Raw genomic sequence first — 72,089 nt, 5'->3', positions numbered from 1 at the left:
AAGGTGAAAACAGCCCTATTTCAAGACATGCATGAGAAGGAAACTGCTGCCGAAACTGACTCCCCTATGAATCCACTTGAGAAGCCATGATCTTATTTAGATAGTATTGTATGTAGTCACCATCTTTTGCTTATGCCAATGGTGTTACCTAGATTAAGCCAGATGTTACTCGAATGCTACAACATAGTCTGCCTTAGTCATAAGACAACATAAATCTTTTGGGTGTTTAAAAGGAACAGATGCAACAGAAATTGTTCCCTATAAACACCAGTAATGTAAATAGAAGTAGAATAAGGTATCTAGGAACACTATGTTAGGCTTAAATGATAATATCAGTATTTTGGAGCAAAGAAGGCACTTAGCATACTTTAATGAGTATGCATTGTAAAAAGTAATGCCTATGTATTTTGCTTATGATGTAGATCTAATCTATGTACCAATATCCTTAAATCAGGATATTTACTATATATATATATATATATATATATATATATATATATATATATATATATATATATATATATATATATATATATATATATATATATATATATATATATATATATATATATATATATATATATATAATATAACTAAGTTTTAGTAATTCTCTTCTTAAGTTTTTTTACACTCCTTTTAAATTCTGCCAATTATTAACTCACAGCTTTATAAAACTACCTAGCAAATAAGACTAATTTTTTGCTGTTTTCTGATCGACCAAGTTATATAAGACAATACACATTTACTTGATTTAGTAATTTATAATTTAAGTCTTTCCAGATTAATATGTATAGTATAACTCTTAAGTATTCAATCTTAAAATCCCTTTCATTCTTTTAAAAATACAACGAACAATGCCAATGGCTGCTTTCACATAAAGATTCTTACTTCAATTAAGTACCACTAGCATAAGTTCAATGTCTCCATAGCAAAAGCTCCAAGAGCATATAATTACATACGATACTCTACCTTAATACTGTTGCTAACACATAACAACAATCCATTGTTTCAAAGCTACTACAATTACAATGTAGAAGCAATACATGCTAAGAAACTAAGATAATAAGACTAATAATTATAGTTGCCCTTGAAGTGACAAGATTCAGTTGACTACATATATTGAAGAACATGTCCTGAACAAACTAAATCAACATCGAATATTATAGGATAACCTTCTCTATACTTGAAAAGCCCAGCATCATCCACTTGAATATTATAATAGTCAATGAATTTCCTAACTCCATTCTTCAAAGCACATTGAATGATTGTGTTCTTCTTTGCCACAATCTTCAACTGAACAGGAAATTGTGAATCAAAATACTGCAGAATGACATCTGTTGTTGGAGGAAACCCCACAAAATGTTGTCTTGCAAATGGCAGGGGAACATTCTGCCAATCAAATAAACAAGGCATTATGAATAACAGAACTGCAGCAAATAAAATCATGCAAAAATATAACTAAAACAGTACATAGTTGATTGTAATACTTACAATAACCGCTTGATCAAAATACTTCTTAGTAAAAGGAGCCTTGAAACATGTCTCCCCACAGGCATCTGCAACTTGATCAAGCATAGCATTTTTTACAGCCATTTTACCTGAGCCGCCTTCAAGAACTGCCTTACGACCATGTTTCTTGCCAAAATCTCTATCGTGATTCAACTGTCCTGCTCCAATACCCTGTGGGGATCCAGTGTAGTAAAAAATCCTCACATTGAACACATTATTACCTCTGTAACCAAACATTAGAATATCACCAATGTTCAATGAAAAATCATTCACAAAATCTGACCACCCAAAATCAAGATATATCTTCCAACCACTGTCGAATTCTTCATGCAGCAAGGTAACAAACCAGGAATCATCACTGCCATCTACCAACAATTCAACATTTAAAAATCCATCTGCTAACATGTCTTCCAAACGGTCAGGGACACGCTGTAATATATACATACAAAGCAGTCAATATCCTTATTAGACGTCACAGATGACTCTCATAATTACATAATGAAAATATACACACTAACTTAAAATGGCTCCTTAATTTTGCTGGTCACACCAAACTCATAAAACTTTAAAATATGCTCAAGTATAGACTAATCGATCCAGCCCACTTGACCTGTTTGACTAATCTACAAGTCCAAAGAAAAAAAAAACTGATTTCTTTATCAAGTTCACTTTATCCTATTATTGAACCTAAAAAAAATAAAAAATATATCCAAGAACATTAGAAATCTATGCTCTGTAATACATCCAAATAAACCTCTTACAAAGCAATCAGGTCCTATTCTCATTACTATATGACAAACCCTAAGAAACAATAAGAACATGGTGTATACCAATTCTATATTTAATGAGATCCATAACAGTCATCTAGAGTCTCTTTTATATACCAACTTGTATTTTAAAACCAACCTAATTCGAATTGTCAAAAATTATTGCATTGTAAATAATCTGGAAAGTAATATAAATTACAAGCACTACAACTCAAATAAATAATATAATCGTACACTTCAAATAAGTTTTCAAAAGGCTTACCAGTTTATCCTTATTCTCCTCTTCAAATCGAATGCTAAATGTTAATGCAGACATAGCCATGGCAATTGAATAGATATCAGATCAGATCACCTTTTTAGGGAAAACGTATTGCATTTACACAAACCAAGTTATATATCTACCGTAGAATACAAAAAGACTGAGTATATAATAGCACTAAATCAGTAACCGTACAGCCCAATAGTAAACGCACACATTAATACCTATTCTGTAAGCATTGGCCCATATTACAATACATGTGTTACTAAATTACGATTTTTTATTCCAATTTTCAACATAGGAGATCATTACTATCCTTCTTCAATATTGATTTAAAAAAAAAATATTAGACAATTCCCAACAAAATATTTGCACTTATCAATAATGTAATCCTTATATACTTGAAAGAGTTGAAACATATCTATAAATTAAATGATCTCTGTATAATCATGTCACACCGATAATTACTATACCCAATGTAATCCTGTACACACATGAATCATATCACTATACTTTAAAAGAGGTTTATATGTTCAGCACAAAGAAAATATACTACATTACTGCTGTAAATAAAATATCAAAATGGTAACTACTCTGCCTTCCTTCAAGTTCCATAAACGTATCACCAGACTACATCATATTGCTCCTCCCACAACCCTTATCGATATCACCACTTCGCATATTTAAAACATCCGAACACTCGCACCATCATTCATAGCATGACGTTGGGGGGGCGCGCGCATTGCGCGCGCACCAACAACTAGTTCTACAAAAAAATTTGAAGTGATCACGGGTCAGTCTTTGGTCAAAAAAAAAAAAAAAAAAAACAAAACAAAACAAAACTTGACTTGTTTCGGGCCATATCAGCAGATCAAGACAAATTTGAGCCAAAATTTGTGTTCAAACCCGTTATTTCGGTCCAAAACAGTGAAAATTTAGGATTAATTTTTTATTTTTTTTTTTGAAAACATTTAGGATCATTTTAGATGGGCTAAAATTAGTCTCTTTAATACTTGTTCTCCTTAACTAAGGATTAAGAGATGATGAAATTGGGTTGTAGGCTTTATTATGCTTATTTTTTTAATTAACTAAACGGCCATGAGAATGAGATTGAAATTGTAGTTGTTGTAAAAAAATGGTTAATTTGTGTCATTGTGATCATGATTTAACACCTGAGGTTATGTTTGTAATCATGAAAATATGTTAATAGTTTATGATTCAATTTATCTCTTCTAGCTCAAGAGAGTAGTTTGAGTGTCTTGATTATTTCCCCCTAATTTATCCCCTAAAATGTTATATATTGCATGTTTATTTGTTGTTCGTAAATGACTTGATTGGTGGATACCCTTTTCCAAAATATTTTTATTAGAATTTTTGGTAAAAAAAAAATGACCTAGTATAACTCAGATTTTATGAAAAACTACTTAATAAAAAATTGTTGTAATAAAATACAGTACATAATAAAAGTAAATATGTTGTAAAATACTTACTCTAGTATAACTCACCATTGACCTAAATTTTTAGCGTTGATTCATCACCTAAAACACCCCCAAACCACTATGGGTCTATGTTTGTTGGTGCTCCCCTTAGTGGGACCATATCAATCCTTGTTTTTCCTTATTACTCACTAGAGAAATTAAGTTAGGTTTTTAAGTTTAATTTGACGAAGGCCTATCACAGGCCAGATTGAATTTGAGTTTCAATGCAAGTGGTTGGATTGAAGTTTGGGTCTCTTCGATTTAGGTCAATAAATTGTGGGCTCTTGGTCGAGTCATGTTTTGGTTTGGATCTTGAATCCTTAGAACGCTTAAGTCTCGGGTTGTTTTAGGTCAGTCATATCAGGCATGGGTCACCATTTATCTCAAATTCAAACAAGTGAGGTCATGATCGGATTTGGATAAATTTTTCTGGTTGGATTATTATCCAGTCATTGTCAAAGTTCGGGTCTAGTCATTATCAAGTTATATCAAGTTCGGGTTTATGAAGAAACTTGTCTTTCTTGTTTCACTTTTTTGTTTGACTCATTCACAATCTAACACAATCACATAAGCAAAACATTAGATTCGTATAGTTTTCTTTCAAAAAAAAAAAATCATATAATTCTCTCATGTGTTTGACACATGTCATATTCTAAATAGAAAGAAATTAGAAGGGAACACACATGTAAATATACAAGATTAAAGTTGTCTACTTGTCTAAGTTGAATTCGAGTGATCAAGTTGAGGGATTAGATGAGGGATGTAAGGATGTTGCATAGTCGAAGCACCTTCACATGCCATCTCACATTGGTGGCGTTGCACAAATATAATATTCCTTGCTTTTAATTGTAAACTAGTTTTTAGCCCCGAATCATGCTCCGAGTTACTGCATTATTTCCATGATAAACATCCTTATTAATATCTAATTTTTATTGAATGACATGTATTCCCTCCGTCCCAGAATAATTGACACGTTTGACTTTTTTCTTCACTATTCACACATCAACTTTGAGTATAGTTTTTTATTAGCATGACACACAACATATTTTATCATAAAATATGCTATTAGATAGATATTGATATAAAGTTTCATAATATAGTTTTTTTAAAAAATAATTTTTTATTAATATTTTCTTATTAAAAATAAGGTCAAACTAGTTATCGACATGTGTCCAAAGTTTGAATGTGTTAATTATTCTGGGATAGAGGGAGTAATATGGTAATAGCATAGTGGCTAACACGTTAGAATTTAAACTTAAAGTTGTGTGTTCAAATCTTGTAAGATCCATATTTATAAATATATAGAGTGAAAAACTGAGATAGTGCCACGTGGCTTAAACATATGGAGTTAAAACTCGATTAAATTAGCAGAGCTCCACGTGGCATGTAAACTTGTTTAGAAACGCCTTAGAGTAAAGGTAAAATACAGTCCCTGAACTTTGATACTTATAGCATTTTAATCCCTCAACTTTCAAATGAGGCAAAATGGTCCCTCAACCACTAATGACTCACTTTTCAGATACAAATTAGCCGGCTAAGTATAATTTATGGACCTTAGGGCACATGTGGCAATAAATTTAATGATTTTAAAAGCAAATTTTAAATGATTTTAAAAGCAAAGTTTAGGAACCTTTAGCGGATGAGTTGGCATTAACTAAATTAGAAATATAAGTTTAGGGATTCATAGGGTGAGGTGGCTAATGTAATTATAATAGGCCAATGTTTAGCGACACATGACGCTCCCATACAAGAGTGATTATAATAGGCCAATGTTTAGCGACACATGACGCTCCCATACAAGAGTGATTATAAGTTTTAACCCATAAGTGTTTTTTTTTTTTTTTTTTGAGGAAATCCATAGGTGTAATTAAGTTCAATGAAATTAATATAACTTTAACAAAACCAATTTAATTTTAGTAAAAATATATTTACTTTATAAAAATCTATAAGTGAAAGATATTTTAAGTGTGAAATTCATAGTCATCATTTACTTTTTGTCACTAAAATCTGTTAAGAAATCTCACTAAAATCTTGCTATATATAATACGAAATTTGTTTGTGAAAGAAAAATTCTTTCTTAAATTAGTTCTTACTCATTTAGTTAAACACCCATTTAGTTAATAATCTATTGCAATTATTATTTTATCCTATAAATTAATAACACACACAAAAAAAAAAAAAAAAAAAAAAAAAAAAAAAAATTGAAAATTGACACACAAAAAAAAAAAAAAAAAAAATTGAAACCCTTTTAGAACTTGAAAATTGACATACAAGAAGAAAAAAATTGTTAGTTTGTGAGAAGAGTGGAAATTCAAGTTAATCTTTATGATTGACAAAATATGTTAATCAAAAGGGTAAAATTGCCATTTTCATGAATTATTTGGGATATTTTTGTAAATTTATAGTGACTTGCTTTAATACACCGTTAGTTCAATTCATCATCTTCCTTCCTCTTTCCTAGGCTACTACAGTACTTTCTCAGTTTCTCCATCCATTTTTCTCTTTCCCTACTCCTCTAACTCAACAATGGTGCTGCTAACTCCTAAATTTTTGACACTTCTTCACCACCACAACCACCATCACAACTATTGTAACCTGCTATCTCCTCTCTTTTCGCCACCAACATCACTTGAAAATAAGCTCAATTGAGGGAGCTTTAATGGAGGACATGGTCACCCCTACCCTTTGGGATTGACCATGCCCCTAATTTCACCCTTCATTCATAGGGTTTTCGTTTAAGATCGGGGAAGGTGGGTGGAGATCGGGGAAGTTTCAATGGTGTTGGTGTCAGGAAGCTTCAATGGTGGTCAGGATGGTAAGCTTCTATGGTGGTCGAGGTCGGGGAAGCTTTAATGGAGGTAGAAGCATGAAGCTTTTCAATGGATTTAGTTTTAATAGTGGTGTAGGTGGAGTAACGGCAAAATGACCGTTATTCGGCCGTTATCTTCACTCATGAGGTGGCATTGAGTATTGTTCTTCAATATTACAATAATGCCACTAGATTAACGAATTTTGTCAATCATTAAGATTAACTACTCGTGAGAAAATGGGGTGGTATTATTTTTTATTCTAGTTTCATAAGTTAATTTAGTTTTATATTACAAAGTTTGGGTTTTATCTTTGTAACACCCCCAAAATTCGAGTCTTTTAAAACAGTAAGAGTAACCTTTTAAATTTTCAAACCCAGCCATCGAATCCTGGGAGTGTTATTGCTACAATTATTTTTTATAGATAATAAATGCAAAGCAAAACAAAATACAATTTAATAAACTAAGTGGTCTAAGTGGTGGCAAAATAAAATAGTCATTACATCAAAACTGCAAATTATTTTAAAAACAATAGTTAAAAGGAAATAATTAAATAAATTCGGAAATAAACTAAATTTTTTTACCTACGTGATTATTTTAACGTCTCCTCACACGTAACCGAGTACCCTTTTACCAACCTTCAAAAATAAATCAGAAACAAGAAAAGAGAGAAAACTCCAACTCCATCCCGTAAAATAAATAATTTTGGTTTGAAAACATTTCATACATAATACAGTTTCATAGACATTATAATACTAAGCCAAAATCAAATTGTCACATAACACATTATTACTTTTTTTTTTAAGAAAGAATGCCAGTAAGTCGGGACTAGTCCTTATCACCACCTACTTTACAGAGGGTCGCACGTAACCCCAAATGGCCATAAAATAAAATAGAATGTCCCTAGTGTGCACACCCCTCACTAATAGTCTAATACCCAGTGATTAGGAGGAAGACCAACAATAATATACAATAATTTAAACCAACTAGTAGCAACCGTAACTACTAGTAGACAACCTGTTTTTCACCCTTTCAGATTTCATTTCCCTTCTTAGATTTAATTTCACTGTACATTTTATTAGATTAAATCATCCGATCACACCACAAGTATTGCACAAATCAATTTAATTCCAAGTAATAATATTTCAATTTCAATATGACTAGAACATAGTCATTCTATATGACATACCAATTACAACTCGTTTGGGCATCGCTAATACCCGTCGCAAAAATTAAAAAAAATATTAGCCGTGGCTAATAGCCGTCGCAAAAATTTTAAAAAATAAACGCCCTTCCCTGTTCCCCTTTACCTAGGGATCCCCGCCTCCCTGCCTCTACCCCCACCCACTGGCCACTGCAACCTTTTGCACCACCGCCTCGCACCAACTCGCCCTTCCCACCACCACTGACAACCCCCTCACCTTACAAATAAAATATTCAGATCTAAAAATAAACCAAACAAACAAAAATCTAACCAAAAAACCCAGCATAATAAACAAAGATAAATGAAAACATCAAACAAGAAATACAAAATATACATTATATATTTATATATAATCAAAACCCCCCAAAAAATTGAACAAAATAGATTGAAACAACATAAATTATTGAAAATAGTAAAAAAGTCGACCAAAAAAGCCACAAAAAATGAAACGAAAAAATCCCACAATTATTCATGAAAAATTGAACAAAAGTAAAAGAAATTAAACACATAAACAATAATAACCTTTAAATGAAGGAAATTCACCCCTAAAAATCAAAGTTAACTTAAAATTAATGAAAATAAACACAAATAACCAAAATAAAACAATAAAAATCATCAAATAAAAAAATAAAACGGAAATCTTTAGACCCAAAAAGCCAGAAAATAAACAAAAATTACAATAATAAACACGAAAAATACAAAAAAAAAATAACATACCTTCGAAAATTGGAAAAATTGTTGGCAATTGAACAATCCCACCTTTGAGGCGTCCGCGAAAAATAATCTCACCTTTGGGATACTTTTAAATAATCCGACCTTTATACTCAATCCGCTGAAAATGGTCCAAAGTGACTTGTAACCGGTTGAGTAGGTAATTTTTTTATTAACTTTAATTTACACATGTCACCACATGATTGGTCAAAAAATAAGTTTTAATTTTGTTTTAAGAAATAATAATTAGCAATTGACATCAATTAATTATTTTATAAAAATAAAAATAAAAAATAAAAAAAAAACTAAAAATTAACCCGGATCTAGCTCCACCGCTACCACAGCCACCTCCCCACACCTATATCCTCAGCCCAGACGATACTCGGTGTCGCCGTACCCTCACCGACCAGACCCCAGCCATACCGGCCACCGCGACGTTTGCCAACCTTCCCCTACCCTCTTTCGCGCCATTAAACCACCATAACCATGACCGAAATCAAGGTGTGGGAAGGGTAGAAAGGCCGAAATCGAGGTGTTTGAAGGGGATAGGGGACAAAAATTGGGGCGTGGGGAAGGGGAAGTATCCGGAATAGGGACTGGGGGAGGGGAGGGGCTAGGATCGGGACAGAAAAGAGCGTGTGGGATCATTTGTGGCTCGCTGGAGCTTCGCCTGGGGTTTTCTAAAAACCGCGCGCCTAGGTAGGTGTTCGTGAGGGAGGGGGTTGGTGGTTCAGGGGAAGGGGAGGGGGTTCGGCGTTTCCGACGCTGTGGTTGGGTGGCCTGAGCCGCAAGGCAATGGATGGGCTCAGGTGGCAGCTGGTGGGTGGTTGGTGGGTTTTAAATTTTTTTTTAATTATTTTTTCTTTAAAAAAATCTAACTTTTTTTAAAATTTTATTTTATTTTATTTTATTTTTTTGACCAATCACAGGTCGCCACGTGTCATGTAACTTGTTATAACAGGTTACGTGACTGGTTGGGATCATTTTGAGCGGATTGGGTATAAACACTACTACAAAAAACCCCTAATAAGTCGGACTTTTAGAGTCACCTGCACATAAGATGCGATTTATAAACTTATCGAGTCGCCTCATACTTATTCGGCGACTTGTTAAGTTGGGGTTAAAATCAACAAAGCACCTAACGAGTCGCCTAATATATATGAGACGACTTGATAGGCTAACAAGTTGCCCCATATATGCATGCGACTCTATAACCCGACTTATTTGGTGGTTTAAATTAGATTTTCAAAATCACATGTACATAAGGTGCAACTCGAAAACCTGTCGAGTCACCTTATACATATTAGGCGACTCAATAGGTGAGTTTTGTTAGCTATGACTCTCACCTAATGAGTCGCCTAATATGTATAAGGCGACTTAATAGGTTAATGACTTGCACCTTATGTGCAGTTGACTTTGAAAATCTAATTTAAGCCACCGAATAAGTCAGGTTATAGAGTCACATGCATATATGATGCGACTTGTAAACCTATCAAGTCACCTCATGTATATTAGGTGACTCGTTAGGTGCTTTTTTTATTTTAACTCCAACTTAACAAGTCGCCTAAGTAGTATGAGGCGACTCAATATGTTTACAAGTCGCACCTTATATACAGGGGACTCTAAAAGTCCGACTTGTTAGGTGCTTTATTATATGACCACTACCTAATTTAATAAGTCGCCTAATACGTAAGACGCGACTCGATAGGTTGATTCTTACAATATATTTAAAATAGTTACAATATCATATATAAAGATCTTAGGTTGATTCTTAGGTTCCTTTGAGTCATCATCAAAACTTAGGGTCAACATGTATGTTATTTTATATTTGCATGTTGTTGTTTTTTTTTTTCAACATTGATCCTTTCGCTGTACTCTAGATTTATAAAATCTAATATATATATATATATATATATATATATATATATATATATATATATATATATATATATATATATATATATATATATATATATGGGAGTTTTTTCCCGAGTTTTTAGAGAGCCACGAAGGATTTAATTTTTTCAGCGCGCCATGTAAGATAATAAATTTTAGTGGTAGCCGATTAAATACGAGATTATTAATTTCTTTTAGAATTAAATAATTTAAATGACACGTAAGCAAAATTGGCGAATGAGATTTTCCAGTTTAAATTAATTAAATATAAAATATTATCTTTTGATATCAGGAATTTTATCTAAATATATAACAAATTTTAGCACATAAATATATATATATATATATAAAAATTATTTTAAAAAATTCAAACAAACCGTGCATCGCACGGATTTCATCTAGTTCATGTTATTTTTATGTGAACCTCTTATTATTTCAATTTATATATATGTTGTTTTTTAAATAAGTACATGTTATTTTTATAAATGCATGTTTTTTCTTATACATGATGTTGAAGTAAATAAGTTAATAACATATTATTTTAGCAAAATAACACAAGATTTTAAACAAAATAACGTAAGACTTAGGCAAAATAACTCAGTATATAGGGTTGGAGTACCATGATCCAGGAGTATCAATAACTTAATACTAAAACAAACACCGGATGTGACAAATGTCACATCTTGGTGCTGTTTTTTCCCTCCAATTTTCCCCTTCCTTTTTAGCAATTTTTTTTAAAGAATATTTGTATAATACAATTATAATAATATTCTTTCAAATCTTTTATATTATCTTTGTAATAAATATTTTCCTTTTTTTTTCCTTTTAAAAAAATATTTTCCTTTTTATTTGATGTTTTTAATTGTTCCATACACATTTACCTAAAATCTCAATCCAACTCTTTTTGATTGATTCATATAATTGATATTAACGAACTTACTTTAACCGGATTATTATTTGCTAAAAAAAGTAATATACTTCGTAATAAAATTGATTCATTTAATTGATATTGATGAAATTACTTTAAAAGTAACATGACTTAAATCTTTAAACCTGTTTTGTGTGTGGTGTAACCTTTATAACACTGACCACCCTGTAATTTTTTTAAATCTAATTCATGATATTTTATATTAATCTTTTGCTTTGCCTTTTTATACAGATTATAACACTATAATTTCTATATATTTGATGTGTATGTTTATCTAATTTTATTTGTTAAATTTAATTACTTTTTTTAAAAAAAAAATTGGACTTACCGTGCATGGCACGGGGCCTAAGCTAGTATAATACTAATTGGAGGTTAAAAGGTAGGATATGATTTCCCTAAAAAAAAAGATAAAAAAAAATTAAAGGATGGTATTTTTTTTAAAAAATAAAAATGGTAGTTATATTTTTTAAATAATGGTAGTTTTTTCTTAAAGATTATAAAAGATGAAAGGGGTATTTTGGAAAAAGTGAAATTTATCACCCAAAACCCCCCTTTCACTTTATATATTACTCCCTCTATTTTTAAATACTTGCTCCACTTTCCTTTTTTGGCCGTTTTTAAATATTTGCTCCATTTCCTTATTTGGAAATTTTTTACAATATTTAATTAATTTTTCTTACCAAGTGGACCTAACAATATTAATTCTATATTCTCTCTCCTTCAATTCTCTCCTCTACTTTTGGTTTTTTACAATTTTTTATTCTTCCACCAATCCCATTACCTTCATATTTTATTACTTTCTCCAATTTCTCCTAAAACTCCGCGTATGGAGAAATAGAGCAAGTATTTAAAATCGGAGGGAGTACTATAGATTTGGTTTTAAAAAAAAAAACGTCACTTGGCTTTATAAATCCCTAAGCTTTTGTTTTAATTAATTGACTTGTGATCTAACAAGTTTCTAAAGTTTTTCTTGAAAAAAAAAATAAAAAAAAAATTACACATCATATTTAATGGTTCCTAAACCTGCTTAGTTGGTTTGAAAGTCCCTAACTTTACTGATTAAGCTTTTTCTCCACCAGAAATGGTGAGGCTTGGGTGGTTGAGGGACCTTTTTGCCTCATTTGAAAGTTGAGGGATTGAAATGCTACAAATACCAAAGTTAAGGGACTGTATTTTAATATAACTCATACTCCCTCCGTTTTTAAATACTTGCTCCATTTTCTTATTTGTAAAGTTTTTACAATATTTAATTAATTTCTCTCACCTAGTAGACCCACTATTAATTATATTTTATTAATTTCATGTACGCTCTCCTCTAATTCTCTCCACTACCTTTGCTTTTTAAATTTTTTTATTCTTCCACCTACCCAACTATCTCCATATTCTATTACTTTCTCCAATTTTTCCGTTTCACCAATTTCTCCTAAAACTCTGACACGGAGAAGTGAAACAAATATTTAAAAAATAAAGGAGGGAGTAATATATAAATACTAGATAGTATAGATACAGATGTTTACGGTACCTTCTTCTACCTTAATGTTTCTTTGCGTGTCGTTTGGTCTAACAAGTCAGATATTTTTCTTTATTTTATCAATCGCTCACCTACCTTACCTTTATTAATTCAGTTAATCGTACAACATGATAAGGAGATTGGGTCTATGAGAACAAAGGATAATGTTGTAGAAAATGTCCGAATGACCCTTTCCCAACATACGAAATATTCTATAGAATAACACAGCGATACACAGTTACTTGGTACAAAAAAATTCGGGTGCACCCCCATTCATCTCAGAGATGAACGTTTGGTGTTTATCTCGGGGGTTTATTCGTCATTTCGCAATTATGACTAAGGGTATAATTGGAACATTAAAGTTAACATAAGGTGACTCAGAAACGGCTGTTTTTATTGAACGTTATCCTCGACCAAAGTAGACTAATGGAAACCTAGGAGAGAGAATGTGACATACAAAATGTTGATGTTCATTCATGGTGATAGTTGAGATAAAAGAGGCGAGTGTAGAGGTGGATCGAGAACGAAGGGTCGCAGAATCCGGCAACCCGTGATGATCACTTTTCCGGCCTTGTTACCAGAAGGGGGTTGTTGCTGTATGGTCTCCGAGCAAGTTAGGTGGGTCTCCGTGTTGGTTACCCGGAAACGTGGTCGATATCTTTGTATTTGATGACTGGCTGTAAGTATTAATTGCGTTTGTTATATTTAATTCACATTTTAACATTCTAGCCTTTTAATAATTAGTCCCGACTGAGTGTTGTTGAGCTTGCTTATCTGTTTGTCGAAGCTCAACGAATGTCCTGCATGAATTGAATGTTCCTAAATTATGAATTGAATTGTGCTAATTAACCAATTGATTGTCCCGCTAATTAATGAATTGATTGTTTACTGAGTTATGTTGAGGTTGTTAAATAGAAGCGACTGAGTTATGCTGAGCTTCCTAATATGCTTATCGAATCAATCGATTGTCCTGCAATGTGAACAATTGAATGTTGGTTAATTAGGAATTGAATTCGGCAAATTTAAATTTAACAATTTTTTTTGCTACCAATTGATTGTCCTGCTAATCAATGAATTGATTGTATGAATATGTGTTGCTATACTGCTAATTATGCAATTGATTGTTATTTTGATTAGTATGTATTTTCTTTGCATAAATGGTTACTTTGTATTAATGTTATTGAGTTATGCCTGACTTTGCCTATCTGAGCATCTTCACCTTGCAGTATGTGTCCAGGTTTTAGGACCCTTGTTCTTTTTTATGAAGAAACATTGAATCTGACTATATAGGAAAATAGTCAATATAGTTGCCTTGTGACCAGTCATATTCTTTAATCCAATTTATGAATTCTTTATTCTAATTTATGAATCTTTGTGAGGGAATTTTAGGTAACATCTTATGATTTTCATGCTTGAGTTGATTTTGTTTGCAATTTATCGTACAATGTCAGATGAAGTGTTGGGGATTCTATTTTGAAATTCCTGGTTCTTTGGTTCATTGGTTTACATTCCTGGGTCTTTATTGTGCTATTTTCGTATTTAACCATTTGGAACTCTCTGTTTTGGAGAGCGTTTCTTTAAATTTTGACATGTTGACCATTCTACATTTTAGAACGTCTGGTCTCATCTTCCTTTTGTACCTAGCCCATTGTCGAGGTCTTCTTGTAGGTGGTTATGACTATTCCAATCCCTTTATCTTATGTTGTCGATTGAAGCTATCGTAGATTAACAAGCTGAGTAAATTATGTGCAGTACTAAGAATGAACACAACAGCAACTTTATCTGGGGCTGGGAGTGAGGGGAAAAGGGTTTTTAATGGTAGGAATATAAGATGCTTCTTGGAGTCTTAGGAGGCATGATTATCATGAAGTACTGGAGTTGGGGCGATGGAATACGGTTGAGGCGAGCAGCTGGGATTATTCTGTCATGTTTACTTCGTCTTGTGGTTATATGAAAGGTCTCAATGATGCGCGAAGACTATGTAGAAATTGCTGGTCTTGTGTGCTGTGGAAAACACTCTAGGCACCATACTGGTGGGGCTGTTGGATTATGCTCCCTTGTATGTATCCTAAATAACTACATTTATGGCTCTAATTTCAAAGGTACGGTTTTGATTACTTCTTCATCAAATGTGTGATGGTTTCATTATAAGAGTGCATTATTTATTTTCATCTCAATAACATCATAGTTCTTTATTTGAGCATTAGATGTACTGCGGAGATGCACATACAATTCCAAAAGTAAGCAACTTCTGGCTGCACATACAATTCCAAAAGTAAGCAACTTCTGGCTACTTTCCAAAGTTGGAAATCCTGTAGATGTTTGGTTGCTGAGACTTGGTAATGGTTCACCAGTATTTCATTACTTTAACAGCGCTGTAAGTAATAAGCACAAGTGATATGGGTTTCCTTAGAATAAAAACACAACAAGCATATAACTGATTAGTTGAATTATTTTTTCATGCAGTTGTGTGTTAGAAGGCAGGTGGATCTTCTGTACAATTTTATTGGTTCAAACTTCTTCCTTTTTACTGTTATACAAGGAATGTTGTCATCTCGCCAAAATGAGGACCTTATTATCATGTTGAATGCTGTCACATTGTTGTATTTTACTTTGTTTTACCAATATAGAACAAAGAAGTCGCCTATTTGTAAATTTAGATTTACTAAGAATGTGTAGAATAATACCACTTTATTTGGGCCATTCTACATAAGCTTGAGCTTGACTACTGTGCGTTCTGCTAAGCGTTATGCTAAGCAAGTTATGTTAAGCAAGTCATCCTTTTTTTTATTTTTAAGATTTGATGCTAACACCTTAAGAACTGTAATCGACATTTATTAGTGCATGCATGATTCTTCACTTAAAACAATTCAATCGCTAATAACTTTTGACTAAATTTACTTTCATCTACTTTACCTATAGTTAATGTTTTTTTTTTTTTTTTTTTTTTTTTGTGAATACCTATAGTTAATGTTGGTTATGGAAAACTACTACTACTTTTTGAATTAAGATATAAACTATGAAACCACTTCATTTGGCCCATTCACATAATCTTGACTACTGTGGATCCGGCTAATCAAGTCCTTTATTTATTTTTTGACAGAAGCAAACACCTTAGTACCTTTATTTGAAACATAGAAGTGCACACATGACTCTTCACTTCAATACCAATATATTTTGACTAAGTTTAGATTCATCTACTTATAGTTAATTTTAACTAGGAAAACTAAGCTCTACCTTTTGAATTAAAGTAGATGTGATCCGAATCATCAAGTTAAATTATTTGTTTCCATTCCGATTGAAAACGATTTCCAATGCACATTCGACAAAACTCATTTGATATTATAAAGTTGATCATTCACCATATGATGCAATAATGAAGTAGATAATTAAACCACACAATCTTAATAACCTTACATAAATTAAAAAGAAGCTCATACAAGCTTCACTTACACATTACATAAACATGGTTACCATGGACTATCCATGATAATACCTTAATTAATACATAATAATAGAAAGTCTAAAGGATGCTACTAATTGAACGAGTTCCTTGTTAATACAGACCAAAGTGCATACAAATTACATAAGAAACAAAGGTGATACAATCCAACCAACACAAACACCAAGGCAACCCGGCCCCACACATACTCAGGCTCCATCCTCATCAGCTGCTCCCTCCTCGTCAGATGCAATCGCCGCATCACCTTCGCCATCCACACCAGTAGCTCCCTCCTCATCCTTTGCACGGGGTTCATCAGCTGCTCCGTCCTCATCTTCTTTAGGTGCCGGCTGTGTGAAAGTAATAATTGCATTAATTAATGTAAGTATAGAAATCCATACAATTGATAACAAGTAATAATTGGAATTTGAATTTTACTAGCCAATTACCTTCATTGTGCCTAAGAGCCTCATTGGGAAGTCTTGTGTCATCGTGACCAGCAACTCATCTGGTTTGACTTCTTTCTCGTCCCATATCACAGCAAGCCCACCCATTAACCCAACACTCTCATCCAAAGTCCAATTGAACTCATAGTCAATTGAATTAAAAATTTCTTCAAATGACTTACGATAGACTCTTGCCTCAACAATTATGAATATGATAGGCTTGTGAACAGCGATAATTTTCTGGACATTGGACTTAAATGAGGGACGAGTAACGCCACGGGCATTCCACATAACAATGGAAGAACCTAGACGAAAGGCATTTTCACCTACTTCATACTTAGACTCAAGGCTAACGTCAGTGTACCTTATGAAAGGATCGACACGAAACCTTCCAACACATGCTATTACATCAAGCTCACTAATCTTCTCATGCAAATAAAAAATCTGAAAACCATCAGAGTAGCATGCAAATTCTGATTTAACCTTCCTAATAGTAAGTGGGTAAATAGGTCCCTCAATATTGATAATTGGAGTGGGGTCAACAATTTTCTCAAGAAATTTTGGAATTACTTCCCCAAGGTTTTGTTTGTTATACTTGGCATTACCACTGTTGAGTTTCTTAAACACATCAACTAAGTCTATTGTACCAACAATATCAACTAAATTAGGGAGATGGGCAGGAACGAACTCACCATTTGGTCCAAGCATGACCATTCCCTGAAGTTTCTCCTCCCATGGGCTGTCAGGGCTACGAATAATGTCTCGAATTGTCACGTTGCTAATAATCTCACGGGCATTACGTTCGTTTTTGACGGTAAAGTACATGGCCTTATTGAAATTGATCTCTGGTTTTCCCTCAATGTTTGTATCTTTAAAAACCATATGGTCTGGTAGCAGAACTGCGTAGCAGCCCTGAGGGTACACGGGGTTTTGAGGGTCGACATCAAGGGTAGCCATGAGGGTTAAGCTTTGATTATTTTTTTTGTTCAAGTGAAAATGGTGAGCACAGGTCTTTAGGTTGTATAAGTCATGCTTATATATTGGTATTATGGGTAAGGGCACCTGTGAAGATAACAAGTATGTTTACTCACACGTGTCTAGAGTAACTTGGTCTAGTTCATTCAAAACTACTATCCTCAAGGAATACTTAGCAAAACAAATGGGTTCAATCCTCAACGAAATTAGATTGCGTGTTTGAGTATAATCTGAATGATCTGATACATTGCGTTTAGTCAAATCAATTTTTTTTAAAAAAATTTGAACAATACAAGGGCATGCTTACTGAAGTCTATTATAGAATGGTTGAATCCATGTGTAGGAAGTACTGAAAAGGTAGATTAGGGAAGATATGGTTGAATTACTTGAGAACATAAAAAGTTCTACTATTAAAAATATATATGGTTGTACTTTTTATATACTTTTCCTCTGACACAACCTCCAACTTTCCTTTAAGAGCACCCACAATGGTGGGGTGGCTCACAATTTTCTCTTCCCTACTTTTTCCCTCCACATCATATTCCACTATCTTGAGTCACCCTCTTGAGTCACTCCTTTTATTTTTCCTACAATGGTGAGTAACCCCACCATTCTCTCTCCTACTTTTATCAATACCCTACCATGTTTTGTCTCTCCTACCAATAGAGTTTATGTTTAATTATTCTTCTAATAAACATGTTAGTCAAAGTAATGACATCTATAAGTTCTTGAATTTGTCATCAATTTAGTTTGCGTAACAATTATTTGTAATAATTATCAAAGTATTCATAATAATGACATGATTAATTTAAAGTGTGAATAACATATGCAATATTGGTCTCTTTTTATAGGCAAAAATATAAGAAAGTCGTTGGTAAAATTTTTTTTTAAAAAAAAATTACAGATTTTTTTTTATTACCGTTGAAAGTTTTTTAAGAGATAAAACTTACTTGAAAATATAACCTCCAACAGCCATAAAATCAATGGCTACAATTAAATCAAGATAAAAGCAACTTATTTATATTAAGAACAAGACTAATTCTCGATTAAATTTGTGGTTTTTATATGTTTATTTTTTTTAAATGAAGAAATGCGGTTTTCATGTAAAGCAAATAGTTATCAAAGTTCATATGTTCTGGAAAATAATAAAAATTAATTTAATTAAATAAAAATTATTTCATTAGTATCTTATTAATGAGAATTTTTAGAGATTAGCAAATTGATCAAATTTAATTACAAAATACTCCTAAGAACAAGAGATCTTATCCCAATCGATCCATTAGGTTTGATAAATTAAGATATAGAAGACAACGATAATACACATAATGCCAAGAGTGAAGTTTTCAGGAAATCATTCGTTGACAAATTGTATGAACACAGCTTTAAGTCAGTGGTTAAATAAATATCAAAAACTCAAATTATCAATATAATAAGTTGACGTTAATGAATCATTATGTATGGAATTCATAAAAGGTAACAACATCGCCGAGTGTATATATGATTACAAATTATGAACAATTATCAAATGACTGATTATATGATCGCAATATTTCATAAACACATATGTGTGTTCAAAGGAATTCCATATCGAGGAATTCCATATTGAGGGTTGAGGGTTTAGGGTTTAGGGTTTAGGGATTACAATTAAGGGTTAAGTGTTTAGGGATTAGGGTTTAGGGTTTAGGGTTTAGGGTTGCGGGTTGAGGGTTAAGGGTTTAGGGTTGAGGGTTGAGGGTTGCGGGTTGAGGGTTGAGGGTTCAGGGTTGAGGGTTTAGGGTTCAGGGTTAAGGGTTTAGGGTTTAGGGTTGCGGGTTGAGGGTTTAGGGTTTAGGGTTGAGGGTTGAGGGTTGAGGGTTTAGGGTTTAGGGTTTAGGGTTTAGGGTTGAGGGTTGAGGGTTGCGGGTTGAGGGTTGAGGGTTTAGGGTTAAGGGTTGAGGGTTGAGGGTTTAGGGTTTAGGGTTTAGGGTTTAGGGTTGAGGGTTTAGGGTTTAGGGTTTAGGGTTTAGGGTTTGAGGGTATAATGGTAATTTGGTCCCATGAACTTAGTGTCAAAAGTTCCATAAACCTTAGTGACACCAAGCGCAATTACATCAAGGGCATTGACATATCTTTGATCCTTCATGTCCCAAATGTTTCCAATATGCACGTGTATCCTCAACAAATACTCATACCTCATCTTGATTGTACCACTCCTAAATTTAAATATTTGTTATTTTGGGCATTATTTTTTTTGGATCTTTTCTTGTCTTGGGAACAAATAGCATGAATTCAGTGTGATTAAGCAAGCACAAACATAAGATATATGAACTTAATTATATTAAGACAAATGAAGCTTCTTCATTGTATTAAATTATACTTCCTTCCTTTTTAAATATATACTTGTTCTACTTTCCATTTCCGACCCTATTTAAATATTTGCTCCATTTCCCTTTTTAGAAATCTTGTTAGTTTTCTTCTTTATCTGTATTTAAATTATATCGTTGTGTTATAATGTTTGAAATTTTAATTTTACGACGCTTTCAAATTTGTGTACGATGTTATAACATTAAATAATATTTGTCATGTATCAACAACTCCCTCCGTCCCCTTTTGACAGTACCTAATGGACAAATTTTAGTCCCAAAATGTGCACCCCATTTGCTTTTACAAACAACCCTTAATATTAATATTTTTACCAAAATTTCCTCCTATTTGTGCAAATTTAGATTTCCCAAATTTGTTTTTTTTTTTTAAGGTAAATGATAATAACGTACAGGACAACGTGAAGGGTTAAATTTTTTTATTGAAAAAGGGGGTTCATTGTGTAGGATATGTAAAACATAAGTTCTAGGATTGTGAATCATTCAGTTGGGAAGGATTGTTTCCTTGGACAAATAGTAGGTCTTGTCACATCAATACAAAATCAAATAACAACATTAGTAAGTTGACAATCAATGTAGCTTGTAGTAAGTTCTGAAAAGGTAGATTAGGGACGATATGGTTAAATTATTTGAGAACATATAAAGTTCTACTCTTAAATATATATGGCAGTACTTTGTATATACTTTTCCGCTGACACAACTTACAACTTTCCTTTAGGATGTTTCTCAAAATTTCCCTAGGATGAACGTCCAACCACAAAGTGAAATAGTATAATTTAATAATAGTAGGATTACGTTAGTTGATATTGATAAGTATCTTTAATAATAGTTGATGTTGGTTTTTTTTGTTATTTTATTTTATTGAGGAAATTTGTTTTTAATGTAAAGCAAATCGTTTAATTGTTGCTACAAATTATCAAACTTCTTATTTTCTAAAAAAAAAAATTTTAGTTATTAAATTTAAAAAAAAAAATTAGGTTTGAGTTTCTTACTGATGAGTATTTTACGAGATAAGCAAATCGATTAAATTAAATAAAATTGTTTATAAAGGTTAATTTAACTTAACCCAATCCACTACGTCTGGTAAATTAAGATCAACAATAAGATAAAAGGAAACAGATAAAAGTGTCAATGGATTAGCGTTATTTAAGGATCAGATTTCCTAAATCATCACCTTTATCAAATAACGAAGATATCACGCAATATGTGAATTTTAATGAAAATAGATTTGAAGATTACATTTAATTTAACTTATTATATCAAATTCATGTGTGAAAACACTTTTTTGTAGGTATTACTCGTCTTGTATAAAAATGGATTTTAGTAATTAGTATCTGTTCACCCAAGAATTAAATAAAGGAGAGTTTGATGAGGTATAGCATTGTTGATCTAGCCAATTTGCTTATTAATCAAACTTATTAATCAAACTTATTAAAACTCATTTAATCTATTGATGATATATACATATAGCATATTAATATACTTAATAAAAAATTGATATAATTATCCTTTTTTAAAATGAATTACCAATTCGGAGACGGACCCTATTACACTCCGCTAATTATTTGTATTCATCTTGCGGTCCTTAGATACTTGTACTTCGTATATTGTATTTAAAAAAAGTACTATTTTTCCCTCACAAAAAATAAAAGACAAACATAAATATATAAAAAAAAGTGTAGGGTTTGATCCTCTAAATACGTATCTGTTATCAATAGAAATGACATAGGGACAATGTTTTGGTTGTCTATGTAATTTACCAAAACAAATATATTGGTAACAAACAAATAAAGAGTCAAGGGAGAAAGTGGGGTCTTGTATCTTTACTTAGGAGGGCAATGGTCTAAATAATTTCCCGCCAAAGTGAATGTTTCATGGCACTCCATGATTGGATATCATTGACTATAAAAGGCTACTGGTGGGAAGACATTTCTTTCCCACCAAACCATCAAACATTTTTTTCAAAACCCTAAGCCTTATGTGAAGCATGTCTTCATCTTCATCAACCCACAAAATGCCATCCCCTCTTGGTTTGAGCCTTTCCAAAGCAACACAAAATACTCCTCCTTCATCTTTAGCCCAGCAATTTGTAGCCCTTAAGACTCGTCCTATCCCGAGGAGATTTCCTAAGAAAAGGACCCTCAGGGAGAAAACACTCTATCGCAATGCCATTAAGCGGTTGCGAAATGATGCTGTGGGCATTACTAAGAGGCCAAACGTGGCTTCAAACAAAGTGAAAAACCAACTAATGGAAGGTTTAGCTTTCTCTGACACACTACGGGCTTGTGGAAACCGTTAGTCTAGGAACTTTGCTAGTGACGGAGCTAGTGGCAGTGGCTGTCCGGTGGTGAGAGATGATGTTCTCGATCCTCTTGCAGCTAACGAACCACTTCCCACCAACCACAAAATCATGGTCAAGAGTAGACAACGCAATGACATGGGCGTTTTCTACGAGATAAGGGATGAAGAGACCTTTGAAGCCATTTACGAGGATTATGCTTCTAGGGTGGATGTTTCACCCTATGCAATAACTCTAGAGAAGAATGGTGTGGCTATTCCTCAAGAAGCCACGGCACTAGCTGTGAGGATAAGGACCGGAGACATAATCATTGTGTATGGCAGGGTATGTAGTATACTAAATTTATGCATTTCAAAACTTGTCTAAAAATTGCTTCCCCTTATATTATACTTATTATCTCATTTTGGTTCTCTAATTACAGAGTCCTAATGCTAACATGAATTCAAGGGTGAAGGCATTCTACATTAGAAACACTTGTACACCTTATCATGAAGTCAAAGTTTGCGCAAAGTTGACTTCGAAGCTCACAAGGCTGTTTCAGAAATGGGCTGCTGAAGTCAACTTGGATCCCAAAATCATTCGCATGCAACACCAAGACAAGAAGCTTAACAGGAGGTTCACCATTGGGGAATCCGGCATTAAGAACCAAGACTATGTCTATGCCTTTCCTGATTAAAAACATGTTGGTCAGAGGGTTTGATTACAGTAGAAGCTAATTAATGTTTTGTGTTTAAGAAAGTTTAAGTTGTTGCAATTTGTAGTAGACTTAGCCCTTTTGGATGTAATATAGTACTAGCAAATTAGCTTAATGGTTTTCAGCTAGATGAATCTTGTATTTCCTTAATCGTAATGTTTTTTAGCTAGAAAGTACAAACCTGTGTCATGTATGTGATGGCAACTTCATTAATAGTAAGGTTTGTTTTGTTAAACTAATTGACTTATTTGTTTTTGGTTATTATCAATGTAGCTTGTTCAAATAATCGAACTAAAAAGAGTAATTTCCGGAAATGTGTTTAACCCTAAAACGAACAATGAATGCGTGAACATTTTGTTATCGAATAAATAATTGTCAAATTAAATGGAATAATTTCGTGCATTTATCCTTTTTTTTTCTTATTTCGTGCATTTATCTTGCACGATGTTTAAGTGGACGACATTTACAATCAATCATAAATAGATAATGAGCATTTAAACCCATTAATATCCTTAAATTATCTAGTTTTACCTTTAAAAATTTTATTTTAAAAGCATTCAGAAAGTACAAACTGAGTTGGACTTGTTCTGCTTAAGTGACCCGCAAATTAAGCAAGGCCCAACTTAAAGTAGGAATATAATCTTAATGCTTAATACGCTTGCAAAAGAGAGGGCCCCTTATTAAAGATCCAAAGTATAAAATTCTCCCTCACAAATTGAACCTTATGAAATCGAATACAAGGTCGCGCAATTTGATAATCATTAAAGTCACAAATAAGAAGCAAATTGTGTACTGCCAGATAGACATAGACCAATTTTACACTAAACATTAAGCATGTACAAATTACACATGATAGGCAATCAGTCAGATTAGGACCCCAATTTGGGTAACCTTGTTACCAGGATTGGTGACTACAAAATACGACACCAAAATGCTTACTAATTATACAAAAGGTCATACTATAATCATAATTCCCTAATCATAATTCCTTAATCTCAATCTAAATAGGATGAATTACATCAAGCAATAAAGATCTGAATGAATCAGAATGCAAATGAATCACCAAAAGTTTCTCATCACAATAGTTTCTCGTCACCTAAAGTTTCTCATCACATATCAAACTGCATCGACCATCCTTCACCTGACATGTTCGCCTCAAAATCTTCACACCAGCCATCTGGCTCTGTTGTTGGCTCTAGGAACTCGGTGTATGGGTTGTCCTTTTTCTTCCTTTTCACCTGAAACAAAACCTTGATTACAGCATATCGTAAAATAGCAACATCATATCAACACATGAGAAAAAACTTAACGAATACCGGCAACTTAGTAGCTGCGCCTGTAACATCAGCACCCTCTGCTGGAGCTTTCTTTTTTGATGCCTACAGGAGACATAAATTACATTCAGAACAAGGGAGATGACTGATGATATTAGGAGAATACGAAAAGATCAATTCTTATTTTTTTTAAAAAAATGATTAAATTATCAAAGGGGTATTGGTACTTAATCTTCAATTATGGCTCATGAGACAGAAACCTTTTCACCTTTGCTTTTCCTGTATTGTATCCTAGCTCAGCCCGTGTCTTGTTCCTAGAGCCCTTAGGCCGACCACGAGGCCTCTTTTGAGTAATTGGATCTCGGACAACAAATCTTGAGCTGGTTGAAGCTTCATTTTGTGCATTGTTGGGATTTGTTCCGGTGTCCGATACATTGCATGGCTTAGACATTGGAGTACCTCCAGCTTCAGGGGGCTGATTTGATGATCCTTTATGAGAGCAAGGATCCATATTACTAGGTACCACTTCCGGAATATTTTTCTCCAAGTGAAGTGCACGACGTACTCTGACTTCGGTGCGCAATTTGAGAACTGCTTCTCTAACAGCCACAATTGTATCCTCATCTACATTGGAAGCTTCATCACACAAGGCCTCGAGGTCAGGAAACAGCTTGTTGTAGCGAATGCCTTCTGCGGTTTGACTTGGGTCATGATATGCCACTTTTACACGTGTGTGCCTCCGCATCACATCTTTGCGCCACCGATCAAGTACATATTTCGATGGTATTTGCTTCACCAAATTTTCATCAAAAACTCTAATGATATGCTTGCAAAGAATCCCATCCTTTTCAAATTTCCTGCAATCACATGTTATGTCTTTGGTAACGGGATTAAATACCAGAGAGTACAACCTTCGATAATCAGTGATTATTTCTTCATTTGATCCTTCCGGAACAATCCATACTCGATCTGAAAGCAGATAGTGAATTTCAACGTCACTAATCACAGTCTCAGATTTAGGAACTACGTACAACATTCTAGCACATTCTCTTTGCACTTCTTGGAACTTCGCATCAGTGTAAATTTGTTGGAAGTATCTCTCTGCTCTGAACCCACTCACAAGCCGTCTTATGTATTTTGCATCCCTTGCATCTGCATCGGTCTCATCACCAACCCTCTTCTTCATTGCAGCCGAGTACTTTTCGGGGAACTCGCACAACCTTGTTTTACGGGTGACAAACCCATCAAAAAACCTGTTGATGCTCTCAACCCTCTGTGTAGTTTTCATACCGGCCCAAAAGAACTCTTTCATCCAAGCTGGCACCCACATGTGCCGCTCTACAAACAATTCTTGAAGCCATTCATTGTCCTCCAAACCATACTTCTTCATTGCTTCACACCATCGGGTCTGGAATTCTCCGGTAGTGAAACTATCGTAAACAATATTCTTCAACGGGCTCTTGAAATCATTGTACCTGTTTGCTTCAAAGTGTTACTGACCTCCATACACATGTAGCCTTAAATACATATAGCAATTTTTTCAAGGACCAGGAGTTTACAAAAATGCTCACTTATACTAAAGCACTGAATATATCTAATCAGTTCAAGATCAACAACATACAAGTTAGCCATAAAATTATTTAATACACATAAAAAATGTCATATCAGATAAAGTTAAATTTCAGAAGACTTCAGAATCAGGATATGGATATGCCGTGAATCTAAATAATACCCTACTCCTACAAAAAAACCTCATCCTCATTTTACACCAGAGCATTGCTCCCAAAACCTCATATAGAGCTACACTCCTTCTGTTTAAGCTTATAAAGATAGACATGTTGTGCCATCTAAATGGCCATCTCATATACACCTAAATGGCAACAAATGTTATCAATTCCACCATAGCAGGTACTGACTCTCTTGATACATAGCAGGTATCAATTATAACACCATTTCACTGACAAATATGGCAACATCATACTGCACACAACACAACAAAAATAATAGCAGAAAACTTAAATGGCAACAAACATGCCAATATGATATTGCAAACAACACAACAAAACAACCACAAAACAGGTGAAGATTCTTCAGAACAAAACAAAAAGAAATCTGAAAAGTTTCATTATAAATACAAAAACAATTTTAATAAAATCAATCTACAAAACTTACATGGCACACCTCGCAAGTTTGTCAGGAAATTTCCGGAGAATATGCCATATGCACCATCGATGGCGTGTATTAGGCATGACTTCAACTAATGGCTTCCTCATAGCAGGGGCTTGGTCAGTTAGGATGGCAAGAGGGGCTTTATTGCCCATGCACAACAGCCATTGTTTAAATAACCACCGAAAAGTATCACAATCTTCATGAGAAACTAGGGCACAACCTAATAAGATCGACTGGCCATGGTGATTGACTCCTACAAAATTAGCAAATGGTAGCTCATACTCATTTGTGAGATACGTGGCATCAAAGCAAACGACATCACCGAAGTCTTCATAAGCTACACGGCTCCGAGCATCAACCCACATGACGTCCTTTAAACGACCTTTATCGTCCAACCTATGTGCATGGTAAAAATTCTGATTATCGGCTTGCATGGAATCAAAGTAAGCCATCATGGCTTGAGCATCTCCACCGGCCATCTTAAGCCGTCGTTGTTTGTACACCTCATGTTGCATATCCTTCACATTAGGCAAATTAGGATTTTCCGTGCCTAAACATCGACGTATTACACTCACAGGTACACCCACCTCATAATAATTCACCAAACGCTTGCGAACTGTGGAGGTCATCTTCTTCATACGGTACTCTTTCACTAAATTTGCCATACTTGGACACATATCATGATTATGCTCCAACTCCACTCTTTGCAACACCCAAAGCCCTTCACGATTCACACTTCCATATACCCTAGCTTTACAATTACATTTTTTAGATTTCCTTTTCCCACGTGATAGCTCTGCCTCCCCTATTACACCATTCACATTTCCTCCACAACCGCCAACATCCATTTGCTTCGCCCTTTTCTTAGCCTCTCGCTTCGCCCTCATATCCGGTGCACCATAACATTCACACTTCCAAGTGATTCCCCTTCTCTCTTTACTAGTAGTATATGATCCTTGAACCCGGCTAACCCCAAAGCCACACTCCTCAGCATATAGTTTGTAATAACACTCAATATCCTTCCATCCTTTAAAAACCATTCCGACCTTTGGAGGTTCAATAGAGGTGACTTCAATCACATCATTCGTTGACACTGTTGTATTTAAGGTCTCTACACTCTCAACTGGGGAACCTTGATGGTTTTGACTACAAGAGTTGTCATTGATACATGGTAAAGGAGAATTGTATTCTACGGTCTGTGAGAGGGATATATTATCCAAGTTCTCTTCATCCAAAGTAATATTGCCTTCATTTTCATTATCATCTACACCTATCTCCATCAACGTACCAATCTCATCACACCCCACCCCTCCTAAGGGACTAAATCTGTCTGCATCCATTTCAAAATTCTCATCCATTACCCACAGCTACCAATGACCACCAACAGCAGAATTTAACACATAACTAACTGCAAACTATATAAAACACATATTATGTATCATCAACTACAGCAGTTTATAGAATAATGCAATATCAGTAAAGACAGTAATCAAACACATAGGAAACACACATAGGCCCAAAAATTCAGAAATAAACCTAATCAAAATCGCATTACCAAAAATTCAGAATTTAATTCACATTACCAAAATTTCAGAATTCTTTCACATTACCAAAAATTTCAGAATCAATTCAGAATTCAGTTCACCCAAACTGCATTACAAATAATTCAGAAAACAATTCAGAAATGAAGTCACCCAAACCGAATAATCAAAGATTCAGAAATCATTTCAGAATTCAGTTTACCCATATAGCAATTAGAATTCATAATTCATACAATAACAATTAGAAGAATATACCACTACACAGGTCGCAAATCAAAGGTTACGACCAATTCACACTACAAATTGTCGAAATTAAATTAGCAACAGCGATATTAACTACGAACACCTCAACTACTGAGGACATTGAGCTTACCTTTATAAGTGACAACACCTTGCATCCAGGCCGAACATCAACGAATGAATTCGTCTGAAGGGCAGTGGGAGACCAAAGTTTACGAATCCTCCATAGATCCAAGCTCCGGACAGCTTACCCTTCGCTACTTTCTGGGTGGGTTTAGTTTGGTGAAGAAAACAAGGAGAGAAGGGCAACAGCGAACAGGGCAAGCTCGATTAGAAAAGTTTCTGGTGTTTTGCTTGTTTTCCAGCAACTACCCCTCCGTTAAATGGTCATGTAACGTCGTCAATTCACAAAAATAAGGACCCCACCTCTTGGTATTTAAAAATATTAAAATATGCTTATGTGGCTTGTGTGATAAATGAGAATTGATATCTCTGAGATGAACTCGAAATCGCCGAAAAAATTCGGATAAGCAAGTTTCCTCCATTAGTTTTACTATTTATAGGGTGAAGGATTCTGTATTTCTGTGAATACTTTTTCTTTATATTGTATTATTGCTCAACAACCTTGCTTGTTACTTCTACTTCTACCAATTCAGTTAATTGAAATATAAGATTACGAAACTGGGTCTTTAGTAGTAAGGAAAAAGTTGCAGAAAATGATCCTTTCCCAACATACGGATACAATTACTTGGCATGTACTAAATAATTCCTATAAACAAGTTCTACTTAATCATTAGTTTACTGATTTATAGAAAAAGGTGGTCCATAAACAAATTAATTAATATTTGATACTACAAAGAAGTACCTAATGGAATGATACGATAATATACAGTGATGTAGCTGTTGAAGAAAATAATAATAGGAAATGAAAATTCAAAGAGCAAACATTGAGAGTATGCGGAGACTTTCTTCATCATCATGAGGTAAAGACCGTGGCGAATCTCTGGCAGCGGCGACTCTCTCGCGCACCAATCGAAGGGTTCGATCCCATCGGCTATTACTAGTATTATTAGTATTATTGATACCAGAGAAAATCTGAGCAATTTGAAAAAGCAAGAACCTGGTTGAACAAACTAAATCTTGTGGGGAAACTTTGACGCTTAGGCAGAGCTTGAATAAAAAAGGCCATATCAAGTTAGCCGCGATTCGAGGGGTAGTCAAGCTTGCACCCGCACCCGCACCCGCACTCACTCCCCTTGATAGATGAAATGCCGCTACTACCGCCAAGTGCATTCCCATTCTTTCTCTGTTTTTGTTGCTTGCTAGACTTGCTAGTTGCTACTGCTCAATTTCTCACCCCTAGTCTTTAGATATTTAATATTTAATGGATAATAATGCTCTTCAATGTGTTTTCCTTTGCTGTTTTTTTTCAGAAGATATTTTTTTTTTTAGTTTCTTCTTTCATTTAAAATAGAGTGAATACAGAACTAGGTAAAACCTCCCCAAAGTCCCAACTGGCCCAGAGCAAACAAATTTTGAAGTGACAGTATTTCTGTTTGGTGATGTGAATAAATGTTTCCCATTAGCTGATTGTCATTAAAACGTCCACATTTCTTATTTGCCGTTGTTATCCACTCGATTTTCCTCCCCCACCCTCATTAAAACCAAAAATAACAGAGAGGGCTCTTCAATTTATTGATTACTCATATGTTTTACCCTCAACGATGCACGATTTTGCTGTATTATCTACTGCTTGTCTGCTTCTTTTACTAAAGGCGTGTTAGGCCCTATTTCTTTGAGCAAAAGAACAGCAGCGTCAAGTGGAGTAACATTTACCCGTTAAAAAGAAAAAAACCTATTTCATTGAACAAGAAAATTAAGTGGAGTAACATTTAACAAAAAAAAAAAAAAAAAAAAAAAGCAATCTTACTTTTTTTTTTTTTTTTTTTTTTTTTTTTTTTTTTTTTTTGGGAATAAATCTAACATTTTATATGTATAAATATTTTATAACTCTCAATAATTTTCTTATAATTATCTTATAATTATGTTATTTTTAAATCATAAAATTCATTTCATAAAGTAATTTAAATCGAGATTTATTTATGATGTATTTTAATTGATTAAAAAAAATAAAAAGTTCACATTGTAAAATAATGGTTATAATGTAATTTGAAATTTGTAAAACTAGGTTACTAATTTTCAATAACTGTTTTTAAAATTAACAATACATTAAATTTTTTTGACTTTTGTATGTTACATTCATATCAATTAAATGTTAAAGAACAAAAAAAAAAAAAAAATGACAGGAAAAAATCACATTAAGAATAATCAACATGTATCATTCTTAATAAATTTTATATATTGAAGTATCCATAGAGTATTAATTGACAAATTTTTACACCTACTCCATAGGACATAAGTTTACTATACATACGACAACATTAGCTTATATTTGTATATCTAGTGAAATCCATGTCTTTTGAAAAAGACACCAATTTGGATAGTAATTATTTAATTTATATTTTAATATAAATTGTACGGTCTCCAAGATGAATTTATTTTTTGAAATTTCAGATTTTAACACCTCACGAAAACACGAAAAGTATTTCACTATTATGCATTGAGCTAATATAACCTTAGAGCATTCACAATGGATAACTACATACCTTGTAACTTTGGGTTGTCACATTATCATTCTCAAATTACATCAATATAAGCTACAACCTCCACAATGACTAGCTACCACCTCTTGTAATTTTACCAGGTTCCATATGTTATTATTTAACTTTTCTAATAAATTAAAAGTAGATTAAAAAAAAAAAAAAAAAATGAAAAAATCATAGATAATTTAATCATTCAAAATGGACAACATATGTTTTAGGTGTAGATAAAACTACTCCGTACATAGTTTTGTAGAGTTATGTAATTTTACTAAAGTTACAACCCTTGAACCTCTACAATGGGTCTGAATCCCCTATTCCACTACTGTGTCCCATTTCATGTCCTATTTAATTTGATTGGTCCATATGTATCATTTTAAATATCAATATTCTTTATTTAATTTTCAATAGCAAATTAAATTAAATAAATTTTTACATAATTTATATTCTAGTCCTTATCTATTTATTTTTCTCCTTTATACAATTTCGTTTAATTCAATCTCATTTTTTTTCTTTATACTACCTTTATAACTATACGAAGAACCCTAATTTTTTTAAGTTACCTCAATTTATTCTTTCTCTAACTACATCCATATATATTAAAGCATTACAATTCACTTTAATGGATACTCCATGAGAAGTATTGGCGAGCAATTTCAACAATTTACCATACGAGATATGAATTTTATTGGGGTTGAGTTTAATTCTTATTGAATTACCTATCTATGAAATACTATACTATATGTGCTATTATTCAAAAAAAAAAAAAAAAAAAGTTATATGCATATGTTTTGTTTGTGGTCATTAGAAAAGGTATTAGAGTATATATTGATAATTACTTTTATTATAAGCTACAACATTGTCAAAATGATACTACATAGTTGCTTAGGTTTTGGATACATGTATTTTTATTGATTTTTATATGTGATTTTTTGGTGGTTCAGAATTATTATTTTGATAAAGAAAATGGATCATTACAAACTAGTCGCAAACTCTTTTGAGGAGCATGAGCAATTGAATGACAATGATGTGGTCAATAACTCTAAAAATAACTTTGAAGAAGATGAGTACAATTATGGAGGTAGTATAAAGGGAAAAAAAAAATTAAATGTAATTATATAAAGAAGAAAAATTAGATAATGATTAGAATATAAATTATGTAAAAATTTATTTAATTTAATTTGATATTAAAAATTAAATAAAGAATATTGATATTTAAAATGATGTGGACCAATCAAATTGAATGAGACATGAAATGGAACACAATAGTGGGATAAAGGATTTGGACCCCTCTACAATGATGAGCTACTTTTAAAATAGTGCAATTGCACATATATTGTACTAGTTGATTATAATTAAATGAATAACATATGATTATATGAGTAATCTGCACATCTGATGAAAAAATTAAAAACAAAAAACGAAGGGGGTATCATTATGATATACGGAGTACCGGTCGTATGACCTAGTTAGATCTGGTTTTAGCGCTATGCCAAACTAATTCAATTCAAGAAGCAACAGGACCTTCCTTAAAAAAGGGTCAACATAAAATTAAAAACCCTGGTAGAACCCTGGGTTTGATTTAGAATCTACCGAAACACACATCAATGGAGGAAAAAGACGAAGGTATTCCGAACAGAGAGCTTTATGCTTTGCTTAACATCTCCCCAGATGCTTCTACCGAACAAATCCGCAAAGCGTATCGCCAGTGGGCTCAAGTCTATCATCCTGACAAATACCAAGCTTCTCATGTACTCATCTCTTCTCTCCTTTCCTTTTTATTTATTTGAATTTGAATTTGATTTTGAAGTTGAATTGATCCACAAACTATATGATTTTGATGGACGAGTTACTATTTCATAATACTTGTTTATTGAATCTTAGAAATTTATCAATATCTTCTATGTGCGGATTGTTTTGTTCAAGCAGTTCATATTTCGATGAATAATTAATTTGGTCATATTCTTATTGTTGCGCCCCTAATTTCTTCTGAAATTTGAAGGGAAGCGATTGGTGTTGTGTCTTTGGTTGGGCCACATTTAATTAATTTGCAATTTGAATTGATTTTTTTTTTTTTTTTTAGTGTAGATATTGTTAAAATTAATGAGGAGTTGCAGTTGGTGATCAATTATCCCCTAATTCAAAATAATGATGGTGGTTACTATTTACTAATACAGAATGTAGCCATTGATATGGAGTCAGCGCGAGTAAGATAGGTTATTGGGTACAGAATGTGGCCATTGACTGTGTGGGGCTCCGTACAAAACACCCTCCAAGCTTGGGGAATGTACCAAAATTCCTGATTGATGGAGCATTTTCTGTTTAATCTCTCCAAGCTTCATGCTTTTACTTATAGCTCATGAATAGATTTAAGCTTTGGAAGAGTGCATTAGTCTACAAAGTTAGGTACCTGATTGAGTCTTTTTAATTACATATTTCTAATATTGCCTTATTTTGTTCACCTTATTCTCACTTATCTCGGGAAAAAAAAAGTTCAGGTTAGATAAGTTTAGGGTTACTCAAGTTCAAATTATTTCTAAATTAAGTCATGATAAAGGTTAATAAGCTGTAAGGTAAATAAACAACACCCTAAAATCCTTCTTTATATAACCATTTGCTAAAGAAATACTGGTAAATCCTACTTTTTCCAACCTTTTGTTGAATGTCTTTGTTTAAATAATACTATTGCCGTATTAACCATCTAATACGATTTTATCATATGTATACAATAAGGATTTAGATATTAAATATAAAATATTACATGTGAAAATAAATATAATAATTCGCAAATATGAAAGGGTGAGATTGATAGTTGGGCTTGGTACCCCGACTAATAACAACAACGAGTGATTACGGTGTTCAATATCGTTCTTTTGTGACTAAATTTCAAATAAAGGTAGTACAACTGTATATCCGCGTTAATGTATAAACATTGATATTAATATTAACTAGTATCAAAACTACTGATTTATTGGCTAATCATAATTATTTAAGCTAATGAATTATGGAAAAATGACATCTCTATTAGTTATTAAACTCAATTAGTGATAATTTTTATTGTATATATTTATTGAATGATTGGAAATTTATATTTTTATTTATTGATTGATTGTACATTGACATAAATAAAATAATGTAATATATTTATTTGTGGACATAATTCAAGTAATTGATTGTTAAACTTTTTTAATTCTTTGTTGATTGATTAATCCCCCCCTTTTTTTGCTAATCGATTGACTTTTTTAATTTCCTCAATTCTATATTTGAAGGATGAGGTATTTTAGTCTTAATAGAGGACACCACAACCCCTTACCTTGACATACATAATTCTTATTGTGAAGTCTTTGTACATTCTACGGAGTAATTAGATCTTGTACATATGTTTTTTTCAAAATCTAACAATACTAGGAATTTTTTTGTTTTGATTTTTTTTTTGGGAAGTTTTTTTTTTTTCCTCTTAGTCAAGAGGAAATGGACTTCATATTGATTAAGTGCAACGCACTCTTGTTGGAGTTAGCTATTTCCATTGCATCCGGGAAGTAGCACATGGTAATCTTAAATATTCGATGGACTTTTTGCTTACACTAGACCTTAGATAGGTACATTATCCATAGTCCTTATGGTCCTATCCCTTTGCACGGACTCTATAAGAAAAGATGATCCCCCTTGAGCATCTCTGCTTTTTAAAGTGCTTTAATGGGAGTTTTCTTTAAGCAGTCAATGACCTATTAATCTTTGACCTTCAACTTTTCTGTAAGGCTATTGAAGGTCCAAGATCAATGCGCTAATCTCCACGAAGTTCATGCCCTTTGGATAAAGAGATACTTGTGCAAGATGCCGTAGTTGAAGATCAATGAGTCATATGTATTAGTATGTAAAACAGCTTATTATAAGTCCTAGAAAAAAAGCTATTTCTTCTCTGATGGTTAGGAGTTTTATAATTATGTAAGTCTTTGCATTTTAAGATTGCATTTTCTGGACGTGATGTTTGAACTTCTATATCCAGTTAATATAATTCATCCGTGAAAGGTGTTTTCCTCTACATGTATGTCTATTTGATAATTGTTTTTTGTGGTGCAAATGCTTGAAGTTTTCTCCACACTTGATTTCCTTCCCCTGCTCCTTTCAGATGAAAGAAATTGCTACAGAGAATTTTCAGCGGATATGTGAGGCATATGAAATACTCTCTGATGAGAACAAAAGAATGATATATGATATCTATGGTAGGGAAGGTTTAAACTCTGGTCTAGAACTTGGACCAAAGCTAAATAAAGCTGAAGAAATAAAAGAAGAACTTGAAAAGTTACGTCGCAGAAAGGAACAGGAAAAGCTGGCCCATATCCGACCTACTGGTTCTATTATGGCCAATTTGTCATTGCCAGACTTTTGTGAGGGTGATGGCATTATGAAAGGGTATGCCATTTGATTTCTATTTCCCCCCTTATTACATGTAATTTTCCATGTGTGATTGTATCACTGCTTTTGCAGAAAAAACTAATATTTAATACTGTTAAATGCCACACATTGATCTTATAATGGTACCTGCACTTGTAAATGCCAGAATGGCCATGGCCAGTGAGGTCCAATCTCAAATGTCCAAACGCATTGCAGTTGCTATTGGTGGGAACTTAGCTGTTACAGGCAACTCAGGTGGTGGGGCTGCCACTGCTGTACTTAAACACCAGATATCATCAGTTGCTTCCATTGAATTCATGGCATCTGCTGGTTTGCGTTCAATTATTGGTATTGAAACGACACGGTATTTAACCTGTATCTTTTTTTTTGTAATTTATTTTATCAAGCTGATTTTGCTATTTTTAGAGTGTGACGCCTGACACCCCTTTTCTTTACACTTCTTGATTGTCAAGTTTCTACTTATCCAAGAGTTAACACTGGTTATGTTTTCCTACAGCCACTTATCACCTCACTCCTCTGCCACTGCGGGACTTGCAATGTCACTAAAAGATGGATCAATCAATCTTTCTAATTTATGGACTCGCCAACTGTCTCAGACTTCAAATGGCAATGTATATCTCTGTCATCACAATAGCACGTTCAAAAATAGAATAAAAAGGAAAATGTGAAGGGGAGATACATTTTTGCCTTTGTGATGGATCCATATGCTTGTAGTCATCAATGGTCATATGCAATCTTGACAACTTTCATATCATGTTGTTCACATATTGTTGTTTACATGTTGTACGTATCATCTTGACAAAAGGCCCTTTTCTTTTTACCGAAATATTACTGGACTTAGTTTATAACTGATTAAACTGCTTTCGTTGGCTAAAACTTTTTTTTTACTTATTAAGTCTGGTGTTAATTGATTGAAACTATTTTTGTTGTAGATTTTTACTAGTACTTTTAAAATTTACTGAACATTATTCCTACTTATTTATTTGTAGAGAACATGGCTAAAAGGGAGCTCTACAGTACACTGAAATCTCCTGATTCTCTTTGCAGCTGCTAATATAACATTTGAATTTGCTTAACTGTCATTTCAGATACAACTTCTTCTGGGTACAGAATCATCTATTGCTGTTGGATGGCAGAAGAAAGAAGAGAAAATGTCTGTTGCTGGAGAGATAAAGGTACCAAAATTCTATTCAGGAAACTTAGTATTAAAGAAATTAATGTTTGGTACTAATGAAATTTGTTTCCTTAATTTAGCTTATATTTACTTATTAGTTGTGGATATATTATTCTATGATGTTTTCGCTGCTGCAGTTTGGCACCAGCTCTTTTGGGGCATCAGCTCATTATACTCACCGCTTTTCATCTAAGTCTCATGGGCGTATAACAGGAAGATTAGGAAGGTTTGTCTGTGAAATAATAAAAATTCACACTTTTGACTGATTAATTGTTAGTATATATACTTTCTCCATTGCTACACCCCTCATGGCATGTTAATGAAGAAATTAGAGAAAGTAAATAGGAATTACTAACAATAATTTTACCACCGATAAGAGAAAAGTGTTAGGTTATCGCGGTTTAATTTTATTTAATTAATATGTTTGTTTACCTTCTCTAATTAATTGCTCAAACAGCATGCCAAGGATGCGCTGTAATTATTAGAAAACAGAGGAAATATTTTGTTACATACATCCTGTTTGTGATGAGCCCTCTGTCGAACCATTTTCTTTCAAATTTGCAAGTATGTACTTTGTACTTGTGCGTTTGGTGTGCTGCTTTTGGCTTTTGAATTGAATTTCTTCTCTGCAGCAATGCTCTTGAGTTCGAAATTGGTGGGGGACGTAGAATATCTGATTTCAGCACAGTGCGGATGTTGTATTCTATAGGAATTCAGGTAACTACGGTCTTCTATATGGGCTTAGACTGTTCTGTTCATTTGTAGCATTATGAGAAACTGAAATAATTATTGGCTTTGACTTTTGCCTTATTTGCTATGCTACCTTTTGGTTTCTCCTGACAATTTTAAGTTAACTTTGTTGATTGACAGTTTTACACTGAGGTCTATACTAGGGTGTGGTTGAAATGGCTGACAGAATTCTTTTTATTTCATTTTAGTCTTGTTTAAAAAATGGCGTTTGTCTAGAATGTTACCAGTCTTTGGCATTTAGCTATAATTAGTTTAAACAGCCTTATTAAGCCAGTTTTCTAAGCCAAAATGAATATATTGATTGGATCACCTTATTCTCCAGCTTTTATAGTCAGAAGTCAAAGAGTTGGATGACTTAGATCAGGTTATTAGCTGATTTTATCAATGTCTAGTAGCCAATTTATTTTTAATTTGAAGTTTAACGACTAAGTGAGTCAATAAAAGAGTTGTGCTATTAGTTACTCAAATGAGCCAACAACTGATTGACAAACCAGTCAATACAAAGAGATAATGTTAAAGACCTTGGGGAAAGTTCTCAACAAAGACACTTTTCCCCATTACTAGGAACAACTCTTGCTATGAAATGAGCAACTGTATTGCGGTATTACCTATACTATCTACATGAGACACGGAGAACGAAATTAAAGTGGAATGAAGCCAAGTAAGATCTTCCTATAATAGATCTACAGGAACTCATCCAAGTTTGTAATTGTTGATCTTTGTTATGTCCTCAATTGCTTGAATGTCAAGCTCTACATAGTGGTAGTCAGTTCTATGAGCCATCATCGATCTACCCTAGCTGCTCCTAATTTTTCTTTGACCTTATCTTAATACTTCCTCCGCTTTTTTTTTTAAATGCATCACTTTCCATAAATGGAACTTTCAATTTAGATGCATCACTTTCCCTTTTAATTAATAAATTTTCTCTATCCCTCTCATATCACATGAGCCTTCTTTCTTTTTTCTCTCCATCTCTCTCCACTCCAAAAATTGCCTACTAGTCTGTAATATAAAAAATGATACATCTAAAAAAAAAAAAAACAGAGGAAATATATTGTAGCCATCAATAGTCCTTGCGCTGCAGCATCAAGCCCCACCATTGAACAAGTTGATGATTTAGGATGCTGATAGAAGTAGCTTTTTTGACCTTTTTACTTTGTTATTTATGGTGAACTTTTTGTCCCCTTTCGTTAATATTCTCCTTATTTAATGATTATAAATTCTTATCTTAATAAATAACATAGTGGTTTGTAACTTTATCATTGATGATTTGGACTCTTATAATTACAAACAAATGGGATAAATTTTTAGGTTAGCCAAAAATATTCATAAAATATCATGTGGTTGCCAAATCTAGAGAATAGCTACTTCCTCTGTTTCCTTCTCTGCCTCTTCTCTCTCTTCAGCTTATTTGCCGACCAAACAATGTCCTACATAGTCAATCTTAGACTCTCCACCCATGAGCACCATGCCTAGAGAAGGGGAAGACTGAATATCACATCTTCCTATCCCATCCATCACCGAAGAAATGCCCCCCCCTTACTCCCCTCTTCCTTGCGCCTATTACTACATTCGTACTAAGAAAGAAGACCATGGCATGAGCACTAGCTATCATCCGTGGAGGAGAGAAAAACGACAAAGAGAGAGAGAGAGAGAGAGAGAGAGAGAGAGAGAGAGAGAGAGAGAGAGAGAGGTGGTCATGGTGGAGGCCTGGAAGTAGAGGCAAAACTACCGTTCTGCATGCCATAGTTAATTTCAGCATTGCATTTAGTACAAAATTTCTTAGCTTGAGTGGTTAAGGGGTAGTAATCTTTTCTTAGTGTGAGTGTAAAGGGGGTCTAGTGATAAAATCTTGTAACATTAGTTTCTTATTTACTTTATTATTTTTCACTTTAATAATATATCAAGTTTTCTATCCTAACTTATGTTCATAAAGCTTTTTTTTTTTTTTTTTCTCTTTCTCTTTTTCTAAGAGAGCGAAGAGAATTAGTGCTTACTATATATAACTATATAAGTAGTTTTTCAGGAAAAACTAAATACTAGTATTAAATTATAGATAAAACTTTAAAACATAATGGAAATGTAGCCTGGAAGGGAGGGATGGAAGGGAAGGCAGAGACGGGGTGGAAGGGGTTAAATTTGGGTAGGAAAGGAGAAATAGTGGTTTTGAGTTATGATATTATTAGACAAACATGTGGAATTAGGTATGGATTACCCAAGATCTCCCAACCCAAACCCATGAGTTTGATACCGAAACCTATACCTAGAAAGTTGTTTCTTTGGCCTCCTTTATTTGTTGTCTTTGCCCATATAGGTTCATGGTGCCTTTGTCTCAAGTCTCAAATGTAAGTACAGGTAAAGCAAGTAATCTTAAGACCTAAAGTACATAGGATCCCAATCTTAATGATGTGAAAGCAAAGTGGGTATTCAAGATTAATTATTTAAGTAGTCATTTTAATTTTTGGGCTTGGATTATTTTATAGATTTAGATAAGCGAGTATTTTGTTCAGTTTGATCCCTTAAATTTTGGATCTAAGCATGAGTATTGAAGTTCCGTGCAATTGAATAATTATCGGGACTTCTAGTTAGATTGGGATTATTTAGAATTTTGGATTATATACTCCGTGGGATTTCGTTGTTAGTTATTTATTTTAAGATATAATTTTATGTTAGGATATTTTAGATCTAATTGTGATCTTTGTTTCAAGAGTAAGATAGAAAACTTAGTTTTATTATCTTATTTTTATTATTAAGGAATATGTTTAGATTTAATAATTCGGTTTTTATTCACAGAGAGTTGAATGAACTGAATTTTTTTTGACGAGTTGTTGCTACCGTGACTTTTGTGCATCTTGTTGACTGCAATTGACAAGAAAACACCCTCAAGTGAGATTTGGGATCCATCCTAGGTATTTTTATTAGGTCTATTTAGACCTACATCAAGTGGTATCAGAGTTCAGGGTTTGTAAGTCCTTTTAGTATTTACATGATCTTGGTTTGACTATTAAAAAAAGAAACAGAAAAAAAGAGAGAGAAAGCAATGGAATGTTCTACTCGTGTTGAACACTTCGAGAAAACTTTGAGATTCTTGTAACTGCTAGAGTCTCACGAACATAGTGATAAAGCATTAAAGAAAATTCAAAGGGGCATTACAAAACTTCAAAGCTTTTGAATTATTTTGTTTTATAAAGTGTGTCTTGTGAGGAAGAAGAAAGTGTCAGATTTCGTTTGTTATCCTTCACATGATGTTAAAAGTTAGACCTATCCTTCTTCGTGTGGCACAAATTTGAAAATGAAGATATGTGTACAACCCTTTGATACTATTCTTGAAACTACACTAGTTGGGTAATTAATACTTTTGGGGTTTGAGAAAGTTGTGTTAGATTTATTTTTATTTTCTAACTAGTAGTTTTCGAGTAAATTGTTTGACTCTCAAAGTATTTTTGATAAATATTGGACTTTTGACGAGAATTGTAGGACAACTGATATATTTTTTATGGTTCGGGTTCAAGATTTGTTATTTGACTATGGCAAAATTCGTGGTCGAATTTTTTTAAAGAAGAGAATGATGTGTGAGCAAAGTGGGTACTCTAGATTAATTATTTAATTTGTCTTTTTGATTTTTGGGCGTGGATTATTTTACAGATTAAGACAAAAAAGAGTTTTTGTACGGGTTCGTTCAATACATTTTAGATCCAAGCGTGAGTATTTAAGTTTCGTGCAATTGATAAACATCAAGACTTAGATTAAGGTTATTTAGAGTTTTAGATTATATAGGATTTATTGGTTACTTATTCATTTTAAGTTATAATTTTGGGAAATCCTCTTTGGTACTCATAAGTTACTCAGTTTAATAATTTATTAACCATGGTTAGTTTTTATTTTTTTTTAAAAATTAAAGTATTTTAAAAATAATTTTGATTGGTTTTTTAAAATAATTCATTAAAAATTAAAGGAATAAACAAACAAAAATATAAAACCTTTCCCCTTTCCTTCCTTGCCGGAGTCCCCCTCCCCCCGCCCAGGCAGCGGCACGCTGGAATCAGCCACCCTCCTCTGCCGCAACCAGCCGCTGCCCCCTCTTCCCTCCCTAGCCGGACAAGGCAGCCCCCTCCCCCTTCCCCGATTCCCTCTCCTTCCCCCCACCCCCCAATGCCCTAGAGTTCACATCAGGTTCTTTCATCTTCAAGCTCCGGTTCAACTCCAACTGTCGTTAAAAATTTCTCGAAGGGGGGGGGGGGGCAGATTTAGGGGTTTATTGTGGGGGAGAGGAGAGAGGGGATTTTGAGGAAGGAGGGTTGGGTGGTTCAAAGGGTTGCACGGGGTAGGGGGTTTAGCTTTAGCGCGGCGCCGGGGAGGAGATCTGGCAGGGGGGTGGCTGGCTGGGATGGGGGGAAGAAGTGGTGGTGGTTTTTTTTTTTTTTTTAAATAAAAATATTTAATTATTAAAAAAATTTAAAAAACTAACCCTAGTTAATGATTATAATCAAAATATATTATTAATGTTATAGTTTATTTATACTAATATTTCGTGATTATTAAAGATAATTAAAAATTTTGATGTTCACCAAAGAGAATATTAAAAAACTTTTGAGTACCAAAGAGAATTTCCCTATAATTTTATGTTATGATATTTCAGATGTTGTGGTGATCTTTGTTTCACGAGTAAGATAATAATTAGTTTTGTTATCTTGCTTTTATTATTTAGGGAATTAATCATTCCATCAAAACCTATATAAGACGTCAGGTTACAACTATTTATCATGGGTTTAGGGAGTTAAACCAAACACAAAATCGCACTATTGTGCATCTTGTTGTTTATGATTGACGAGAAACACTCGAATCCTGAAAGATGTATCCTAGTTGATTGATTAGACAAAATGGTCATTTAGACCTTCCCCCCTTTGAAAAAGCGCGCCTAAGGCGCTAAGGGGTGAGCACTTAACTTGGTTTGGCGAGGCATTGGTGGTTAGGCGTAGGTGAGGCGCACCTATTCAGTTAATTTAATTTTAATAGTTCAAATAGAGGAGGTGCACCTAAGCGCAACAGAACCCCTCTTGCTTCATCGCCTTGAGCTTTTTTATACATTGCCTTCCTCGTTATCTATCAAATAGTCTCTGCCTTGGTGCCTTTTTTTTTTTATTTTTATTATCTATTATTATAATTATATTATTGTTAAATTGATACATTGGATTATTGTTACCATTACTGTTACTTCCTCTGTTTTTTTTAGTTGCATCACTTTGTAAATTGTAGATTTTTAGGCAATTTTTGGAGATGAGAGAGATAGAGATGATGACAACAACAACAAAAAAAAAAAAAAAAAAAAAAAAAAAAAAAAAAAAGACCCATGTGATAGGAGAGAGATAGAGAGAGTTTATTAACGAAAAAGGAAAGTGATACAAATAAAAAGAAACAGAGGAAGTTTTTATTTATCATTAATATATATTTTTTTAGTACAATCATTAGCTTCTCATTAAAATTCATCAATTTTGCTATTAATGATCTTTTCTTTTCTTATTCGTAGGGTGTCTTTTGGAAGTTTGAGTTGCATCGCGGTGGTCAAAAGTTAATAGTTCCTGTTAGTGCAGTTCTCAACTTAATTTATTTTGTAGATTTCTAGTTTGCATGGATGTTATTTTTTTGTTGCATCACACATAATCCAATGTAGAATGTATTGCATTTTACTTATTCATGCCCCCCTTGAACAAAGTCTAGAGGTTCACGCCTCCTTGTTCTTGTGTGCACATGATTAGAAGGATTAAGCAATTTTATCATTAATTTTCTTGCATAAGTTGTGTGTATGTTAAGAGACCAGTAGAAGCGGTTCTATATTTTCTGTCAGAATATGCAAGTTTCATAACATATTTTTCTGGCTGACTTCGTTGTCAATATTGATTATTGCTTTTTCCTTTTTTTTTTTTTTTCATCTTCAATTTCTACTTTTCTTTTTAGCTTATGGATCTCTGTTATGGGGTGAATTTTGCTTGCAGGTTTTGCTTTCCAGGTATATAAACCCTTTTTTTGCAGCAGGGGCATTTGCTATTCCGACATCCCTTTATTTCGTACTTAAGGTAAGTTAGACGTCCTTTTTTTGGGATAAATTTGTGAGATATCCATATTTGAATTAGTATAGTAAGTTTTATATATATTGCTCTGAAAGTCTGAGATAAAGCAAACAACAGTCCATGCTGGGAGGGGTTGATGGTGAGGCACGACAAAAATATGATAAGCACCATTGTTCACTTTATTTTGTGCAAGTCTGAGATAGCTTCAAGCTTTGGTCTTCTGTTCAGACTTCATTGTTCACTGCATTTTGTGCAAAGTCGTGCTTATGATAAGCACTATCTGCTTCTTATTTACCCGATTAATGTCAGCAAACAGCTCAAATGTATATGCAGAGTTGACTTTGGCTGTTACACTAATTTTTGTCCCATTATGGTTTTTATTTCTTGACCCAGACACAGAGTTTCAGAGATCCAATGTTGTGTGTGTGTAAGAGGGGAGGAGAAGGGGGGGGGGGGGGGGGAGGGGGGAAGCTGCAAAATGTATGGGGGTTACAAGGTCCCTTTAAAGATATGGCTATTGACAGATTCATCACTTTTCTCAACCATTCAAATTCTATCTTGATATCACTCGAAGGGTTGGTAAATGTGGAAAAGGATAGACACTGGATGGTTTGGTGCACTCTTACCTATCAATTGCAAGGGTGCAAGCCTTGTATGGAAATGGGCTTGTGTGCACTTAGCAACACAGGAAAACATCTTATTTTAGAAGTGACACTCTTGCCAATTGGTGACAAAAGCGAAATTGAGGGTCGATTGGGGCGCAAACAGGGCCAACTACTTGTCAATCGAGTTTGTAGGACTTTTATTTTTGGGTGCTTTACAATAAGTAGCGACACAATACTCATAGTCTCCTAACAATGCAACACAAATAATATTAAAGCAAGAAAAGATAGGGTATGATCTCATTCATTGATCATCACTCCCTAAGGGCCTAAGGAACGTTTTGGAATTACAATTTTTTTCTCAATAACACTACTGGATAGAATGTCGCAAAATAATTCTCTCTAAAGTCTTGAAAGCTTTAAGAAAAGTCCTTAATTGTGTTAAATAAGGGAAATATATGGAAAGGAAGGTTTGATTCTAACACCTTGCTTAGCCATTCTGGATGGGCGGTATTGTCTATATGGCTGGCAGGCTGTGTAGTAGCATTGCGTGGTGTGTGGGCTTAACAGAGGTGTTTGTGAGGCAGCAAGATTTTAAGGGCTGCTTCACGAGACCGTGTCCCTTGTGCAGATAGGCTATGTCCTCTACATGGGTGGCCCTTGTGTCGCAGGCCGCATAAAAGCAACTTATATTTGTTGGTTTGTTAGTGGAGCTCTTTGTCACGTGCCGACTACTTTTCCCTAGTCACGCACCGTGCGCCACCCGCTTACAGTCCATCGTAAGACGAGTCAGGCTTTCTCCCTTGGCACTACTCCTTGTGCCCACGTAGCACAACTTTTTGTGCTGTTCAAATATGTTTGCTAGCACGTCCCCTTGGTGCTAACAAGTCCCCTTAGTTGAACTAAGCACTCACCCTTAGTGTCTTAATCCGAATTTACGACTAAGTGTCGTAGACAATTGAGCACACGAGCTATCACCCTTGCTAGTATGCCCGATCACTCACTTGGCACTTTCGTGCCTTGGTTTTCATCACTCTCTAAGTGTTTGAAGAAAAGAGATTGAGTTGCAAGAGAACACAAGTGCTTTTAGAATGCTTTTTGTATTGCTCTCAACTTGAATGTACAAATGATCCTTGGAGCCTATTTATAGTGCTCCATCCTACTTACAAGCTTCTCTAGAAAATTCCTAACCTCCTCAAATGGAGGGTTCTAGATTACAACAATCTAGAGAGTTCCCACCTCTTTAGGAACTACATACATGGAGGTTTCTACACACATCTAAGCCTAGAATGCTAAAGACTAGCCTAGAACATTCTAGAAGTTTACAAGAGTTATGTACATATGTAGAATGACTTAGAAGACTCCTATTATGTACCAGACCTTCCTTGATTATTCTAGAGTCATCTACTCTAGAATAGTCCTTCAAAGAACCTTGTAGATAGGTCCGGAACTTTCTAGAAGCTTCCCGCGTTTTCCGGGCTACCTGCTGCCAAAACTTGTACTTCGGGACCTCATCTCGGAAAACCGACACCACCATGGTCTTCCTTGTCCCAAAATACGGTGGACCCCCAAATTTGGGCCCATTTGGACTTTATTTGGGTCTCCAAATGACCCATTATTGTGTTATTGTCAAGTAGGTGTTCACTAGAAATACAAGGCTATATTAAAATAAAGCTCTTTAAGGGGAAGTGCTTAGCTGAGCACCAAGGGCAAGCCCCCTAGCCATGATTATGCCCTGTTGCCTAATGACCCAAATGACGCCCATGGTTAGTGAGGGAGATGACCCGTGACATCTTGCATGGTTTGTCTTAATCCTTAGTGAGTTTAAAGTTTGTACATGTGATGAGATTTTTTTTGTAGTTTTTGTTTTATCTAATTTGTGGAATAAAGGAAGGTAGTACTAGTGTACTACTATCTCGCTGAGAATCAGTTAAGCCAATAAGCCATTGTAGGTTTTGTTTTTATCTACGGTTTGTTTCGCATTGCTGTGGTTTTCAATTTTTTAATATCATATGATATATGACGTATGATAAATAAAAAATTAGTCAAACTTATCATGATAATTTTGGAAACTGACAACAGAAAAGTGGAAACACCTTTTTCTTGTTTTCTGTTTTTGGCTTTTTGTTTAAAAATAAATAAATAAAAAAACGATGCCAAACAAGCCCTAATAATTAGGGGTGAGCAAACCGGGTACTCGGTCAAAATTTTAGGATCCGGACCCGGAATTGGTTGGGACTAGGTCCTAAAATTTGGAACCGGTATAACCGGGGGCCTAAAATTTAGGAATTAGAATTGGTTCCACCGGGTACCGATTCCGGGTACCCACTTATATACATAGGTGTTAATATATACTACAAATCATAATATTTTTTTGGTTTATTTTCACTTTTAACGTTTAATATTTATATTTTTTTATATGCATTAAGCTATTTTGTTTATTATGTTAAATATTAATATTATTTTTAAAATTTTACTAATTAATTACATTCAACATTTTTTTAAAAAAAATGTATTTAGTTCAATATATGTTGGGTAATCGGGTACCCAACCGGTTCCGGTTTCAAAAAATTGAGAATTGGAATTGGAACCTGTTGCAACCGGGTCTTTAAATTATTACTCGGAATTGGAACCACCGGGTCCAATTCCAATTTCGGACCCGCCAGTTCCTAATCGGGTCTAGTTCCAATTTCGGGTACTCAGAATTTTTGCTCTCCCCTACTAATAATCATATTTTAGAATTTCCCGTAAATCTTTCGGTTGTGATTTCTGTAAATTTACAAGCAGTGAGTAGAGTACCCTTGTTTGGCGTGATTAATTTTACAATATACACTAATGCCATATTTAGTTCACCTTATTTTTACTTATGTCAGATTAGATGAAAGAAATAAGTTCTGACATACTTTTATTGTTTTATGTGCGATTTTTAATGTTAATATCTTTAATTTTATAATGAAAAAAAATTGTGAAAATTACATCTTAATAAAATGTACACTATACGTATATGACTAAGACCCTACTTGATGTATTTTTTCCATATAAATTAGCGCACATGTTAGGTCAAAGTTGATTTAAATCAGACAATAACACTAGGGTAAAAAAAGTCATATGGGATCTTGTTATATTGGTTTCAATGCATATCTAATTAGAATTCAATTTGTAGCATTTTATAATAATATAATTAAAAATATTTTTGATTGAATTTTTGCATTGGCAAACATGATAAAAAAAAAAAGTGTATTCTAATTTGAAACGAAGTAAATATTTGTTTTTGTTAAAAACAGTTTGTAGGATTAAGGTTTAACTAGATTATTAACATTACTTGATTTCTTTTTGCACTATTCAATTGCTGGCTTTGACTGCACTTTTTACCTAAATATGGTAATTATATATTTATACATAAATTATTGTTGGATTGGTCTCAATGTATATATTATCAAAATATATATTATTTTACACTTTTATTTTATCAATTGATGTATACAAAAATTAATGGTCAAAGTAGTGTACTAAAAATTATAAAAGCCAAAAAAGTGCATCTATTGCGACACAGTTGTGTATATTATTGGACTTTTGCAATTAGTAATTTTTTAAAATATATATATATATATATATATATATACATTAAACGATTTAATATGGTTTGTGGTATGGTTTCGTTTCAAATTTTTGGGAAACCAAACCAAACCATATATTGCAGTTTGAAATACTTCTTAAACCAAACTGTAAACCAAGCCATAAACCAATGAAATATGGTAAGGGAAGGAGGCTTAAATTTAAAAAGGTTTACTCTTAAGCTCTTAGCCAATGGGACTAACATAGTGATAGATGATTTCAAATTTATGTTGCAATACTCAAGAATGAGAAAGAATCTTTTGTCCCAATAATATTGTTTATAGAAAAATTTGTTAGAAACAAACGTTAGTATGTAGCTTTTTATTTTTGTGAGAAACCACCTTTAAAATTTTTTGTGAAAATTCAAAACGTTAAGCAATATTGTTTTTTAAAGATGAAACCTTACTCTATTTTCTAGTGTTGACCAATGCGTGCCAACTACTTGACACCTTTTTCTACTAGTTGCACTCATCTCATTTTATTTGCACCCTTATTTCCCTCCAAAACAGCATTTTCATCTTCTTCATCTACTACTACACCATAAAACCACCGAGCTTCATGTCTCCATCTTCATCTTCTTTATTACATCAAAAGCTTAAGCCATCAAGGGATGTATCTACTCTCTACAATCCCTTTTCAACATTCTTTCCAACTCTATTTTGCCCCAATTACAACCCTTTTAACCACAAAAAATTCACACAAACCCTAAAATTGTTGCTTTGATTGCCAATATTTTTCTCAATTCAGTTTTGACATTAGCTTTTGTAACATGGAGGCTTCATTTTCTAACATTAAATTTACCCCAAAATTGAGAAGGGCCTTCAATCTCAAGGTACCATCCTCCCAAACCCTAACTTTCAAGAGAGATATTACCGATGGTGGGAAGATGATTATAACAAGCACAGGATGGATTTCCATCATACAACAAAATTACCCGAGAAACCCACCTACATGTCCCTAATTACTTGACAACCGTGATGAATTATATGATTCTATGTTATTGTAAAGATGGTGCAAGGAGGAGAGAGTAACTGATTTGAGGTTAATTTGATGGAGGAGTGGCTACTGCCAATGTTATAACAATGATGAACTAAAGATGAAGATTTGGATGGCAATGAAGATTTGCATTACCATAACCTCACTACAATGTCTCCCCTCAATATTTGTACCCAACCAAAATGAGAAATCTGTTGCGGACCCATGGAAGTACTTTTCAGTTTTCACACATTTTGATGCAGGCAAATGGTACATAGGTTTTGGACTCCTCAAAAATTGTATGGGATTATGGTCTTTTTTTTGTTGGGGGGGGGGGGGGGGGGGGTGGTGGGGGTCACATTATTACATTAATTTATAATGAAAGTTTATTTAGTGAACGACAACTAGCTTAGTGGTAACTTACAAACTTGTAAGGTGGCTTGAGGTTAATTCTCATTTGCATCACCACTCTTTATGGCTCTACCCAAAAGAGGGAAAAACTTTTGATCAATTAGGCAGACAGCCATCAGTACTTTTACACCTGTCTTGCAGAAGAAGACTAGTGATGCTAAGCGATTTGTTATTTTTTTTACTTTGTTTTGCAGAAATTTGTTGCCAAACCTTATTACCTTAAACGAGAGAAGCACAAGGCAGTAGAAATCATGGAGAAAACCTCAGGCCAGGTATAACATAATTATATATATGCTACTTGCACTGTGTTTCTTCTGAATGCATACAATTCATGCTTACTATCAAAAAAATGGAGGCTGACATGACATTTCGATAGGCCAAAGGGTTGCCGTTGTAGCTACAAGTAGAACACTGATGATTTACTAGCCTGTTATAGAAAACTGTTGATATAGTTACTGGATTTTTTATAGTCTCCTATGATAATATTGTACTCTGTATTTTTCTTCTTAAAATTAATGTAGAGAAGTGTCCCATTAATTTAAAACCTTGTTGGATTAGAAAATAAATCTTAGGAATATTCTCTGAAACAGTGCACCTTATTGTTTTTTTTTTTCTGATCAATCTGAAGTATGTACGACTTCTTCCCCTCTAATTCCATACATACTTTAAGTGACTAATGTTTGCTTGGGGGAATATGATCGTGTATCTGTCTATTCTACAGATATTTCTTTTCTGCCATCTCTTTTTCCTTTCCAAATTTCTTTTTAACGTTTTGAACAGGGAAGTGTTTATGTGTTTGAAGTTGGGACTTGAAATCTCTGCCATCTATGAGATTATGACATATGTCTGGCAATCACTTTATCCCCAACACTTTGATCTAGGTTCGTGAAGCTAGAGTAGCAGCAGCAAAGGCTCAGCAGCTGTTAGAAAATGTGGCCAATAGAAAGATGAATAAACAAATTGAAATTGGTGGATTGATCATCACAAAAGCAGTTTATGGAAGTGCAAAAGCTCTGAAAAAGCTGGATGATTTGGAAAAATCAAGTGATGAATTGTCTTCACAAGTTATTGATGTTACAATACCTCTGAATTTCTTGGTTAATGATTTGGGGCAACTTCAGGTATGATCCCTGTTAGTTTTTTATGAAAGCATGCAATTTCTTGTATTTCAATTTGAATTTTGAGATTCCTTGGCTTTTCCATCTATTCTTCCTTTAATTTTTTGAGCTGCAAAAATTGATTTGTCAATTATAATGATAAGGCAAAGCAACAAACACGAAACAGATGTTTGGGCACTCAAATTATTTGTAAATTGTAATGGCAGTTCAAAATATTTGTTTTGGCCATGTTCAGGTTTCTAAGTTTCAACTATGATATGACTTATGAGAATGTTCAGGTGAGATAGATTTGAATGCCTGCCAGGTTATTAGGAATTGAGGCCAAGCATTGCCTGCCTTGTCTTCAATGTTTTGTTATAATTGTCCTGCCTTTTCCCTATGACATGCATAGTGGTTTTGTGTTTGTGTGTGAGTACTGCTTATCATAGTACTTGGTTAATTTCTCTTTCGGCACAGCTTCATGAAGGTGTGAAGAAATCAGGCATTATGGGCTTTTGTGACCCATGTCCTGGAGAACATAAGAAACTGCTGGTGAGGTACACGTGCAACGGTCAAAACTACCAGGTAATTTTATTTGCTTCGTTAGATAATTGTAATCTTTATTGGTAAGTTTTAATTTATTCACATAATTACAAATAGGTGGTGGTTGAAGACTATGAGGAATTGCGGATACCCCAGGAAGCTCACAAGCTCTAGACTTTTTCTTCAGTAACAAGTTCATCATCACCTCCCTTAATCACCCATAGCTTGTTTGAGGCCCATAAAGCGTCACAAAGTTCATCCTGTACTCTTATGTTCAACTATCAAAAAAAAAAAAAAAAAAAAAAAAAAAAAAAAAAAAAAACCGACAAAACTAACAGTACAGTACAATATTTATAGTTATCTTCGTATTGTGATTATCTAGTCAAAAATGCAATAATTATGCCATATGTATCATTTTTGTTTGAGGGCATTAAATGGCTGGAACATTTTTGTTTTAATTAATTCTTTCTCATAACTGAGAGTGCAAACTAATCAGACTGATTATTGTATAACAAATTAACAAGGCGTCTTCTCTTAATTGGTACCTTTTTCTTTCTTTACAAACAGTTGCAATTCTCAAGTGCATATACGGGGAACTATGTATAACGGCATAAATTACTTACCCTGGGGGGGGGGGGGGGGGGGGGGTGCAATTATGCTAGTAGTTGCATATGTATAATGCTCACTATACGCCATAAAATATAAGATATTATCTTTAGAATTCCATGAATTATATAATAAGTATCATGTTCTCTAATCTACGACTCTATATTACAATTTTTGTTTTGAGGGTCTCATGAAGCTTTAGAGCAAGTTTAGCCCCAAGTCGACTTGAGATGACATCATCATTTTAAGTCTTAACTCTTAAGACTTTTCCCATTTTTCTTCTTAAATCTCAAGCAAGTCTCAAGTTGAGTTTTGAAATTCCAAGACTCAACTTAAGACTTGATATTGGGACCAACCTCACTTCTTTTTTTAATTATCTTTTTTTTTTTTTTTTTACACTTTTCTACATATAATATGTCATATATTTGAGTCTTAGGGCTAAAGTGATAAATTTATACAAGTCTTAGTGAGTCTTGACAAAAATTTGATAACATCATTATCAATGGGGACCACCAAAAATGATGTCATATCCAAGTCTTAAGACTTGGGGCTAAACTTGCTCTTAGATGGAACAAGTCACAAAGACTCCATCTACTCTCTGTTATCAACTGTTATAGGTAAATAATATTGACTAAGCCGATAACGTATGTTCTATAAACATAGAAAAATCCTAGCCCTTTGAGGAGAGGATTCAAGATATTTACGAAAATTGTAACCCATATCTCATAAATGAAATTAATGTTTCCATAATTTTCTTCCCTCTTATTCGTATATTGCACATTTGAATTTTTATAGTTTACTACATCAATAAGACATCTAGCATAACGCCAAAGAACATGATTGAATTTAACGAATATGAAAACTAAAACAAAAAGGAAAAATTAGAAAAAATAATCCCAACTTTCATCAATTTTGGTAGAATAATCCCAACTTTCAATTATTTTGGAATAATTCGAACTTACCGGTTACTGGTTGAATGGGTTTCTTGTTTTTTTTTTAATAAAGTAACACGTGTCACGCGTTAATTGGTTAAAAAAATATAAAAAACAAACAAAATTAAAATTAAAAAATAATAAAAAAAAAAAAAAAAAAAAAAAAAAAAAACCAGCCAAACCCCAAATCCGACCCCCCACCCACAGCCTTATCTCTAACGGCTGCTGCTACTCCCCCTCCCCTGCGCCGGTTTCCCCCCTCCCCCAACGTCGGTGATGCAACCCACCTTCCTCCCCTCATTTTCCTCCACCACCACCACTCGAAACTCCTTTTCCAACCACCACTCGAAACTCCCTTTAAAACTCTCCCCAACTCCTGAAAACCCCTAAACACCCTTCCCCCACCATCGAAAACCCAAGCCGCTAGGGTTTTCGATGATGAGGAAATGGTTGTTGGGGGTTTTCGGGAGTGAGAAAGGGGTTTCGAGGGTGTTTCGAATGGAAAAGGAGGGGATTGGGGGTGGAGGTGGGTCGAAACACCAGCACATAGGGTTTGGGGGGAAAGCGGCGCATTGTTTGGGCAGGGGAAGGGAGGGGTTGGCGCATCTGGCGGTGGCAGGTGGTGGTGGTGGTGGGGGGGGGTTACAGTGGTTAGGTAGGGGATTAAGAGTTTTCGGGTTTTTTTTTTTAAAATTAATTTTTTTTTCATTGTTTTTTGGGACCAATTGCAGCTTGACACGTGCCACATAACCTATTACAACAAGTCATTGACTTTTGTTGACCGGTTTGGGATTGAAGAAAAAAAACCCCCCCCCCCCCCCAAACTTCGGATTATTTCAGAATAATCCAAAGTTGGAATTATTAAAATTGACAAAAGTTGAGATTATTTTTTCTAATTTTTCCAAAAAAATAAATAAATAAAAATAAATAAATAAACATTAACCCCGATTAACCTATAAGATATAACATAAGAAGATAATTAACCCCAAAATACATAAAGGTTATTATATTAAAATAATAGTCATTGAGATATAACAAAGTTCATAAGAGATTAATATATTTTATGATGAATTTTTATAATACAAAATATGAATAATAAAGGTCAATATATCAAAATTAGAGTTACTATATTTCATATAACGTTGGTTGACACATTATTGTGTACCTAAGGTCTATACAAGTTTTAATAAAAGTAACTATGTTAAAAATTAAGGTCGATTGGCACATGTGGACCTCAAGTCTGCAATAAAATTATTGTTTATTATTGTGAACAGGTGCACACAAGTTTTTTCCAACCTTAAGAGGAGTGAACCTAAAATTTTCACTCCCTCAATACCTTGTCAGATTCTTCACTTGGCTTCTAGCTCGCATGAAAATAGTAATTATAAAAGTCAACCAAGAAAGACTGTTGTTGGCAAATTTGCAGGGAAAAGACCACTGAAAGCGCACATACATTTCTACTGAGGTCTGCGACGACTACAAAGGAAAGCATCCATTTTATTCGACTGTAAGATGGATTTTGCAAGAAAAGACAGATCAAATGCACATACTTTTATGCTAACAATTCTTCTCATTATACAAAGACAAATTGAATCATGAGATCACCATTTGCCGAATCAAAATTTGCCTCCATTTCCACTGAATGAAAATCATCAGAAGACATATGACCCTGACTACTGACAGCCACAGGGGTTTTTAACAGCTTTACCCCTTGCTTCCATTGTCTATGATCTGTTGTATACAAGCAAATCAGTCAATATGTCCTATTGCTATAATAACATAAATGTAATGGTGTAAAAAAGGATGTAATATTTCACTAGGAAATTTATCTACTAATGCTTAATACCTGGGCCAGTTGATACAACAATATCGTTTTCTGCACTTAATACCCAATCAATCCAAAGAACAAAGCCATGGCATATACCATTCCTAGTAAACTTAACCTGTAGTATAGCAGAATGTTCATATGAAGTCAACTTTCATGCATAAGAGTGCTGTCATAATGCAAAATGCAAATTTCTTATGTTCTAAAAATGCTTCCAGTAAAAATAAAAAATAAAAAAAAAATAAAAAAAAGAGTTAAAAGGAATGGCATTGTTGGTTGAGAAGGAAGTAAACAACTCCATTTAGTCATCTGATCTGCTACTTTCTGATGAGAACCACCCCAAAGCTCAGGCTATGACGAATAGGAAACATATGTATCGTTCAGGCAAGCTAAATTGTACATCGCAATAGGAAGACCTACAAATATATGAGTAGTTTTTTCCCCCTAAAAAAAATAGATAGGGAAATGGCTACACTGAGGTTTAACAAAATTTTCAAACTATCCTTGCATTGTCTTAATCCTCACATTTCTTCTCTAATAAACAAGATAGTTTTTCACTTTTTCAAGCTCTGGCCATCTAGACTTTTAAAGCTTATATTAATAATTATTAAATTAAACATACATTAGTTTAATGGAAAATGTTATACAATAGCCCTTAGGGCTACATATAAGAAGCTAAAAATGGAAAAAAAAACAAATGAAAATGTAACATTAATTACACTGATTTGCACGTGACTATCAATGCATTTTGTATTAATGTTACACCTCAGCTGTGTCAACTACTCGGCTATACACACAAAGTCTCTGGCGGTCTGGCCTATTTTCGATGTTTGACTTGGGTGTTATCCATGCATCTTTCCTATGTGGAAACTTTACTGACTTCTTTAATTTGGTCACTCAGCCTCAGGATAAGGCTACTCAGTATGCTCACCTCTCACCTCACCTCACCTGACTCTCCAGGAAATCAGGACCAAAGGACACAGTCCAAGGTTTGTATTATCCGCAAGGTCGTTAGAGATATGGTGGCAGCTGCACATGACAGGGCTCCATAAGGCATTAGACTGGGTTTTAGTTTTGATCCTTTGTTTCTTCCTTTTGTTTGTTTAGTAGTTGTCAAAATAAAATCATGGGCATTTATATTTATGAAAGAAGATTCATAAGCTTGAACATGGTACCACGCAGACAGGTATATGCCACAACGGACATGATACATATGCAATTAATTCCCATGTGTTTGTGATGTAAACTTTGCCTTTTAATCTTTTATTAGTCAAGAATTAAAATGATTCTACAGGTTTAAGAGCAAAAGGCAGCAACATTTAGTTTATCACAGTAAGTATAAATTTTTGAGTGGAAATACTTTGACATTTTGTGCCAAAATTTTAGTTGTGAATCAAAAATATAATTTAAAAAATAGAGGAAATAATACTTGTATAATAAATATAACTCCACTTGTTCCTAGAATTTTTTTTTAAAAGTTCAACTCATATAGTGTAGATTCTACGTCAAAAAAGTATAGATTCTTGTTTCTAGGAGATGTCAATAAAAAAAAATAAAAATAAAATAAAAAAATAAAAGGAAAATTTGTTAAAAATAAGCAAACCTTTACTCGGTCTTCCCAAAATAAGCAAACCTATTGATTAACTCAAAATAAGTTGACTTTTAAGGGGTTTTTTCTTTAAATAGGTCAGAAGACCAACAACATTATTATTTCAATTAATTAAAAAAAAAAAACAAATCCCTACCCCCATGGTCCCATCGCAGATGTGCCCCCGCCACTCCTACCCCCATCCCCTGTGGTGGCCCTACTAGAGTGTCAACTACAACACCACCACACCACTGCACACCAACCACCGTCCAACTCCCCCGACGGCGCCCCCCCCCCCCCCCCCTAGAGATGTCAATGGGGCGAGACGGGGCGGATGTTGGCTTTCCCATCCCCATCCCCGCATAACATTCTCATCCCTATCCCCATCCCCGCGACGGGTCCAAAATTCACCCCATCCCCGCCCCGGCGGGTACAATCCCAAAACCATCCCTGCCCCACCCCCCACTTGGATATCCACCCTTTACCTAAGACCCGCCTAATCCCCACCTTCCAAATAAAACTATATTACATCATAATGATTAAAAAAAAATCATTGGTAAATTACACATTTTTTATTGTTTATAATTTAATTTTATTACAAAGTACTATACTTTTATTATATTATTTTAGTTAATTTATATTTAAAATAGTAAAAAAAAAAAGTATATATTCATATGTAATAATACATATGGATATGGGATGGGCGGGCGGGGCGAGGTGGGTATGAAGTGGGCATGGGGCGAGTAAATCCACCCCCGCCCCATCACCCAATCCCCACCGGCGCCCCTTTCCCCCAACGCACTTGCCTAAACCATTTGCCCACGCTTAATTGGGTTTCAAATTGTGGTTAAAATTGAGGCGTTTTGTTGCTATCGTTGTCTAATCAGTGTTGTTGTCGATAGTAGGAGTGTGATTTAATTGATTCCAACGGTTTAGAGGTGGCGATTAGAGGAATTGCTGTTGTTGGTTATGCAATTGACAGTGGAGGTTGGTGGCTCGGTGTTAGGCACGGTTGAAAGATGTGATTTGTGGGCTGATGGAGGACAAGGCGCCGCGGTGGGTGGTTTTGGTTGTTCTCGGTGTTGCTGCAGCGTAGGCTTGGCATTGGTGGCGATTTAAGGGCTATTGTTTGTTGTGGAGTGAGAAGGCAGTTGGTGGTTATGGATTTGAGGGTTGGTGGTAATTAGTGATGTTGTGATTTAGGGACCGGGAGGTTGAGAAGCAAAAGTAAGTTGATATTGGTGGGCCGCCGGTGACGGTGGTGGTAGGCTGTTGTTGGGGGAAGGAGAAGGAGAGATGGTGGTGGTGGCCTCCCAGGAGCCCTTGCGGTGGGGGTTGGGCTTTTTTTTTAAAAAAAAATTAATTCAATAAATAATATTGATTAAAATTTTAAAATGAACCAATCATGTTGTAACAAGTGGCATTATCAACCAACACAACATGTTAAACTTAAAGCTAACCGGTCATTAAGCATTTTCGGAAGGTAACCTATAAAGGTCGACTTATTTTGAGTTAATCAATAGGTTTGCTTATTTTAGGAAGACCAAACAAAGGTTTGCTTATTTTTGACAAATTTTCCAAAACAAAATGAATGTAATTAAAATATGAATAATATAAAAGAGAATTGGTTAATAGGTAGGTGAGTGTATAAAAAGGTGGATAAATAAGAAAGAGTGTAAAAATGGAGTATATAGTGAAGGGTAAGAGGAGTAAGATAAGTAGAAATGGGTAGAACTTGGGTAAATAGGAGTAAGATATATTATTGATTATTTTGGTAATGATTCTCCAAATTATTTTATTAATTATGTTAGTAATTTAGTCTCAAGCTAAATTTTACACGTGATTTTGTTTAATTTTTAGCAAAATAGCGATATTAGGCTTTTTATATACGGGGTATATAGTTACCTTTGTTAAAATCCCAACTTTCACGTATTCGCTTCAAATAATCCCAACTTTGGATTATTATTAAATAATCCCAACTTTGGAGTGTATTCGCTCAAAACAGGCCCTAACCGGTTACTAACTTGTTATAATAAATTAAGGTGACACGTGTCACCATATGATTGGTTGAAAAATTTTAAAAATTAAAAAAAAAAAAAAAAAAAATCTTACAAAAAGAAAAATAAAAAGAAAAACTTTTTTTTAAAAAAAATCTCAGCCTCCACCCACGAACAACCACCTTCCCCACCACCCCACAAACCACCTTCCCCACCACCAGCGCGATGGCCAAAACCCTCTTTCCCACTCATGCGCCGGCCATAGCTCCCTCCCCCGTCAGATCTCCTGCGCTGCCTTTTCCGGCGCCGCTTCCCCCAAAACTGCCAATCCCGAAGCCTAAAACCCCCTCGAAATCTCTAAACGACCTCCCCTCCGCACATAAACCCCAAACGACCTTCCCCCTAACCATCGGAACCCTAGCGCTAAGGTTTCGATGGTGGGGGGAAGGCTATTTGGGGGGTTTTTTGTGGCGAGGAGGCGTTTTAGGGGTTACGGGGGTTTAAGGGTAACGAGGGTTTAAGGGTAGGCGGGTTTGGTGGTTATTAGGGAAGTGGCGCCAGGAAGGCGGTGCCGACGCGAAAGAGCTGATCTGATGGTGGCCGGCGACCTGGCTGGGCTGGGTTGTGGCCGGGAAGGCGGTGCTCGACGCAGGTGGGTGTGTGGTTGTCGTGGGTTAGGGGCTTGGGATTAGGTTTTTTTATTTTAGTTTTTTTAGTTTTTCTTTTAAATTTTTTAAAATTTATTTTCAACCATTAACTCAATGACACGTGTCAATAATTTTTTTTTAAAAAAAAAATTTACCTATTTAACAGGTTACCGGTCACATGGGCCTATTTTGAGCGAATACACCCCAAAATTGGGATTATTTAATAATAATTCAAAGATGGGATTATTTAAAGTGAATACGTGAAAGTTGGGATTATTTTTAACAAATTTTCCTTATTCAAATTATTTATACTTAAACTTGATATCATTTCTAAATTATTCGAGTAAATAACTAAATATTGTAAAGAATTTATGAGTTATTTGTAAATATGTAAGATTTACAATATAAATAGTATATTTTTTTGATAAATGTAGTACGAAATCATGAAGATGTTATGTAGAGATCCTGGCTAAAATTACTACCTCCGTTACATATTAGTTGCAACTTTTGCCATTTAGGGGTGCTACACATTAGTTGCAACTTTCCATTTTTTTCCTTTTGTAGTAAGTTTTTTTCAATGAAAGTACAACAATACCCTTACTAAAGAGTTCATAAACACAATTAGCTACCTAAATCAGATTTCATTATATTCCTAATCTAACTTATTTAACATAATAATATCACCCAATTAATTCAACCATCATCAAAAATCATCATCTCCCACGAAAAATCAGACCCATCTTTGCCGTCGCCGTCTCTAGATCAACCACCTTCAACGTCGTCGTTTCCAAAACAACCACTACCTTCAACGTCGTTGATGCTCATCACCACCATCAAAGTCGCCTCCTTCCTCCTCTTGTGTTCCTTTTTCTCTCTTCTTTTTTTTTAGGAAAAAAAAATTCGTTTAGATCTGAAGGTTTAAGGGGTGGGTGGGCTAGTTTGGGGTGGCTCGAGGCGGTTTCTGGGCGAATTAGGGTGAGTGAGGGTGGTTTAGGGCTGGTTCAGGGTGAGTTTTGGGGCGATTTAGGTTGAATGTGGGTGGTTTTGGGGGTGATTGAGGGTGGTTGTTTTGTGGTGGTTTGCTCTAAGAGAGTACGGTTTCGAGATGGTTGAGGGTAGTTATTAGAGTTGGAGCTAAAATTGGAGTGGTTTCGGGGTGATTTCGGGGTTGTTCAGGTGGAGAGGGAGTGGTTTTACGGCGGTTCGGGTTGAGATTGGGTGGTTTCAGGGTGTGAGGTGGGTGGTTTCGGTGTGGTTGCTGGTCACGGTGGTGGGATGGCTGCTGTGGCCGACGGTGGTGGGATGGCTGCTGTGGCCGACGGTGATGGGGTGGGTGTTGTTGATTGTAGCGGGTAATTTATTAATTACTTTCACTTTCTCTCTCCTACCTTGCTTAATTACTTAGTCTTTAATTCATTAATCCACTATTATGAAATTTTGTCTTAGAATCCGTGTCAAGCTGAAAGTTGCAACTAATATGTAACGGAGGTAGTAAACAAAAATCATTACAGTTAAATAGGTAAATAATATATACGGAGTATATAAAGCTTTATTCTATACATAAGACAAGCGAATGAGAGAGTGACATTTGTCATTTTCAAATTGATTTGCTTGTCTTATATTATAGTATATAGATAGATGGATGGATGTCGATTGCGGAGTGCGCTCTTAATTATTGGACTACTTTGTGGGCTTGAGAAAAACAAAATGGATATCGAAAGGGGAGGATTATTAATTCGTGAATGAGGTTCCCAAATTCCAACGATTGAGAAAGTTCAAGTAACTCCAGTTCTCTCAAAATACACATTGATCATCAATCAAACTGATAACATTTGTTTTCTGTCACCACAATTCCATCCTTCTCCCTGTCTCACTCCTTCTCTATATGTTTGTTTGTGCACAAAGGCATATTGGAGTCTAAGAACATTGCATTGGTATGTGTCATGTCCAGATGCCCATGTCCAAATTACCTATGCAATTCCTAATTCTTAAAATATTTATTCTCAATTAGTAAAACATGTACACATGTCCAACACCCATGCACAAGAACAATTAACACAATTATAAGGTATACAAAATGTCTAAAATATCTTTTACCATTAATGTTACTCTCTACAAACGTGAATTTTACATCCAAGCAATTCAAATTATATAGTATTAGAAGTTAGAAACTCAACAATGGGTCATTATCTGAGCAGAAGATGCATAGAATGTGTACCTTCCCTTTACCAGAGCAAGAACTCAGAGGTTTTGAGAAGTCAAATTCCATCAGTGTCAACCTCTCACTCAGTTCCTGCAGATAACAAAAGTCAAAAAAATAAAAAGATCTTAATAAAAAATGAAAGGTTTGAAGGGGGAAGGGGGTTGAGGAAGTGGTATCTATACCTTAGATTCCCCACTTTGCCAGACAAAGAACGGCAGCATAGGACCCTCCTGAGGAGATGGCAAGTTGCCACATGCCCCCAGGATGGTATTGGCAACAGAATGATTAAATCCTTCAATATACGCAAGACTGCAACGACTTTTCCAAAGATCCTAACAAGCAGATCATAAGGTCACATTTCCACCCCAACACACCAGCAATCAGCATATATCAGGGCACTTACCGGGAGAGACATGGCACAAACTCGTAAAATTCCTTTGCAGGGAATGACAATAGCATCTTCGGACAATATTCCTTCAAGCCTTGTCCTTTCTTTCCTAAATTCATATCACAAATATAATCAATGCAGGAAAAAGTCAATATTTAAATAAGAATCATGAGATGAAGGTGACTAGCATGTATTTCATATATAAGAAAGGCTGAAAGTCTAGCATTGTACCGACCCTATACTAATAGAAGCTCACAATAGATAGGGATAGAAAGTATATGGAATTGTATACCAGCAACAAGATTTGAACTTCACTTAGATGCAGTTTCTATATAATTGTATAAAAGGATGTGCTGCAAATTTAAGAGACGGTGGAAGTATCAAAGTAAGAACAATTAAAATGGAATATCATATTAGGAAATAAAGCACTGATACATTGATAACATTCTCTTTTTGAAGGTGTTAAGAGTAACTGTATCATAAACAAATGCTCAGTCAAAGCTAAGCATAAAACAGAGGAGGAAAGTGGAACCTTCGGATATAGTTTCCCTCTTCACTCCCCTAGCTTGGGTACAAATCCTGTGATGCATACTAGTTCTCTTTCTTTCTCCATGTTTTGGTATATTCAAAGAAATTGCAGACTTGAACTACGAAAAGTACTTTGATCTTCCTTGAACATTATAAATTTTAGAACTAAAAAGAACGTAATTGAACAGCAACACCAGGGTGGTAGAAAATCATTATCCAGATCCTATCAAATAGCTACAAGCAGTTTATAAAAATCAGATAAGGTAGCAATATAGTCACCAAAATCGCAGATTTTTCCATGGAAGCCATGTCTCAGATCCATAGTAGAATGGCTCTCCAACCAATAGGTCAATCTACACCGAAAGGAAAATAAGCAGCATCAACTGACAGATTCAGTCAGCAAATCCAAATCTAAATGCTCAACTTCAGTCAGAAAGGAAGCAAGCATAAGCAAACAGAGGTACTTTAAATGTAAATTATGCCAAAATTAAAAAGGCTTGAGAGCTATGGCATGGATTCGAGAAAAACCATTGTTGTACGATGAAAAACTTTGCCATGGTTACCTTCTTCCCATCTGTTTCATGTATTGACATGCACTCTAATTGGTGGTCAAGAAGCTTCAGACAATCAGCAGAAAACTGATTTGTTTCAGCAGTAGCTTGCAGATACTGCAAACCTCTCTCTCGCAACCCAGGAAACAACAACATTATACGGGAAGTTTTGCAAAGATGAGCAATGGCTGTGGCTAAAAAAATACTATCATCCAGAACAAAACACAACGGGGAATCTTTTCTACGCAACTGCAAATGGGGGAAAATTTATATTAATTCAGGAAACAAGGAAGGAGTGGGGGGGGGGTGAGGAAGAACTCAATAAAATGAACATACGCCATTAACATACAACCAAAACAACATTTCAGTAACTCCAGCAGTGATAGTTGTTGTTTTGTACCAAAAAGTAACTCCAACAAAGACAAATCACATGAATACAACATGGTGTAGATACACTGACAGTTTTTCCCCTTAAACCACACAATGATCATACAAGTATACAAGTTATACAACCATAGTAAAGACCTAATCTATATACTTCACCAATTTTATCAAGTCAATACATAGTCTAAAGTCCATCCTACAAATGGATATGAATAGGCTATTCACACCATTGTGATACTTCATCATATGGTTTATACAGAAAGTTGGCATTAGCAATGAAGAGTTTTACAACAAATGATGTTTTTAAAGAACATTGAGGAGACGAATAATGCAATCAAGCCCTTACAGCATTTTGTAAAGCTAGTGACACATAATGCCTCCATTTATCATCAGAGTAAGTTGCAATTTTTTCAGGTGACAAAGTAAGCTGGAAATCATCTTTGTGAATAATGTGCTCTTTCTTAGTTCTTTGGCTTTCAACCCGAAGGCTATAGGAAATACTTATATCTGAGTGGACAGCAAGCAACTGAATATTTTCACCCTTGGATACAGATAAACCTTTTCCTGGGACAAACCAAACACATTGTTTCCAATGGTCACACCAATTCTCATTACCTGGCATATTGACAAATTTAGTCAGCGTGTAAGAAAAATATAAAAGGAGCTTTTACAAATAGCAACAGGAAGCAGGATTATAATCTTATTATTGATATAAAAACCACTAACGCACTGTTCCAATAAGGTCATATATTAGTGACAGTTGTGAAAATAGCATAAGTAAGACATTCAAAAATCTCAAACATGTGCATGAAAACCTTTCTCACCAATATACTAGCATAATCAATGATGATTAAAGTACCTGGAAATTCTGTCTGTAAAAGTTTGATCCACTTTGGTGCAGTAGAGTAAAAGACTGTTCCTTCTTTATCAAGCTGAAGTACCCACCTAAAGAAGTATAAGATCCTATTATGTGTGAGCAAAAATATAAGACAATTGATTCAGCTTCTGAGATGATTTACCAGGAGAGAACAGCATTCACACTTCCACTAGTAGCTGCCTCCACAAGTATCTCAGCCTCCCCATGACTGCTTGGCCGTTTCCAAAAGTCAAACTCAAAAATTTTGAAGGGTTCTGAAAGCTGGACGGATGTTATAACAAATACTTATTTCAGGTATCAGACTATGAGAGATTTTTCAGGCAGAATTGAAAAAACAGTTATACCAGCTTTAATTCTTCTTGCAATGGGTCACAATGCATGGGGTACTGCTGTGGTTTGATACTCAAAATGGAACTGCGTTCAGTTGGAACAAGACGAATGCCATCCGATGCACAAATCTCATTGCTATAGAGATCATGCAGCCTCCATAGAAAACTGCTTTCAACTAGCTGAGGACAAAGGTGCACTTTGTTAGACAACAATATAAATAAGCTATGACCTAAAATGGTTTGAAAGGTTATAAAGAGTTGCCATATATATATATTTTACGGGAGGGGTCCTCTGAAAAACAAGTTTTATAGTGAAAACTAAAAACACGGTATAAAATTCAATAATAAGGGCTACTGTTATTATAAAAAGGGGTAGCTATATATAATATGAGGGGTATTGCAAGAAACCAGGGGCGGAAGGAGGGGGGAACAGCTGTCCCCCCATTTCTATAAAAAAAATCAGTTTTTTATTTTAATTTTATTTTAAAAAACAGTAAAAAAAAATAAAGGGGATACATAAGTAGGGAGGAGGAAGAGATATGGATGTGAAAATTATAGAGAAGAACATGAGAGTTGGCGGATGCATTAGGAGGAAGAAGAGAAGATATGAAAGCCACAAGAAAATGGAAACCACAAACTAGTGGAATTTTTTGAAGAGAGAGAAAAAAATAGAAAGTATAGTGTTTTTTTTCACCTTGATCTATTAGATTTTTGTTTTATTTGTTTTATTTTTTTTAGGTTAAAATTATTAAATTATTACTTGGTATAATTCCTAAAAAAAAAAAATATGACTACTAACCTTTTTTTTTAAAAAAAAAAAACTAAGTGACTACTAACTAATGTCTAATATGTATGTGTTTAGTTCTACAGTGTCATATATGGACTAATTCCTCTGAGTTTAAGGATGTCTATAGTAATTTCACTTTTAATTTGTTTGCTTAATGATAATTAAAAGATATTATACTTCGTAATATTTAGTAACAGTCAATTTATAACTCTAACAAGTTTCTCACCACCGAATTTATTGAGTTGTGTTGAAATATTGAATTAAGATATGTTATAGTTAAGGTTGTTAAATAATCGTTAATATTTAGTTAAGTCGTCATAATTGAAATTTCCATATTTACACATTATTCGAAACTCTGTAGTTTTAAACATGCGATTTGGTAATTGATACATATTTTTCAATTTAATTATGAAATGTAAAATAGTTCATCTAATTCGAACAAGTCTAACTAATGGAAAATTGACCCGTTCTCCTCCTAACAATTCATGTTTAAAAGAATGAAACCCCAAAAAAAATATGTAATTATATTTCATCTTTCTTCGATTGTATGACTACGCATATTGAATTTTTAAGTTATGTTTCAAGTAATAAACATGTGTTCAAGTTTTTTTTTTATGGGACGTTTGCAGTCAGTCCGTCCCCCCCCCCCCCCCCCCCCCCCGGTTGAAAATCCTAGCTCTGCAGGAAACCATGAAAATGTTCCAAGTATATGATGTATCTTAAGACCAATAAGTATTACACATTAAGAGCTGATATTATGCAACCAACATCTCTCCTCTTTAAGGAGATCACAAAACCCATGAAAACAAAGTTTAGGGGTTGAATTTCTTACACCTAAATCTGATAATAACAATAAAATAATGTTGTTTACTTGAAGTTGATTTTGATTCAATCATGACAAAAGAGATTTTGTTATTTTGCTTGTTTCAAGACTACATGGCCATTTTTTTAGATGCAACACTTCTACCCACTCATACTTTTTCATTATTCCTCTAATGATCCCCACTTCCACCCACTCATACTTATTTATTATTTATATTCTCTCACAAGCTTAGTTTTGAATAAACTATTCACCCAATACCTCTTTTTAATTATCTTTAATTCCCCAACAAACCCCACATAACAATGTTTAACAAATTCAACTCAACCACTTATAACTATGCATGGGTCAAAGTGTTGCATTAAAAAAAAATTAAAAAATAAAATTAAAAAAAATAAAAAATTACACAGGGAGCACATACAAGGGAATAACATGGTGATGAAGAAAAAAGGGCAAAGGTAAGTGGGTATGTGGTTTATGTGCAGCCTGAATAGGTTACATATAATATGGGCATCCATACATTGTATACAACAACAACAACAACAAAGCCTTTATCCCCCAAAATGATTTGCGGTTAACAGTAAATTGGTAGCTAATTTGGATAAAGGGAACCGTAAATTGGTAAGATAAAACCACACCATTTGTTTTTTTTAGGATCAGGCATAAGGATGGGCCTTGGTGTGGCCTTTTACCTCACTCATCATAGCATATGGAACCTTGAGGATTGGGGGGGAATCCCATCCCCAAAGAGTGCCTAATGAGGCTTGATCCCTGACTTCAAAGTCATGGGATGCAAGCCTTTACCCCACATATCAAAGCGTAAATAAGTTATGAAGAGAGCATTAAGCTGTGAAGCACAAAATTAACCTTTGCTCCTAACAAGTCAGTTGCTAACGCTAATAATGGTCTGGGATGGGCATTATCATGGAAAGGAAATTATAGCTTCAGTACTATAAAGTGTTTTCAAAAGTTGCTAACAATTGTTAAGAAAAACGTAGCCCGTATAATAATTTTCAAATAAAGTGTTTACCTTTAAGTTGCTAAAAAGCTCTCTTAGAGTGTTGATCGGGGCATAAATTTTAATAATTGAGCTAAATCCTTATCTAGCTTGACGCACTTCAATTCAGTTCAGAGGATATATCTCAAATCGCCAACAAGAAAATTCTGGCAATACTGATCCATTGTCAGTAATGCCCTACTCCATCTTACATAAATTTCCAAGTTTGTAGGGTCGTCACCAGCTAATAGCCCTTTGTACCTCCACGGTGTTTAAGTAGTAATCATTTGGCAAGTTGATTATTGGTTGACTTGGTATCTCAAACCATGTGACTTTTTTTTTTTTTTTTCTCTCGAGAAAATTTCAAACTTAAATTTTCAAAGTCCGCAAAGTCACAAACAATAAGGTAACAAGCTTCTAGTATAAACTACTCTGTACCATATTAGACACAAAAAAATAGGGGGAATGTCAAAGGGAATCAGATTAAACAGGCTTGCACAAGCAAGAAGAAGGTTTTTTATATATCTTACCTGGCCATAAGTAACTGCTCGGTATGGGACAGTATCAGGATTCTCCACCAGTAGCTCATCATGCGCATTTTGCAAAGTAGGTATTAATCCTTCTCCCAATAATTCTGAATCTAGGATCTCACTAACCTACAATTCGGTATTCCACAAACAGTTAGAGACATTAAATTTCATTTGTTATGCAGTCTAGTTGCATGGATTTTATTTCAAGAAAGCAGAGGAAGAATGACTGCAAGCACAAGATCTTTCAAGAAATTTGAGGTTGTGTGTTTTAGGTTGAAAGGATAGGTTACTGAAGTTCAGGTGAGTTGTGACATGTGATTTATGAGGAAGTGACAATGAATAAGTAGAAAATATGTTATTTGACTGTATTGAGTAAGGAAGTGTGGCAAAGATCCTTAGACAGTTAAAAGGGTTCGATACAAAATGGAATGGAACCACATGGTTTTCCAGAAATAACCTAGCCTGCAGAAGGCTGTAAAAACAGAGCGCCTATGGAAGAAGTCTGAAACATGGTGCTATACATGGCATACAGCCAGAGTGCAGTGTAAGAAAAAGGTAGGAAAAGTATAAGAGCCTAAGTTCTATTAGATGCCTAAGCTAGCTTGACTATAGAGGTCTCAAAACCATCTCAAAAATATTGTTACAAAATAATAATGCGTCGAGACACTAAGGCCCATGCCAAGAAAACAATGCTTTCATCTCATAGCTTAAAGCTTATACCATTATCTTCCAGGTAGATAATCACAGACAACAGAAAATACAAGTATAGAATTAGAAACAGATTAGGTTTAATGTACCCACAAGTATATCAGCTCGGGTACTGATATCAAGTCCAACTTTGAGTTCATCAGAGCGCTTGTTGATGACATGTATATTCCTGGCCATACCATTGGAATGCACAACTTTCCTCATCAACTTTGCCATTGGAAGGTAAGACTCACATGCAACCACCCTTCCTTTGTCATCACTAGCCACAGTGGAGTCAGCTGAACCCATTGCGCGTGCAGCCATCATCGATAGCAGTCCAGTACCAGCACTGGACATACCACCACATTCAAAACAACAAAAATATAGAGACAGAAAGTTTCAACTCCCTTTCTCAATACAGTACAGAAACAATTTACAAGTAAAACATCAATATGAAAACATCGCACTGTAAAAGCATAAATACATAAACAAAAATGCAAAACACATGAAAACCAGAACATGTGAATACAAAACAGGAGTATCAGGTAGCAAGCAAAGCAATTGGTTGTGAGTGACAGTTAAGAATGATTACCCAATATCGAGGACAAAACAAGGTCGAGTGACAGTGTTGTCAATGGCGTGACGATAAGCTTTGTTTCTCGTGGTGTCGTTAAGCATATCGAGATACGAGGTTGTAGCCAAATCCACTGAGGAGTAATCATCTTCATCGTCTCCTTCCACAACCACCCACTCCGATTTGCCGGTGAGAGCGTCCAATTTCAGCTGGAACATTCGCTGAGTTGACCCGGACCTCATGCCTCGAGTCGCTCCAATTTGGGTTTTGGGACAAAATTGCTCTACACCACCTAGGGGCTACGGTTAGGGTTTTTAAAAAAATAAAAATAAAAAATACTTGTATTTACTCCGTATAACCTGTCAAATCTGAGACTTTGAGTGTTACGTTGTAACTGTTAAAGCCATGGCGGATTGGCGGGACTGCGGGAGCGTCTGTGTCACGGGGCGAGTGCAAATTTTTATTTTTTTTACACATGCAAGCCTTTTTCATATGTGCAAAAATTTCAAGAAAAATAATTTCAATTCATAGTATACTACAGTGTCAACAAAGGTAATTTTACTTTAGTAACATTTAAGTTCATTACAAAACATAAAATTAATTTATATTCAGTAAAAATCAATACTTTCAAAGAAAAAATATAATAAATAATCAGTATAAATAATTTCCCCAAATATGATTTCAAATTAATTAATATAAATAAGGTGAAATGAACAAGGTCTTACTAGTTTATAGGCATAAACGATGTCGTGAGTTATTACATGCATTATAACAATTGTGCATGTCATTCGTGATTCACTTAAAGTTTTCATAGGAAATACATATATGACCATGATAAAAGACAAGTACTTGGATTACAACGGTTATGCATGATATAATTCAACATGAGTAGTTAATTTTCAATTATTTAACTTGGATTTACAACAATTATGCATAACGTTCATGATTTAATTATAACTAGTGTGTGGCCCGTGCGATGCCTCGAGTTGCTAGTTTGTACTTGTTTAGTTTACTAATCTAGTTTGATTGTTTAGATAGTAAGATTTGTTAGTTTCGAGTTTAAGTCCTGCTCTAAACATTTTTTAGTTGTTAAACTCAATCATTACATAATGGAAACAAATAGTGCAATAAACCATAGATTAACTTATCTAAGTTAACTATAATTTTGTTGGATAAAAAACACAATTAATAAATGGCTAAGGTGGTAAGACTTGTAACTTAAGACTTGTTGGTCTTGAGTTCAAGTCTTGTTATAAGCATTTTTTAGATGCAAAACCTTATACATGTTGTGAGGATGACATGCCATGTTTATAGTGACATGTGGCACATATTGCTGACATGTTGAACTTAAAAAAAGTGACACACGGAATATATTCTGTTTTAGAAACACTTTTTAATATATAAGTATAAATAAATATATATTTTATTGATTTTAATATTTAATTAATTGTTTAACTTGGATTTACAACAATCATGCATAAATTCATGATTTAATTATAATTTTATTGATTTTTGTTTATTATTAATGTTTTGAAATGGCTTTGAAATATAATGGCTACCCAGTTGTCATATTTTGTTTGCAATAAAAGATATGTACTTTCTTCTTTATTTTTCAATTGCAATGTTGATTGTTGGAGTTTTACGTTTGCAAAAATATCAATAATTATGCTTTGTTTTTAGGAAATTGTTCATGTACCCTGAGATTTTAGCATCAATGTACCCTTGAAAAGTTTTGAATGTACAAGGTATCCTTGACAAATGATAATTGTGTACAAAACACCTTTAATGACTACCACCATTAAGTCTATATTAATTTTTCAAAATAGATCAGACACCCTCCAAGTTTCCCCCTCCCCCAACCGAGTCACCGCCTGGAACCCCCCACCCCAGGAAACCCCCTTCCCTTTCCCTTCGCTACGATCACACACCTTCCTAAACCCTAACCTGAAAACCCCCCCTCCTTTCCACCACCACGAAAAACTCGATTTGGCTGCAGGGGTGGGGTTTCGCAGGGAGTTCAATTTTTTCCGACGGAAGCAAGTGGGCTAAGGGGTGTCCATTTGGTTTTCGGTTTGGATTTGGGCCAAATCCAATCCAATCCGAAAAAAATTCGGTTTTTAATTTTCAAATCCAATCCATTCCGAATTCCTCACCAAATCCAATCCGAATTAATATTCGGTATTTGATTTTTGGATCCGATCCAAAAATCCGAATTAAAATACGTTACAAATTTTTATCATCTAATGCGATTATAAAAATAAAAATACAATTATGAAAATTCAATTCTTGAAAGATAATTGTACATGATTAATACAAATGTTGGAAACATAGTTTAAGTAGTCAATATTAATGTAAGGCCCTGTTCTCTTCACCTTAAAAAAATAATATTAAGTAAAAATAATTTCAATTCAGTAAAAATAAGTTCAGTTTAGTAAAATTAATTTTAGTTCAGGAAAAATAATTTCAGTTCAGGAAAAATAATTTCAGTTCAGTAAAATTCAGTTTTCTTAAAGAAGAATTATAATAGAAAATCAGTAAAAATAATTTCAGTTCAGCAAAAATAATTTCAGTTCAGTAAAATTAATTTAAGTTCAGTAAAAATAATTTAAGTTCTGCAAAAATAATTTCAGTTCAGTAAAAATAATTTCAGTTCAGCAAAATTAAGGTGAAGAGAACGGGGCCTAAATATAAGCATACTTGAACATGATAAATATTAACAAATCTTATTTGTAAAATGATAGTTTCATATTTCGGTTATTTGGATCCAAACAAGGTTAATCCGATCTGATCCGAAAATCCGAATTATAAAACAAGTTCAATCCGATCCGATCTAATTTAAAGTTCGAATTCGATCCGAATTAATAATTCGATTTGAATTGGATTGGATTTCGGTTTTAATCTGAATAATGGACACCCCTAGGTGGGCTTGGGTTGGGTTGTGTGGATTTGGCGACAAAAGGCATGGGTGGCCCGAGGGCTGGGGGTTCGCGACTTCACGGTAGCAGTTTAGGATGGATTGGATTTCGTTCGTTGTATTTTAGGTAGGGGTTTGGGTTAGGTAGGGTCACCCGATTTTCCGATAGGGGGCAGGTTAGGAAGAGGAGGGGAGGGTTGTGACTTATCGGGGTTAGGGTTTAGAGAGGGGTGGATGGTTGCAGTGAGGGTAAGGAGGAAAAGAAGGGCGGTCTCTTGACGGTGGAGATGGGACGCACGCACATAGTCACATAGTCATTAGAATTTGTTATATGCACCCGAGTGCACCATACAAATGGCGACTCAATTTAGGGAGGGGGGCTGCTGTCGAGGGAAAGGGAAGGGGTGGATGCGCTAGCTGGTGTTGGGGGTGGTGGTTTTTTTTTTTTAATATGTAAATTAATTTAACTATAAAATGATTAAATGAGAGTTAGAGGGGTAATTGGAAGAAATTAGAGGTTAATTAGGTAAATTAGAGACATTAGGTTGTCTTCAACAACAAAAATTCTCAATCGTTTTTTTTTTCCAAAATGCTAAAATAATCAGGTTTTCTTTTACCAAAAAGCATATAAAAGGGTTTTTTTTTTTTTTTTTTTTTTTTTTTTTTTTTTTTTTTTTTTTTTTGCAAAATGATGCTTTTAAAAAGTTTTTTTTTTTTTTTTGGTTTTTGGTTTTTCCAAAATTTTCAATTATTTGTTGTGTTTAGAGCACCAACATTCACAAGGATTATAATTCTTTTAGGTGTCCTTTTCAACTTCCTTATTTATGTCAACATTGCTAAAAAGATACTATTAGGAAAAAGATTTACTCTTTTCCTTTTGGTGTAAAGGATGCAAAACCTTGGCTAGTGTGCCAAAAAGTTGCCAAGTTGGCATTTTTTATTATTAAAAAAAATGAAAAGATGGGGATAAAATTTAGTAGTGTCAGTAATTCTGGGAAACTAGTGCTCAACGATGAAATTTCAAATTGTGGGGAATTATTGTTCATGATTTTAAATTTAAAGTGCAATTATTTCTATATAGCAATAATATCTCAAATGGTCATAT

The 72,089-nt window shown here is 34.3% G+C and overlaps 3 protein-coding genes and 1 long non-coding RNA gene across 6 annotated transcripts; 2 read left to right on the top strand and 2 right to left on the bottom strand.

Annotated features, from left to right (window-relative positions):
- Window positions 1-13,717: 13,717 nt before the first annotated feature.
- LOC145569522 (uncharacterized) lies at window positions 13,718-23,426 on the top strand. The gene is made up of 2 exons (XR_014096120.1): window positions 13,718-13,748; window positions 23,013-23,426. It is a non-coding gene; the product is annotated as an uncharacterized LOC145569522 (long non-coding RNA).
- Window positions 23,427-24,118: 692 nt separating this feature from the next.
- On the bottom strand, window positions 24,119-30,002 carry LOC145568004 (protein FAR1-RELATED SEQUENCE 6-like). The gene is made up of 5 exons (XM_081627449.1): window positions 28,643-30,002; window positions 26,732-28,143; window positions 24,828-26,034; window positions 24,602-24,664; window positions 24,119-24,523 (listed from the first exon to the last, which is right to left on the bottom strand). The coding sequence occupies exons 2-5, from the start codon at window positions 28,084-28,086 to the stop codon at window positions 24,395-24,397; spliced, it is 2,754 nt and encodes a 917-aa protein (XP_081483575.1). The 5' UTR covers window positions 28,087-28,143; window positions 28,643-30,002; the 3' UTR covers window positions 24,119-24,394.
- A 2,709-nt stretch (window positions 30,003-32,711) lies between these two features.
- Window positions 32,712-51,312, top strand: LOC145569521 (chaperone protein dnaJ 13-like). Its single transcript, XM_081628862.1, has 13 exons — window positions 32,712-32,920; window positions 35,299-35,582; window positions 35,731-35,928; window positions 36,082-36,196; window positions 36,674-36,760; window positions 36,897-36,985; window positions 37,392-37,476; window positions 43,037-43,090; window positions 43,503-43,583; window positions 49,375-49,452; window positions 50,062-50,301; window positions 50,755-50,862; window positions 50,938-51,312. The coding sequence occupies exons 1-13, from the start codon at window positions 32,777-32,779 to the stop codon at window positions 50,992-50,994; spliced, it is 1,620 nt and encodes a 539-aa protein (XP_081484988.1). The 5' UTR covers window positions 32,712-32,776; the 3' UTR covers window positions 50,995-51,312.
- A 2,478-nt stretch (window positions 51,313-53,790) lies between these two features.
- Window positions 53,791-68,393, bottom strand: LOC145569520 (protein arginine N-methyltransferase 1.6-like). Of its 3 annotated transcripts, XM_081628859.1 has the most exons (14): window positions 68,089-68,393; window positions 67,611-67,845; window positions 66,810-66,935; window positions 63,691-63,855; window positions 63,489-63,607; window positions 63,329-63,414; window positions 62,816-63,084; window positions 62,098-62,334; window positions 61,814-61,887; window positions 61,022-61,115; window positions 60,801-60,950; window positions 60,634-60,708; window positions 54,205-54,301; window positions 53,791-54,089 (listed from the first exon to the last, which is right to left on the bottom strand). In XM_081628859.1, the coding sequence occupies exons 1-14, from the start codon at window positions 68,310-68,312 to the stop codon at window positions 53,932-53,934; spliced, it is 2,109 nt and encodes a 702-aa protein (XP_081484985.1). In that variant the 5' UTR covers window positions 68,313-68,393; the 3' UTR covers window positions 53,791-53,931. The 3 variants fall into 3 exon arrangements, with proteins under 3 accessions (XP_081484985.1, XP_081484986.1, XP_081484987.1); XM_081628860.1 differs by lacking the exon at window positions 60,801-60,950; XM_081628861.1 differs by lacking the exon at window positions 68,089-68,393 and having other exon boundaries at window positions 67,607-67,837.
- Between the last annotated feature and the right edge of the window lie 3,696 nt (window positions 68,394-72,089).

Source organism: Chenopodium album, chromosome 11 (assembly GCF_948465745.1).
Source record: "Chenopodium album chromosome 11, dcCheAlbu1.1, whole genome shotgun sequence".
NCBI lineage: Eukaryota > Viridiplantae > Streptophyta > Magnoliopsida > Caryophyllales > Amaranthaceae > Chenopodium > Chenopodium album.
The sequence above is the reverse complement of the archived record's forward strand: the minus strand, read 5'-3'. Positions and strand labels throughout refer to the sequence as shown.

What these genes read in the sequence shown, in the direction of transcription:
- LOC145568004 (XM_081627449.1), bottom strand. Translation starts at nt 28,086, where the DNA reads ATGGATGAGAATTTTGAAATGGATGCAGACAGATTTAGTCCCTTAGGA. An exon ending in AAACTTGCGAGGTGTGCCAT is followed by an intron (nt 26,035 to 26,731) that starts GTAAGTTTTGTA and finishes TGAAGCAAACAG; the next exon opens with GTACAATGATTTCAAGAGCC. An exon ending in ACAATACAGGAAAAGCAAAG is followed by an intron (nt 24,665 to 24,827) that starts GTGAAAAGGTTT and finishes TGTCTCCTGTAG; the next exon opens with GCATCAAAAAAGAAAGCTCC.
- LOC145569521 (XM_081628862.1), top strand. Translation starts at nt 32,777, where the DNA reads ATGGAGGAAAAAGACGAAGGTATTCCGAACAGAGAGCTTTATGCTTTG. An exon ending in CTCAGACTTCAAATGGCAAT is followed by an intron (nt 36,197 to 36,673) that starts GTATATCTCTGT and finishes CTGTCATTTCAG; the next exon opens with ATACAACTTCTTCTGGGTAC. An exon ending in ATAACAGGAAGATTAGGAAG is followed by an intron (nt 36,986 to 37,391) that starts GTTTGTCTGTGA and finishes TCTTCTCTGCAG; the next exon opens with CAATGCTCTTGAGTTCGAAA.
- LOC145569520 (XM_081628859.1), bottom strand. Translation starts at nt 68,312, where the DNA reads ATGAGGTCCGGGTCAACTCAGCGAATGTTCCAGCTGAAATTGGACGCT. An exon ending in TGTTTTGTCCTCGATATTGG is followed by an intron (nt 67,846 to 68,088) that starts GTAATCATTCTT and finishes TGGTATGTCCAG; the next exon opens with TGCTGGTACTGGACTGCTAT. An exon ending in CACTAGCTTTACAAAATGCT is followed by an intron (nt 62,335 to 62,815) that starts GTAAGGGCTTGA and finishes CCCCATTTGCAG; the next exon opens with TTGCGTAGAAAAGATTCCCC.